At 34.8% G+C, this 72,089-nt stretch overlaps 3 protein-coding genes and 1 long non-coding RNA gene across 8 annotated transcripts; 3 read left to right on the forward strand and 1 right to left on the reverse strand.

Annotated features, from left to right (window-relative positions):
- Nucleotides 1-18,455: 18,455 nt before the first annotated feature.
- On the forward strand, nt 18,456-44,365 carry LOC144565942 (zealexin A1 synthase-like). 5 transcript variants are annotated; one of them, XR_013515076.1, is made up of 3 exons: nt 18,456-19,374; nt 19,869-20,392; nt 44,278-44,365. XR_013515076.1 is itself a non-coding variant. In XM_078315790.1 (3 exons), exons 1-3 carry the CDS (start codon nt 18,478-18,480, stop codon nt 20,853-20,855), a joined length of 1,413 nt encoding a protein of 470 aa, XP_078171916.1. In that variant the 5' UTR covers nt 18,458-18,477; the 3' UTR covers nt 20,856-21,019. The 5 variants fall into 5 exon arrangements, 2 of the variants coding, with proteins under 2 accessions (XP_078171916.1, XP_078171915.1); XR_013515074.1 differs by lacking the exon at nt 44,278-44,365 and adding an exon at nt 34,061-34,169; XR_013515075.1 differs by lacking the exon at nt 44,278-44,365 and adding an exon at nt 20,492-20,623.
- On the forward strand, nt 32,164-34,704 carry LOC144565938 (desmethyl-deoxy-podophyllotoxin synthase-like). Its single transcript, XM_078315784.1, has 3 exons — nt 32,164-33,068; nt 33,550-33,856; nt 34,106-34,704. Exons 1-3 carry the CDS (start codon nt 32,169-32,171, stop codon nt 34,423-34,425), a joined length of 1,527 nt encoding a protein of 508 aa, XP_078171910.1. The 5' UTR covers nt 32,164-32,168; the 3' UTR covers nt 34,426-34,704.
- Nucleotides 42,369-44,911, forward strand: LOC144565939 (desmethyl-deoxy-podophyllotoxin synthase-like). Its single transcript, XM_078315786.1, has 3 exons — nt 42,369-43,286; nt 43,767-44,073; nt 44,323-44,911. The coding sequence occupies exons 1-3, from the start codon at nt 42,387-42,389 to the stop codon at nt 44,640-44,642; spliced, it is 1,527 nt and encodes a 508-aa protein (XP_078171912.1). The 5' UTR covers nt 42,369-42,386; the 3' UTR covers nt 44,643-44,911.
- On the reverse strand, nt 43,783-45,358 carry LOC144565945 (uncharacterized). Its single transcript, XR_013515077.1, has 3 exons — nt 45,132-45,358; nt 44,422-44,523; nt 43,783-44,034 (listed from the first exon to the last, which is right to left on the reverse strand). It is a non-coding gene; the product is annotated as an uncharacterized LOC144565945 (long non-coding RNA).
- Nucleotides 45,359-72,089: the final 26,731 nt, after the last annotated feature.

Genomic DNA, 72,089 nt, shown 5'->3' on the forward strand with positions numbered 1-72,089 from the left:
AAAAAGGAATGCATATGCTCGACAACAAATAATAAATCGAATCACAGTTTACGGAATTTCCAAGATGAATTTCAAAACCCAACATATATTTGGCTTAACTTAATTCATTAGGGCTTGTAGCAACTACAGATGTTCTTTCGAGCTGGACCGTTATCAAACCCACATCTGTAGGGTTACAGGCGCCTACAGATGGCCAACCAAGCTGGACCCTTTATCGGACACCCATCTATAGCTGTTTGTCTTAACCATTTCTTAAGGTCTGGTTACAAGTCACCTATACAGGTCAACTTGACAAAAATGCAATCACGCGGAATCAAAGTCAACCATACTGCTCAACTTTGCAATTTCATTCAAATAGAACCAAAGTCGGCTATCAGCCTTGCAAAATTCAGTAAACAAATCAACAGATAGGTCACCGTCACCTGATCCAGCCACCTAAACAGGTCGGCCTGGCAAATTCAGAAACAGATCAACGGATAGGTCACCGTCACCTGATCCAGCCACCTAAACAGGTCGGCCTGGAAAATTCAGAAACAGATCAACGGATAGGTCACCGTCACCTGATCCAGCCACCTAAACAGGTCCGCCTGGCAGATCCATTCACGTATAGAACAATTAATAGAACTAATCAAATAATAACCATACCAACATGCCAATTTACCTTAACCGAACAATTCAATCATTCTCATTTATGCGAGAATCAATATGCAGCATGAATTTCAAAGTATGCAACAATTAAGCATTCAACATGACTAATGAATAAACCGTTTAATTCCTGAAAATAAAGTATCAAACAAGTCCAAGAATCCCGCACCTGATTACGACGAGCGTACCGCTTAGTTATGGATCAGACGTCTCGAAATGTCCCGCAAAGTCTTGCTCGACCGAGCCTACACCTATATTACATGTACCCTTGGTTTAACCTTTGTTCGAATGATTGCTTGAGTTGTATTAATCTCTTTATACTTTCCTTAACGAAATTCATATATTTTGGTGTCAACCCTTTCTTCATTGGTCTTAATTACTTAACTTCTCTTATCAATTCTCATATTCCCGTTTGGGTCCTCTAGACCATACACAATTCCAATTTGTTAACAATTCCTTTACCGTCTCACTATTTTGGTTCTCGTAACAATTCAATGTGCCGATTAATTAAACCTTAATTTGGTCGAAAATTGAATTAATCGCTCTATGTCAAGGTTGAGAAGGAGGTTTACCGATTACAAGTATATTTGGTTGGATTAGCCTAAGCGATCAACAACATTTCCCAATTTCGGATTTGGTACCAAAAACCCTAGAAATGGAAATCCAAAATCGAAATGAAATCGGGAAAAGAATCGACACATAAACAACCAAGGAGGCTCAAGGAGCCAGTCTACAAGCAATTCAAACACAAATCTCAGATTTACAACGAAAAACCCTAACAATGGTGAAATTCAGATTTTGAGGGAGAAGAGGAGAGAAGGGAATACCAAATGGGAGAGCTAGATGAGATCCACGTCCAATTTCTCGTTCCTACCTTCGATTTCCCGAACTTTCGTGAAATAATGGAGCTCTCTCTCTCTCTTTTCTCTTTGGGGCGGAACACACACCAGGCAGGGAGAAGGGACGGAGTGAGAGAGAAAGAGACACATAATTTTGCTAAATAGACCCTCACATTGTCGCATAAAATGTTATAACGTTTTGGTAAATCGTTATAACGATTCAGTCGGTGAAAAACGTAGGAAATAGTGTATAAAACGCATAATTTAGTGTATAAAACATGATAACGTTTTCTGAAAACGTTATGACGTTTTAATTGAATCCAGCCTTCATAAAATTATCATTTTTATCAAGTTTTTACAGTGAAAAACGTTACATAACGTTTTAAAAACGTTATAACGTTTTACGAAATTATTTTTATTTTTTATTTTTTTGATGTAACAAGAGGAAATGGGGGCGGGGGTAGGCGGGCTCGTCGCTGCCGTGGCAGTAGGGAAGAGAGGGGGCGGAGCCCTTGGTTGGCGCGATATGCCATGTCCTCATCGCGAATCGGTGGAAGAAACATTTGAAGCGATAATGTCAGCTTCTATTTTTGGCCCCGATATGCCACCACCTAATTATCCACATAATTATCTTTATAGTTCCTCCCAAATGGCACCACCTAATTATCCACCTAACTATCCACACAATTATCAAAGAAGAGACCAAATCCTAGATTTAAATTATCAACAACCCCCCAAATGCATGAACCGTATTATACTTCAAACGATCCAAATGCCTACATTCCACAAGAAACATTTCAACCGACACCACCGTACACATATGGGGGCACTTCTTCTGTAGCATCGAGTCAATTTACTCCCTCTATAGAAGGTACTCCTTCGAGAAGTTCCCCTGAAATTCAAGAAGAAGCTGTCCCTCCTTTGACAAGTGTCCCCCACAACAACTAGCGGGAAAGAAGTTTTTTTTAATTTCTGTTTTTATTTCTATTTTTTTAATTTATGTTTTTTAATTTATGTTTTAATTTGTGTTTTTTAATTTTTGTTTTAATTTTTGTTTTTTTAATTTCTGTTATTTAATTTCTGTTTTTTAATTTCTGTTTTTTAAATTCTGTTTTTTAATTTCTGTTTTAAAATTCTGTTTTTGTTTTTGTTTTTTAATTTTTGTTTTTTAATTTCTATTTTTTAATTTCTGTTTTTTAGATTTTATTTTTCAAATTCAGGTTTATTTTTAATAGGTTAAAAAAAGATGTTAGATTTATTTTTTTTGAATATGTGAAGTTATTAGATTTGTTTTGAATAGGTTAGATTTTATTTTTTAAGTTCGGATTTATTTTTAACAGGTTAAAAAAAGATGTTAGATTTATTTTTTTGAATATGTGAAGTAATTAGATTTATTTTTTGGAATAGGTTTAAAAAATGACATGTCCTCATCGCGAATCGGTGGAACAACCATTTGAAGCGATAATGTCGGCTTCTATTTTTGGCCCCGATATTCCACCACCTAATTATCCACATAATTATCTTGATAGTTCCTCCCAAATGGCACCACCTAATTATCCACCTAACTATCCACACAATTATCAAAGAAGAGACCAAATCCTTGATTTAAATTATCAACAACCCCCAAATGCATGCACCGTATTATACTTCAAACGATCCAAATGCCTACATTCCACAAGAAACATTTCAACCGACACCACCGTATACATATGGGGGCACTTCTTCTGTAGCATCGAGTCAATTTACTCCCTCTATAGAAGGTACTCCTTCGAGAAGTGCCCCTGAAATTCAAGAAGAAACTGTCCCTCCTTTGACAAGTGTCCCCCCACAACAACTAGCGGGAAATAAGTTTTTTTAATTTCTGTTTTTATTTCTATTTTTTTTAATTTCTATTTTTTAATTTCTGTTTTAATTTTTGTTTTTTAATTTTTGTTTTAATTTTTGTTTTAATTTTTGTTTTTTAATTTTTGTTTTTTAATTTTTGTTTTTTAATTTTTGTTTTTTAAATTATGTTTTTTAATTTCTGTTTTAAAATTCTGTTTTTGTTTCTGTTTTTTAAATTCTCTTTTTTAATTTCTATTTTTTAATTTCTATTTTTTAAATTCTGTTTTTTAGATTTTATTTTTCAAATTCGGATTTTTTTTAATAGGTTAAAAAAAGATGTTAGATTTATTTTTTTGAATATGTGAAGTTATTAGATTTGTTTTGAATATGTTAGATTTTATTTTTCAAATTCAGATTTATTTTTAATAGGTTCAAAAAAGATGTTAGATTTATTTTTTTGAATATGTGAAGTAATTAGATTTATTTTTTGGAATAGGTTTAAAAAATGACATCTCCTCATCGCGAATCGGTGGAAGAAACATTTGAAGCGATAATGTCGGCTTCTATTTTTGGCCCCGATATGCCACCACCTAATTATCTACATAATTATCTTGATAGTTCCTCCCAAATGGCACCACCTAACTATCCACACAATTATCAAAGATGGGACCAAATCCTAGATTTAAATTATCGGAAGCGTCTAATTGTCCACAGCCTTTTGTCCTCAATTTGTCCACAGCTTTGACTTGCGTGAATACTGTAAAATTACTTCTACATGTTGTATGATTACACAATATATCGCATAAAATATATCAGTTAATTACAAAACATCCAGCAACTATTTGAAGTGGTCTCATGATAGTTAGAAAAAGATTGCAACGAGAAAAGAAATGTACTTTCAAACTGTACTTTCGGAAATTGCAGTTATAGGAAGTTATTGGCAGTTAGAGTTAGTTATTAGCGATTATTGACAGTTAGAGTTAGTTATTAGCGTCTGCACTGGGTTGAATCTTGTATACTGTAAAATTGAATCTTGTATACAGTAAAATTTTCGATTGAATCTTATATACTGTAAAATTGAATCTTGTATACTGTAAAATTGAATCTTTTATACAGTAAAATTTTCAATTGAATCTTGTATACTGTAAAATTTTTAAATAATACTGTAAATTTTCAATTGAATCTTGTATTCTGTAAAATTTCTAAATCTAAACCATAAAATAATACCATGTATATTGTAAGATAAAATGTAAAAAATGCTACATTTTAGCTTAAACTACAACCTGCAAAGAATCATGTATACTGTAAAATTTCAAAATATAAACCATAAAATAATACCATGTATACTGTAAAATTTCTAAATCTGTACATACATCTATTATCTGTTCAACAAAAATCTGTTCACCACAAACAAAATCCGTTCACTGGGTTGAATCTTGTATACAGTAAAATTGAATCTTGTATACTATAAAACTACAAAGTGAATACTGTAAAATAACCTAATTATGCTCCAGACCGTTCTTCTCTGAGCAAGTTAATGTCATTGTCAAGGGCCCCTTCGTCCCTCTCTTCCTCTTGCTCCATTGTCGACCGAGTTAGCATCGATTCTTCATTGATTCTTCAGATTCGATCTTGCAATGGTGTTTTAGAGGCAGAAGTAAAGGTCGATGTGATGATTTGATGATCGGAAGAGAGATTTCAAAAAGAGCAGAAAGTATGTTTCTGTCGAGATCAGATCTGGATACAAAAGAAATGGGGCAAAAGCTAGTGTGTAAATGGGGCGAGATCAGATCTGAATCCATAAGAATGGTGAGAGAAGAGAACGGGGAGAGAGATTAGAAGAGAAAAGAGTCAGCAGAGAGATCGAAAATTTGTAAAAAGGAATTGCTGGTGAAGAAGGAAGGTTTGTTTAAGGAAATCGTTAGAAGAAGGTGGGGACTGACAGTTAGAACGGGAGTTAGATAAGATTGTGGACAGATGGTGGACAAAACCCAGTGGACAGAAACCTTTTCTCTAAATTATCAACAACCCCCCCAAATGTATGCACTGTATTATACTTCAAACGATCCAAATGCCTACATTCCACAAGAAACATTTCAACCGACACTACCGTATGCATTGAGAAGTATTTATTATTGATATTTTGCTGAAAGTTGCAATTATGTTTGAGAAATACATATCCATTTAACATAAAATATTTATCCATGTAGCATAATGCTATAGTATTTATTCATGTAATATAAAATATTTATCATTATGTCTGAGAAGTATTTATCATTGGGTGAGGGGATTGTTTATTTAATAGTCTTCAGTTGTGCGGGGACAATAAAAAAAAGAGAAAAATTTATGCGTGGATAACTGACAAGTATTTATGAGGGGATTGTTTATTTAATGGTCCCCAATTGTGCGGGGACGATTAAAAAAGAAGAAATTTTGTGCGGGGACAATTGATGGATTGATTTATTATTTCATAAATAGAGATCATTGCATATGGATTAATACTTTGCAAGTTCAAGATAAATATTTTGATGCTTTAAGTTAAATACTAATAGTTTATGAAACACTTATTAATGACTGAGCGGTCCCCCCATGATATTTTGACAGTTTGTGCGGGTTTTTTTTTGCAGAGATAGACCTGAGGGGATTGTTATCATGATCCTATATATATATATATATATATATATATATATATATGTATATATATATATATAGAGTACGGCTAACGCGCTTCCTCTAGCATATGGACCGAAATGCTTCCGGTGGAAATTTGAAATTTCAAAATCCAAAAAGTCGATCTGAACCGTTCATCTCCTTCTCCATATTAATATTTACTTGGAGACCAAATTTTACATTTTTCTGAAATTTTTTACTATTTATTAAGCCACTTTGAAAATGGCTGATCCAACGGTGGCTTACCAAACAGTAAAAATCAGAAGCTACCGTTGGATCAGCGATTTTCAAAATGGCTTAATAAATAGTAAAAAATTTCAGAAAAATGTAAAATTTGGTCTCCAAGCAGATATTAATATGGAGAAGAAGATGAACGGTTCAGATCGACTTTTTGGATTTTGAAATTTCAAATTTTCACCGGAAGCATTTCGGCCCATATGCTAGAGGAAGCGCGTTAGCCATACTCATATATATATATATATATATATATATATAGAGTTAGGCTACTCTACTTTGCAAAGCAAACAACCATCCGTGCTTTGCATTATGGTCCATTGGATCCCCTTCAAAATTCGTGCAAATCCATCTGATCTGATCTGTGAAATTTCGCTGCAAAAATTAAATGGACCCCTCCATTTGTAATTTGAATCCTTTTTTCTTCCTCTCCCGACTCCTCCCTCCTTGTCTTTCTCTCTTGCGCGATTCAATCCCAGGGCGATAAAACTCAACCCAGCAGCGCCACCTCTCATGCACGATTCACTCCCAGCGGCGATTCTCTCTTGCGCGATTCACTCCCAGCGGCGACCTAGGGTTTCGGCGGCGACTAGGGTTTCGGCGGTGTCTCACGGCGACGACTAGGGTTTCTGGTACTGGTACGAAATTGTATGAACTATCCAGCATGTATTTTTATTGGTTTGACCCCTTTTTGGCAATTTTCAGGTCCCTTTCATTTAGCTAAACAGGTGACAGGATCTGGAATCAGTGCCAAAAATGCTTCTCCCATTCTGAAATTTTAGGTCAAAGTGAAATCATTGCAAATTTTATTAGAACTGATTGGGTATATATAATTAGAACAGATTAAATTGTGCTTGGAGACCTGAGTATATGCCAAATCAAATTTATTAGAACTGATTGGGTATATGCCAAATCAGTTCTATAAATTGTGATTGGGTATATGCCAAATTTGACCTGTTAAGTGTTAAATTGTGTTTGGGTATATGCCATGGTAGTGTTAAATTGTGATTGAGTATATGCCAAATCACAAATTAAATTGTGATTGGGTATATGCCATGGTAGTGGTAGTGTTAGTGTTAGTGTTGAGTATACTAAATTGAACTGATTGGGTATATGCCAAAGCATGATTAGGTCAGTACACTGGGTAAAATTAAATTGAGTGAAATGCTTTCCTTTTGATTTTTCTCCAAAGCATGACTTCTTTTAATTTTTTTTTGTGTAGGCAAAATGACTAGCCAAAATAGTCATTCTTCATCAAACCCTTCTTGCAAGAGATACCATAAGCCTACGGTAGTGAAGTGTTCATGGACCGCGAAGAACTACGGAAGACAATTTTATAGTTGTCCAAATTGCAATATGTGGAATGATTGGTGCGATATCACTACTAATTTCAATTACAAATCTCAGATGAAAGTTTAAAAAAATGTTCAAGACACATATTTGAAGCGGAAATCATTTCGATACTCAAGAAATTACTAGCCGTATTAATTATACTTTGTGTATTGATGTGCCGTATTAATTATACTTTGTGTATTGATGTATGTATTTTGTGTGTTAATTATAGTTGTTAATTAATGTATGTTGCATGAATTGTAGTTGTTAATTAATGTACTTTGTGTGTTAATTGTGGATTAATTATACTCTGTGTAAGAACCTAATGCTTATCTTATTTACATGAATTATGTGTGTTGCCTGATAATTTCTTTGTATGCTTGAATTGTTTGCGCATTGGATGTTCATTGCTATGTATCTGTTGATTTTATGAATCCTTTTTCTTGAAGCTCAGTGTGTTTATCATAACTTGGCAGCATAGTGGGCTATCATTTTCGAATGAGAAAATGGACTCAAAAGATGAGTCAAGGAAATTATCAGGACTTGAACAAATCTGCATAGGTTTATGATCATGTTCACCAACAGACAACGAGTAGCTAAGGTTGTAATCCTTTCCAAATATCTTGGGTAGTGATTGTATATGATCAGGAGGGTCACATCTCATAGAAAAAAGGCTTCTATTCATTAAGTCATACATCCCAATCATACATCACACAGAAAAAAGGCTAACTGAGATCTTAAGTTATTGTTATTTCTAAACTATAGAGAAGATACGGATACAGACATACTATTCTTCCAACCTCTTATATAATTTTCCATGGATTGAATTTGAACTTGACTTGGATATTGAAAGATAAGCAGTTAGGCCCTTACAATTATGAAAAACACACCAAGAAGGTAGTTTAGTTTCTACAATACATGCATCTGTTTAACAACTTTGAATAAATTCTCATAAATGCAAGTCATATATAGTGGAAAAGGCCCCTGATTTCATTTCAGAAGGGAAATAAGTAAGTCAGTTTAAATGCAGTATGTAAATTTCCGAATATTTTGCCACCCTACCCTCAAAAAAAATTTCCGAATATTTCATCAAGGTAGAATAACTTGTAGACAAATCCGTATCCTCTGAAATAACAGAATATTAGAGTTCAGAGAGAATAAAACATAGTCTAAATATAGTCTAGAGAGAATAAAATTACAACATAGTCTAAATAAAATTAGTCTAGAGAGAAAAAGATAATCTAAATAAAACAGTTTATAAATCGTCTTCATCAGATTCTTGAGTTACTCAACTGCAATCTAGGGTTGGCTGTCGCACATAGTTGTCAATTTATTGCAAGCTGCCGAGGAAGGAGGGGGCAGCCGCTGGGTCGGGTGAGAGAGGGTGGAACTCTTCCGTGGTCGGGTGAGAGAAGGCAGAGATAGGCGTGGCCGGGTGAAATCGCCTCCCTGGCGCCTTCTATCGCCACTGGGAGTGAAGTTGCGCTGGCCCTGGGAGTGAAAGTTGTGCAAGAGAGAAAGACAGGAAGGGAGGAGTCGGGAGAGGAAGAAAAAGGAGTTCAAATTGCAAATGGAGGGGTCCATTTAATTTTTTCAGCGACACAACCAAATCAGATCAGATGAATTTGCACGAATTTTGAAGGGGATCCAAGGGACCATAATGCAAAGCACGGATGGCTGTTTGCTTTGCAAAGTAGAGTAGCCTAACTCTATATATATATATATATATATATATATATATAGAGTACGGCTAACGCGCTTCCTCTAGCATATGGGCCGAAATGCTTCCGGTGAAAATTTGAAATTTCAAAATCCAAAAAGTCGATCTGAACCGTTCAACTTCTTCTCCATATTAATATCTGCTTGGAGACCAAATTTTACATTTTTCTGAAATTTTTTACTATTTATTAAGCCACTTTGAAAATTGCTGATCCAACGGTGGCTTACCAAACAGTAAAAATCAGAAGCTACCGTTGGATCAGCGATTTTCAAAATGGCTTAATAAATAGTAAAAAATTTCAGAAAAATGTAAAATTTGGTCTCCAAGCAGATATTAATATGGAGAAGAAGATGAACGGTTCAGATCGACTTTTTGGATTTTGAAATTTCAACTTTCCACCGGAAGCATTTCGGCCCATATGCTAGAGGAAGCGCGTTAGCCGTACTCTCTCTCTCTATATATATATATATATATATATAGAGTAAAGCTAGCGTGTGACATGCTCACCAAGAAAGTTTGGTGAGCATAACTCCAAAAGTATATCGGATCGACGTCAAATGTCAAATCCAAACCGTTGAAATCCATGTACTTCATGAGTGATGAATATACATGCAAAATTTTGAAAGTTTCGAATTTATTTGCTACACGGTCAAGTGGTCAAAGAAATAATAAAAATTGAATATATAAAATAACTTATAATAAAATGTTCATTTCTTTGACCACTTGACCGTGTAGCAAATAAACTCGAAACTTTCAAAATTTTGCATGTATATGCATCACTCATGAAGTACATGGATTTCAATGGTTTGGATTTGGCATTTGACGTTGATCCGATATACTTTTGAAGTTATACTCACCAAACTTTCTTGGTGAGCATGTCACACGCTAGCTTTACTCATATATATATATAGATAACGTGACAAACAAGTTTAATATTAATAACACTAGATATTGAAGGAAGTTTTAAAGTTCCAGTCTTCCGGACATAGAATGAATCAATTAATACCAAAAGAATGAACACAAATAAAAAATATTTTGTTACAGTATATTATGAACACAAATAAATATATTTTTTTAAATATAAAAAATATATACAATGATAATTGTGCAGTATTTAATAAAAAGAAAAAAAAAAGACAAAAAAAGTATTAATATTATACTTTAAACATATTAAACACATATATTTTGAATGAGAAAAGGAAAATATGATATAAGAGTTATCCGATAAAAAATACGTCAAAAATGATCTAGATTGATGTATATGCTAAATATATATATGCTTTAACGTCATAATTATGCTTTTTTCAAATGATCTAGATTGATGAAGACAGTTCTAATAAAAAAATAGTAAAAATGATGATGATAGTTATAATAAAACAAAAGAAGTATGAACATTTTTCTTTGATAAAATAATGACGAAACAGACAGAAAACGAAAACAATAAATGTTGGCATGTTTCTGAGCAGTTACAAAACAGTAAGGATCAATCACGAGAGTGTATTTCGGACGGACCAAAAAGATGCACCAAATTTCTAAGAAACGTTGCCTCAACGGAACTAACGTTTTTTTTTTGAAAACTTGGTAGCGGCTACAAAGATAACAGAATGAAACTAATGTTATGGGTCTATATATAAATGATAATATGTGGATTGGAGCGGAAATATTACTCTAGTGGTTCACATAAATGGAACAATTGTTTCTTGATAAGTTAGCAAGAGAACTTCCTCATATTAATAGAGCATCAGCTCAAGAACAGTCAACAGGCGATCAACAGCTCAATTCAGTCAAGGACAGTTAGGGCTGTTAGGATTGTTAGTTAGAACTGTGGTTAGACAGTTAAACCATAGTTAATGTAATGAAGAGAGTAGCCATTCTCTATAAAAGGGCAAACTGTATTATGTACTATGTACAAACTGATCAAGAAATAAAGAATTTCATTTCCATTTCTCTCTCTCTTTATGGTATCAGAGCACCATGGAAACCGATCCATTGATGAACTCCGTTCCCACCAGTAATTCTTCCACCATTTCCGCCCCTATCCATAGCACACCAGATCATCAACTGGTGATGCTCACTCTCCCTATTTCTACAAAGCTTGATCGTGATAATTACCTGTCTTGGCAATCGCAGATTGTTCCTCTCCTTCACGCCTATGGATTGTACAAGTTTCTTGAGTCACCAGCTCCATCCTTGACGATTCTTTCTGATACTGGTGTCACCCAAACCAATCCAGCGTTCTTACCTTGGTATAAGCAGGATCAGATGCTATTAGGTTGGCTCCGGTCATCTCTCACCCGTGAGATTCTTGCTCAGGTGGTTTCTGTTGGGTTTCGCGGGGTGCTGTAACCAAAACCCGTTTAGGCTTAAGTTGCGGAATGACAGTAGAACAAAAATTTCTACGGCCAACTTAAGCTCAGGATTAAACGGGGTATGTCAGGAAACTTTCCAAGGCGGTCCACCTTCAGTATTCCTTTGGCATCAAAACCCAATTTAATCCTTTTACAGATCTACTCCATGATTGATTTCTAAAACTTTAATCTACTTACCAATTAAATATATTAATATAGCATATTTATACCTTGTTTCCAAATCACAGTTGGAATGCAGACCGAGCGAGTAGAGCCTCACCAGGGAAGGAATCGACTCGGAGTATCACACGTGTGATACCTCTATCGGTTATCCACCAGGACTAACCGGAGAGCGATTTATTTCTTCTACCAGAAATACCGTAAACCGCGAAATTCTGCAAAAACACTATTCACGGGGAAAAAGACGAAAACCCGTAAACACGAATTTTTGGTTGCTCAGTTTCATCAATATGAAAAACTGACATACCGCAAAATTCGATAAAACACTATTCATCAATCCCGTAAATATACCTCACAACAACTCGCAAGATTATACGTCAACTACGTATAACTTTCTTTTCTCAACCGAAACACTATTTGGGAGAGAAACCGAGAAAGAGAGAAAATACCGATCCGTTTCGACACGAAACGGTATGAGTGAATTAGCAAATTTCTCTCTACCCCTCCACCCCTATTTATAGGGTTTAGGGTCGGTTGCCAAACGACCAAAATGCCCTCCAAGTTCGGCCTATTTACAAGATATGCCATTGAATGGATAAGGATGACATGTCATGTGGATAAGATCGATAACGTGTCATCTGGATAGGATCGATGACATGTCATGCCGATAAGCACGAATCTGAAAAGACCCGAATGCCCTCGGCCCGAATACAAATAATATTCGTATAATTATTCTGAACAATTATATATATTTTTCTGCGGTTGTTTGTTTCGGTATCGACGACGTGTCATCTGGATAGGATTGATGACATGTCATGCGGATAAGGACGAATCTGAAAAGACCCGAATGCCCTCGGTCTGAATACAAATAATATTCGTATAATTATTCTGAACAATTATATATATTTTTCTTGCGGTTGTTGTTTCGGTAATTTATACAATGTGTCCTGCACATTTATAAATTAACCGGTTAACTTTTATACAACGTGTCACACACGTTTATAAATTAACCAATGTTTTTGCTTGTTATTTTTACATAACATTTATAATTTAATTATAACACGTATAATTAATTATAACCATCTTACTATTGATCATAACCAATTTATAATCAATCACAATAAGATTCTCCGATTAACTCCTATATGGTGTGACCCAATAGGATCTGTGTTATGTTGGTAAACAGAGTTAAAACTGTTTTAACTTCTATAATCATGAGCGGCATCTGGCAACACATCATGACCATCAAATTACACAGATGATGCTGTACAGTACAATATCACGATCCAGTAAACAATTTACTTGTGTCTGTTCTTCTGTCTCATAGCTATCAGATTAGTTTCAAGGTAGATGTGTGTCATCCTTGCTAACTGAATTTTTTCTTGATCTTGAGCAGATTATCAAATATAATTACTCTTGTAATTATACCGCTAGCAGATAATCTTACTCTATCAAGGGACCTAGTGATGCTATAGCTCGTATAGAGATACGAGGGACAAATAGTATTCTTGGTAAACCATCACTACCTCAGCTAAGCCATGTATACCGAAGAGCTACCGTTATAACTGCATTTTACCGACAGCGTTTGATAACAATCACACGTATACATTTCTTAGTAGGAAAGATGAATACCTCATACTTTAGAACTTAACACTGAATGAAAACATTAATGACACGAACACAATTCTATTTAATGTTTCATTCGGGGTCTGTCAAATACCATGTTCCTAGAACATGTATCTATGTGATTAAAATGACATCTCGTGTCAGGTGGTTTGTAAAACTTAACCATCTTTTAATCCACATACTAACCTTATCGCGGTAATTAGTGTTCCTGCTAATTACCTTGGTCAGTGACTTTTTAAGAGTATATATTATCTATATTATGGAGTTTCACAATTTCAGTCATGAACTCGAAATGATCCATAAATTCAATAATACTCAAGGCAACAAAATGATATTAATCATCCAATTCATGAACAAATCTTTATGATAAATTATCGTATTATTGACTTCTAGATTATTACAAACTAACAATCTCCGCCAAGACATTGGCGGATCTATGGCAGATTCTCCTCTGTTCGTTTTCTGGCACATCTAGGGCACGCCTTTCTGAGCTCCGCCGGCGACTTCAGACTACCTCAAAGGGAGGTGATTCTTGTCTCCAGTTTATTCAGAAAATTCAAGCGGTGGCCGACGAACTTGCTTTCATAGGCAAGCCTGTTTCTGACGACGATCTTCAGATGTATATCTTACAGTGTCTCGGATCCGACTTCGATTCCCTAGTTACCGCCGTTCAAACCGCGCTGCTGCGTTCTGTTGCTGATCTCACCGCTCTTCTCTACAGCCATGAGGCTCGTCTATCTCTCTCTCAGTCGGGTGCGCTCTCCGCTTCTTCAAATCCGATGGCTCTCTACAACAACAAATCGGGTCCGAAGTCCAACAATTACAGATCCAATAAGGGTGGCTATCGCTTCAGTGGAGGTTCTACTCAGCCTCAGCAGATCCAGCGTTATCCATCCTCTATTCCCAGGCCCAATGGCCCAAGAAGTGATCTTTCTCATCAAAGGCCTGCTAGGTCGAATCCTGACAAGAATGTTATTTGCCAGATCTGTGACAAAAAAGGCCATTAAGCCCGAAATTGCTGGTATAGGTCTGATTTAGCCAAATACCCCGAGTAGCCCTATTTTCAAGCTAATCTGGTCCAGCCTGCCCCGTTTCAAGCCAACAGTGCACAAACCCCTTTCTCATCGGGTCCCGAGTGGGTTCTCGATTCCGGTGTGACTCACCACGTGACAAGTGACTTGAACAACCTTGTATCCTACATGCCATATGAAGGAGCCGACATGCTTCACATGGGTAATGGTGCAGGTATGACTATAAGTCACATTGGTACCTCTATCTTTCATTTTTCAAATTACACGATCTCTTTACATGATGTTTTAGTTGTGCCTTCTTTTGCCAAAAATCTAGTGAGCTTGTCTAAACTTTTAAGGGATAACTCCATTCTAATTGAGTTTTTCTCTAATTGTTGTGTGATATAGGATCGTCACAATTTGGAGACTCTTCTTCGAGTCAAGGTTGAACATGGTCTCTACACCTTTCCCCTCCTCATGAAGCCTCAAGCATTGTTTGGTGAAAAAGTGTCTATCAACACTTGGCATGCTCGCCTTAGACACCCATCTTCTATCACTACTCACAAGATTTTAAATTGTAGTGGTTTATCTTGTAATAGAAATAAAATGGACATTTGTCATGATTGCCTTGTAGCTAAATCTCATCGTTTACCCTTTATGCCTACCATCTCTTGCTCTTCTTCCCCTTTAGAGATCATGTATTCGGACTTGTGGGGTCCTGCACCATTACTTTCAAATAACGGTTTTTGTTACTATATTGTGTTTGTTGATGATTTTTCACGCTTTTCTTGGATCTATTTTTTGCGTTCTAAGGATGAGGTGTTGCGGGTCTTTTCTGCATTTAAATGTCAAGTCGAGAATTTGTTTCAACACACCATTAAAATTCTAAGAACGGATGGTGGTACCAAATACAAGCTCATCTCACGTTCTTTCCCATCGATTGTCCATCAAATGACTTGCCCATATACCCCTCAACAAAACGGGGTATCGGAACGCAAGTATCGCCACATTGTGGAACTCGCTCTTGCTAATATGGCCCATGCATCCATTCCCGAACGGTTTTGGGACGACATCTTTTCGAGTGTGGTATACTTGATCAACCGCATGCCTTCAGCTAATTCTTCTTCTTCTCCCTACTCTAAACTCTTTCATAAAAATCCCGATTACAAATTTTTACGAATTTTGGGTTGCCTATGTTTTCCTTACATGAGGCCGTATAACAAACATAAGTTGCAACCTCGCTCTAAACCTTGCATTTTTATTGGCTATCATATTTCTCAAAAAAGATATAAATGCTTGGATCTTGCAACTAACAAAATTTTCATATCTCGGCATGTTGTGTTTGATGAGTTCTCTTTTCCATTTTTAAGCAACAGCTCTCTGGGTCAAATTCAAACACTGCTACTCCTCTGGATTGGGCTACTTGGCTGCCTGTTCTAACATCTCACCCTCCTACTGCTTCCTGCGCATCATAACATGCTAGCTGCCTAGCTTTGGCCACAGTAGATCCGGTGCTTCCTTCTCATATCACTCTCCCTCAATCTAGACCCATCATCTCAAATCCCACTTCATTCAGCGCCTCTCTCAAAAGTTCGGGTGCTTTCCACCTTTGTAGCAGATCCGCCTCATCCTACATCCCAGCCGCTTCTGCTTACATCTGATTCGGGTACAACCTGTGTTGGATCGGATCCAGCCCTCTCTCATACTCCAGAGGTTGTCATTGGCTCCATTCATTGTTCGGATCCAACCCCTACTGCACCGGATCCCAAGTCGCTACGCACTTACTCCAGGCACCATCATTCCTTTGTTGCACCGAATCCGACCACCATTCAAACACAGTCTCTGCGCGCCAAAGCCTCTGTTTCTTCCAGAGAGCCTTCCTTTCTGCCTACAACCCTTGGTTTTGACCACATTACCTCTTCTCACCCTGTTTCATCTCAATCTAAACACCCTATGATTACAAGAAGTCGTAAACCGACTCTCTCCTTTACTCCAAATGCTTTATTGAGTGAATCATTTCTTGATGTTGAGCCGAAAACATACAACCAAGCTAAATCTCATTCTCATTGGATCGAGGCAATGTCTAAAGAACACAAGGCACTTCTTGACAATAAAACCTGGGATCTCGTTCCTCCCTCTCTCACTCAAAACATCGTTGGGTGTAAGTGGGTTTACAAAATCAAGCAGCACGCGGATGGCTCGCTCGAACGGTACAAAGCCCGCCTCGTTGCCAAAGGGTATAATCAAGAGGAAGGAATTGATTATTTCGAGACTTATAGCCCGGTGGTACGACCCACTACAATTCGCCTTGTCATCACCATTGCTCTCTCTCAGGGTTGGTCCCTTCATCAATTAGACGTTCAAAACGCTTTTCTTCATGGCGAACTCCAAGAGACGGTCTATATGGCTCAACCTCCGGGATTTCTTGATCCACTTCAGCCCAACCATGTGTGTCGGCTCAACAAGGCTATCTATGGCCTCAAACAGAGTCCACGAGTTTGGTTTCACATGTTAAGCAAAGCGCTTCTTAATCAAGGGTTTCAGGCATCTCGCTACGACCCTTTGCTTTTTTTATCTTTTCCTCCAAAGGGATCTTGCTCATTGTTCTCGTATACGTGGATGACATCATTGTGACGGGTTCTAGTGCCGATGTGATTCGTTCCTTTATTCACTCCCTTCAAAAGCGCTTTCCTGTGAAGGATCTTGGTCAACTCTACTATTTTCTTGGTATTGAAGTCAACTCGACTTCCAACGGGCTTCATCTCTCACAATCCAAGTACATCAAGGAGGTCTTGACCCGTGCAAACATGCTTGCCTCCAACCCCCTTCCCTCTCCCATGTGTCCCAAAACTACTCTCTCCAAATTTGATGGTGACCATTTCAATGATCTACATCTTTATCGCTCCATTGTTGGCGCTCTCCAGTACGCCACTCTGACCCGCCCAGACATCGCCTTCTCGGTCAACAAGGTGGCCCAGTTCATGCAAGCACCTTCCACAACTCATTGGGTAACAGTCAAGCGTATTTTGCGCTACCTCAAGGGAACCATTTGCCATGGCATTACCCTCTAACCAAGTTCTTCTCTTTCTCTACACACTTTCTCCGATGCCGATTGGGCCGGCTCAACGGACGATCACAAATCCACCACTGGTTTTTGTGTCTTTCTTGGCACGAATATCATTTCTTGGGGGTCCAAAAAGCAGCCTACAGTTGCCCGTTCCAGCACCGAGGCTGAATACAAGTCACTCGTTATCACTAGTTTCGAGCTAGTTTGGCTTCAGTACTTGTTAGCTGAGCTTCATGTCACTCTTCCCTCTCCGCCTATTCTCTGGTGCGACAACATTGGCGCTACCTTCCTGGCGTCTAATCCGATGATTAACTCTCGCACGAAACATGTGGAGATTGATTACCACTTTGTGTGTGAGCGAGTTGCCAACAATTCCCTTCATATTCGCTTTCTTTCTTCCAAGGATCAGCTTGCTGACATCTTCACGAAACCATTGGCTGCACCTCGGTTTGGTCTTCTTTCTACCAAGATGACCCTTTGTCCCTCCAGCTCAGCTTGCGGGGGGAGTAATAGAGCATCAGCTCAAGAACAGTCAACAGACGGTCAATAGCTCAATTCAGTCAAGGACAGTTAGGGCTGTTAGGATTATTAGTTAGAACTGTGGTTACACAGTTAAACCATAGTTAATGTAATGAAGAGAGTAGCCATTCTCTATAAAAACCATAGTTAATGTAATGAAGAGAGTAGCTATTCTCTATAAAAGGGCAAACTGTATTCTGTACAAACTGATCAAGAAATAAAGAATTTCATTTCCATTTCTATCTCTCTCTTCTCTATCTCTCTTTACATATCCATTTCACTGTATATGGTGTTAATAGAGATCAGGTAAAACACTCCACTGACAGTCTGACACCCCTAACAATTAATGCACTCAACTACGTAGTATCTCCAAATATATTTCTATATATACTAAATGGGTCCTTAAACGGCCAAACCATATATATCCACCGATACTGAGCTGATCTCTTACCACTCTTAAAATATGGATTATTATCCTTCGTTTCCTCTTCTGCTATTCTCTCTTTTTCTCTGTGTCCTCATTCTTCTCCTTTTCAAGTTCAAAACAAACCACTCAAAACCTAGTCTAAGGTTCCCTCCAGGTCCATGGCCTCTACCTATTATTGGGAACATCCACAATATTATCGGGTCACTCCCGCATCGTGCGATGCGAGACTTATCAAGGCAGTTCGGACAACTTATGCTACTTCACCTCGGGGAGACCCTGACCATTGTAGTCTCTTCACGAGATGCCGCCAGAGAAATCATGAAAACCCATGACATCAATTTTGCGTCACGTGCTATCACCCCTACCATGGATATCCTAACTTTTGGTGGGAAGGGTGTTGTTTTTCCTCCCTATGGGGAATACTGGCGGCAGGTGCGCAAAATATGTATTCTGGAGTTACTAAGCACAAGACGGGTCCAGTCATACAAGTCAATACGGGAGGAAGAAGTTTGCAATCTGATAAAATATATCTTTTCATGTTCATCTCATTGCGAACCTGTCAACCTTTGCAAGAGACTAGCATCACTGTTAAATGATATTATTACAAGGGCCATTATTGGAAGCAAGTGCAAGAATCAAGATGTGTTTTTGCAGGAGCTTGACAAAGTAGTGAAGCTTGTCGCAGGCTTCAATTTAAATGATTTGTTTCCATCATCTCTGCTAGCAAGATTGGTAAGCACAGCAGCGAAAAAGGCAGAGAGGTCCCAACAGACAAGAAGTCGCTTCTTAGATGAGATAATTGAGCAGCGCAGAGAGAGAAAGACTGCCAGAGAGGGAGAGGTGGAGGATTTGCTAGATATTTTGCTGAGGCTGCATGATGAGGATACGCCTACTAATTCTCTTGACATGGAAACTGTCAAAGCTGTGATCCTGGTGAGAGCTATATATTACTCGTCTAAAATTAAGCATGCATACAGGATATATATAATAAACCTGATTTAAATTAATTCAATACCAACATTTATTTGCATATATACAAACTTTTACTCAAATAATATTTTCATATGTAAACTGGAGTTGGCTATTTTCAAATTTGGTACTTTTACAATACTTTGTGCAAAACGCATAATGAAATAAAATTGATTTTTCAATACTAAAACTTTGGGTAAATTAGGCAACAATATTTAATTTAGGAATCACTTGATCAAGAAGTTTATTTTAGTATATCACAAATACTATGGTAAACATGATCCAAGTCCTGAAATTTCTGCGATAGTTCAGAGTGGTAGTATTCAAAATTTTAGCTGACATAACTGAAATTGACCGAAATTGTATATATGCATGGTGAACTTTGCAGGTACATGTACAAAATCACCAGTAGGTCATCCTATCCATCACATTTGTTAATATTTTTCTTCAATTTTCAGGATCTTTTTGGAGCAGGTACTGAGACTTCGTCAACAACAATACAATGGGCAATGTCAGAGCTCCTTAGGAATCCGACAACTATGAAAAAGGCACAGTCGGAAGTACGCGAACTTCTCAAGGGAAGCACACAAGTTTCTGAGGCAGATCTAGACAACCTAAATTACTTGCATTTAGTCATCAAAGAAACACTGAGGCTGCACCCACCTGTTCCTCTTCTTCTCCCAAGACAGTGCCGAGAGGCATGTCGCATCTTTAATTATGATATAGCCGAGGGAATGACTGTGTTAATAAATGTTTGGGCAATAGGTATGTTTGTTTTTCGTTTAAAGGAATGGCCAAAAGTACTGTGCAACCAATACTTTTTTCAAAAAGGCCTAACCAGACCATAGGTTTCCTAGTAATTATTTAGCTGATACGGTAGGGACCCTCATGATGTCATACTTAATTGTTTACTTGTGATGCCTCAATTTAGAGATGGTAAACCATTTCCAAAAGTAATTTAAACAAATTGGAAAGTATTAAAGTTATCTATAGCTTAGACTCTGTGATGTAATTTACCACTTTCAATATATGAAACAGGCATCTAGTCTTTTTTTTAAAAAAAAAAAAAAAAGTATTAAAGGTATGTAATCAAAATCTTATAGTCTATTTATACACTTCTTACAGGCCGAGATCCAAAATACTGGAAAGATCCCGAGGAATTTAAACCAGAAAGATTTATGAACAGTGGCACCGATTTTAAAGGAAATGATTTTGAGTTTTTACCTTTCGGATCAGGACGAAGGATGTGTGCCGGTGTATCCTTAGGCCTTGTCAATACAGCATTGCCTCTTGCTAGCCTCCTTTATCATTTTGATTGGAAACTTCCTGATGGATTGAAACCAGATGAAATCGACATGTCAGAGTCATTTGGTATCACCGCTAGAAGGAAAACGCCACTTCTGTTGTATGCAGTGCCGCACAAAACAAATATTAGGGAGACGTGAGTTAGCATTGGCTCATTAGATAGAACGAGAGCTCTTTTCTTTTGGTTGTTTCACGATGTGTTTTAAGCGGCGCATACAATGTGTTTGATGAAATGTTTGAACGATATTTTTATTTTCTAAAGTTAACTTAAATTCCTAAAAAAAAAGCTGGAGTGATATTTGTTGATGATTTTCCTAGGAGTGCCTGTACAAAAGTATACTTATCATTGCCCAGTACAAAAAATTTGCTACCCATGACATTTGGTGTATATGATTTTCATAGCTTGAAAGTTTGATTCCGCTCCTTTTTACACTGAGACAATTTGGAAATAACTCATTCTTTATAATGTGTAAATACTTAATATGTCAAAATTTTGATATATGTTTTCATAAATAAGTAAAGATTGTGTATATTAATTTTCATCAACAATACAGATATTTTTTGAGCTAGTGTGCTGTATTGGACTTAAAGTAGATCAACTAATTAATTAATTATTAAAATCAGATGAAACCGCACAACGTAGCTAGCTAGTTCGTCATTTGCAATTGCAGTTGTGCTTGGAGTCATGATCTGTCCTTCCATACAGCGCATGCATTTTTGTATGCACTCCTTTCATATCTACTTATCCACAGCAATTGTATTTACCTGCCTAACAAGTTGCAATGTGTTACGTAACTTGCGTTAGTAAGGATAGCAACCTTTTGGAAGCACTGACAACACATAACCAGTGTAAATGTCGCCGGCTCATGAGTCCACGAGTGCATATCCTCTGAGATATCTCAACTTTTGCGTGACCGACGTATCCGGTGCCTATTCGGGGGTGATGTAGGGATCAGTATTATGTGTGCTTTGAGATCCATGCAAAACGTATTTAAACGGTTGGGATTTTCAATAAAGTCACGCAAAGTTTGAGATATCTCAGAGGATCCGAATTCTGATGAATCCACAGCATGTTTGTTTGTGTATAATTAATTTGTGTTGATTTACTCACGACAGTAACAGCAAGAAGGGTAGATGTTGTAGATAGGAGGGGTCAGCATCGGATCCAGAATTTTCTTCAGAAGGGAAAGGGAGGCCAAAAAAAAATAGTAGTTTAAATAACTAATCGGATTTAAGCCTATTAACTAATTATTAGATATTCGATAAAAAAATAATATTTTAACTTATATTTTATAATACCCTGACTTGTAATTTATAATTCTCTAATCAATAATACTAATTATCAATCATAATTGAAGAAATTTATTTTAATTTTAACCCTAATTTTAACCCAAATTACAAATCAAATATCAAGAGTGAGGCAAAAAAAAAAAAAAAAATCAGAAGAAGGGCAAAGTTGATCAAAATGTTCCGATCTTTGCTAAAACTCAAAATCTAAGAAGAGAGCAGTTGCCCCCTTGGGACCATGTGGATCCGTCCATGACAGCGGGGAGAATGAATTAAATATGATCTTTTAAATGTATTTATCAAATTTACGTTTTTTTAGCTTTTCTTATTATTTTTTAAATAGATAGAAACTTATTATTTTTCAGTGTTCTAAATAGCACGTTATAATATTTTCTGACCTTAAACACTAAGCTATAGAATAAAAATATGCTATTTTAGTTATGACCACTATAGAGCGTAGCGTGTAGCGCAAATAGTACACGCTATGCTAAATAGATTTTTATTTCAAGACCCAAATTGAAAATTTCCTTTAAGGACCAATTTTTTTTAAGGCCCATATTGTTTTTGCTTCCAAATAGTTAAATATATATAGTTTTTGATATAATTCTTATGTTATTTTAAATAGAAAAAATAATTAGTTTATGTCATGATGTTTAGTTATTTTGAATAAAAAAGATAAATAGTTTATGATATTACTAGGGATATTTTGAATAGCATTTGAATTTTGCACTGGTTCAATATAAATGTTATAATTTCTTAATCAAATTGGTATTACTTATTGCTCTATGATACTTTAGATAATATTAATAATTAGTGAAATTATATAATATAATTTTTGGAAAAAAAAAATCCGTTATGTAGGATAGCTTTCGTTATAGCTATGCTATTCACGATAGCTTTTTTTTAACCTTGGCCACGATAGCGCGACGATCACTATTTAGAACCTTGCTATTTTCTAATGGTCCAAAAATTTTAGATCAAGTGATTTCCACTTATCTAAAAAGAAAACGTAATTTAGAAATAAATATATGAATTTCCAATATATTTTCATATAAAAATAATATTTAACATTTTGAATTGAATATTTAAACTTTAAAAATATAAATATAAATTCAAAGCGATAAGTAATATACATATTAACACGGAGTCTCCCTCACTTTTTATTATTCATATGATAATATATAACCTGTATGCAAACACTTTGATTGATGTCCCTTTCGAAGATTGAATTTCTCTCAAGTACATCCAAATAAGAATTTTATCCAAGTCAAAAATGTCGGCAACCACACTACATATAATAAGGATAACCGTACGTACGTGTCATGATTTCATTTTAACTTTCTTCTTGTTTTTTATTAAAGCTTTGCAGTGGCTGCCAAGTTTTATTTGAATTTTCTTTAATAGACCCTAATAGATCAATTCAAGCAAGATTGATCTTTATCCAATTTTTAGTTAAATAAATAAAAAAATATTTTTGTTACAGTATATTCTGAACACAAATAAGTAGTATTTTTAAATATAAAAATATATATATAATGATAAATGCACAGTATTTAACAAAAAGAAAAAGAAAAAGACAAAAAAGTATTTAAGAGTTATATTATACTTTAAACATATTAAACACAGATATTTTGAATGAGAAAAGGAAAATATGATATAAGAGTTATCCTATAAAAAATAAATCAACAAAAATTAAGTCGAAAGATAAAAATACAAGTAACGTCATAATTATGAAGTTTGAAGAAAGTTTTCAACTTCGACATATAGAGATTAATTGTGTCTGATAGTCACTATCAGAGTTCCAAAAAATAAAATAAAATATATATATATAGGCTGTGGCTAAATTGCTGCTGGCAGCAGTTCTGCCCAGGTGCTGCCGGGGCTATTTTTAGCTGTGTGATGTCCAAACAACAAATCCAAACCGTTAGATGTTTAATCTATATTATAATCTACTTGGAGACCAAATTTTACATTTTTTGGAATTTTTTTACTATTTATTAAGCTGGTTTGAAAACCGCTGATTTCAATGCTGCAGAAAATTACTGAAATCAGCGGTTTTCAAACCAGCTTAATAAATAGTAAAAAAATTCCAAAAAATATAAAATTTGGTCTCCAAGTAGATTATAATATAGATTAAACATCTAACGGTTTGGATTTGTTGTTTGGACATCACACAGCTAAAAATAGCCCCGGCAGCACCTGGGCAGAACTGCTGCCAGCAGCAATTTAGACAGACCCTATATATATATATATAGAGTTAGGCTGGGTGCTATGGATAGCATAGTGGCCTCTATGCTACGGCTCAATATTTGAGTTTTCAAAATCCAAACGGTCGATCCGAACCGTTCATCTTATTCTCCATATTAATATCTGCTTGGAGACCAAATTTTACATTTTTCTGAATTTTTTTACTATTTATTAAGTATTTTACAAAATTGTTGATCCAACGGTGGCTGCACAAAACAGTAAAACCGTTGGATTAGCAATTTTCAAAGTGGCTTAATAAATAGTAAAAAAATTCAGAAAAATGTAAAATTTGGTCTCCAAGTAGATATTAATATGGAGAATAAGATGAACAGTTCAGATCGACCGTTTGGATTTTGAAAACTCGAATATTGAGCCGTAGCATAGAGGCCACTATGCTATCCATAGCACCCCAGCCTAACTCTCTCTCTCTCTATATATATATATAGATTATGATTAACAAAATTACGTCAAAGAGTTAATATATATATAGATTATAACGTGACATACAAGTTTAATATTAATAACACTGGATATTGAAGGAAGTTTTAAGTTTGTCTTCCGGACATAGATATATAGGGCGATGAAAGAGATCAAACTATTCCGCTATTCCTATGAAATGTTGGATTAGCAGCTATTTCGAACTCAGAAATAACTACTATTCCGAACTATTCCTTGATTCATCCAAACACCCCAATGTCCCAAAAGATATAAATTCTCTCGAGGACATCCAAATAAAAATTTCATCCGAGTAAAAAATGTCGGCATCTACACTACATACAATCTACACTACATACAAGGATAAGTGGATAACTGTGTCGTCATTTCATTTGAATCTCCGTCACTCAAATCTCGAATGGAAATCCTTGGGAAAGCGAGCGCCACTTTTGACGGAAGCAATTGACAGCATTCTGTTTGTCCTGCGCAACAATTTCTATATGGATAACCACAGAATTCAGATCCAGTGCAATACCTGACTGAGCTGAATGAGATATGAATCGTCATTTAGTCTGTATAATTTTAGAATTTTATAGGATTTTTGCTTTTGACAATTTCACACATTAAGATCATTATTAACGACCTTTATAACAATAATAAAATATAAAATCCGTGATGCTAGAAATAAAATTGTGTACATATATCATACCTAAAAATGACGATCATTTTCAAATCAATTGATTTTTTACCTATATAAAAATAGAAGGGTTCAAATGTACCATAGCTTTGTGCTTCAATTATGCTCCACATTTTTATTTCCGTTTCAAAAATATGAACAGTCAATTCGAACTGCTCAACATGATATTCATAATAAAATATGTGGGAACCAAATTTTACATTTTTTGAAATATTTATCATGTAGTCTAACTAAATTTTTTTTTATTCCTACGATAATATTTAACCTGTACGCAATCATTTCTCTTTCGAGCAAAGCTAGGGTGTGATGTGCTCACTAAGAGGGTTTGGTGAGCACAACTCCAAAAATATATCGAATAGGTTTCAAACGATGAATCCAAACTGTTGAAATCAAAGTACTTCATGAGTGATGCATGTACATGCAAAATTTTGAAAGTTTCGAATTTATTTGTTACAAGGTCAAGCGGTCAAAGAAATGATGAAAAATGAATATATAAAACAACTTATAAAAGATTCATTTCTTTGACCGCGTGATTTTGTAACAAATGAATTCGAAACTTTCAAAATTTTATATGTATATGCATCACTCATGAAGTACATGAATTTCAATGGTTTGAATTTATCATTTGAAACTGATCTGATATAATTTTGAAGTTGTGCTCACCAAATTTACTCGGTAAGCATTATCACACCCTAGCTTTGCTCCTTCATTGATGTCTCTTTCAAAGGTAGAATTTCTCGAAGTACATATCCAAATAAGATTTTTATCCAAGTCAAGAAGTTCGGCAACTACACTACATAAAGAATAGCCGTGTCATCATTTCATTTAAATCTCTTACTGGACCCTATTAGATCAGTCCAAGCAAGATCACTCTCTAGTCAATCTTTAGTCAAATATTTTTTTTGTTTTAGTATATTTTGAACAGAAATAAATATCTTTTCGAACTATAAAAATATGTATAATGATAACTACGATTGCAGTAAGTGAAAAAATATCTTTTAGTATGTTTTGCATGATCCACGCTATAGATTTGTTTTAGTATATTTTCTTGTGTGGTTCATCATGACTTTCTAATTTGAAGGTTAGCTTGACATTTCAAGTATGGGTGATGATATTAACAACACTAATTCTTTTATTAACACAACACATTCAAATATTTTAATTATTTAGACAAATTTGCCCTTTCCTATTTATTTCCTTTTCAAAATAAATCTTTTATACATATCAATGCTACCTATATTTCCTTTTCTGTTTATTTTTCTTTTGTTAACATCAAAATAGTAAGTATATTAATTACCATATATATGGTAGAATTTTATAGCAAAAATAATTTAAACAATTAAACAATAAATTCATCAAACAAAGTTTCATGCCTCGTATATATATGTGATCCTTGAGCGTCTAATTTTTTCTCCACAAAAGTAAATGTCATGAATCATGATTCTTTAATCATCACCATGATTAAATTACCGAAAGCATATTGTTAGACATGTTAGACATTTAAATTATGAAAGTCAAAAGTAAATGAGAGTCGATCATATAAAATTTTCATACTATAAATGAAGGTTAATTTTATAGTATTCATAACATTTTACTTGAATTATATAAAAACTATTTTATAAACATAAAAAAAAAATTAAATGGAGATCAACTTTTTTTTTCTTAAAAGACCAAAACCTGTTTCATTAATATAAATCTTGGTAACTTACATATAAATGTTAGTGTTGGTGTCCTAGACCCAGATCATATCTATGATATGTTTAGTTTATTAGTGAATGATTTAATCATTTTGTACCTTGAGTATTCATATTAGTGGATCATTTGAGTTGATGACTTAAATTGTAGAACTTCACAATGAATAAATTTGTTTACTCTTAAATGTTCCTTATCTTGGCAATCAACAAGGTACACTGGTTGACCATATAAGATAAGTGTGGTGATTAGATGATGACCATGTTCTATAGGTTATACGATAAGGAGTTATCGATCTAATCACACATGTGCATACATGGAGATGTATGGCACTGGACAGACCCAAGAATGAAATATCATATGGATTGTGTTTTGTGTCATTGATATTTCATTGTGTCTAGAATTCTTTGGTTGAGATATTTATTTTTCTTACATAAGAGATGTGTATTGTTGGTACTGTCCAACGCTCTCTCTAACCAGGAGTTATAAAGGCAGTTACTGCAGTGCATATAACTTATGCGGAAGAACGATACGTATCAAGAAACCATTGTCCCTTATATGTTAATATAAGTGATGATATCTCTGGGCCCCTTGATAAAGTTTATATTATGTGCATGCAATATGATTATATGATAATCATATCATAATTAAACTTCAGGAAATCAAGAAAGAATAATTGGTAAGGATGATACATTCCTACCTTACGATTATTTGGATATCATGTGGCAAGGAATTGACACAACAACATTTTTAATGTTACAGGGATCGTGATTTTGCATTGTGCTTTTTCATCCACGTCATTTGGGTAATCAATATACCATGGCTAGTTGTATCATTGATTTATGGAATTAAAATGTTTAATTCTATTGCCATAATGATGAGATCTCATAGGGTCACACCATATGAAAGATTAAAAGAAAATATATTAATAAAGCATATGTGATATGTATATAATATGTGCTATATTAATTATAAGAAGTTATAATTAATTTGTACAAATTATATGTTATTAATATATGAACAATTTTATGACATGGAGATGTTATAAAATAATCCTAGTAATATTTAAAGTATGTGTGACATATTTTAAATAGCTTTTGACACATGAGAGATGCATATAAATTAACATGAAATATTAATTTATATGTTGGCCTCTTTTAATGTATGAGATTGTGGACTTAATTAAATATTAATATGATTAATATGTTTAAGCCCAAAGCCCAAATTTATGCTGGGGAGAATTGATTAGTAATGGCATGATTTAAGAAATATTTAAATATATCATTAAATCTAATCAATCTCATTAAAGAGGAAAGAAATTTCTGGACAGATTTTTTTTTAGGTAACTTTGAACTGGAATTTGAAAGGGCAAATACTAATCATTCTGGACGTATAGCCTATGTAATCTGTAGCCCTTGGAGTCTAGAATCCAATGGTGAAGATTTCAAGTCGTTTGGAGTTACCTAGAAAAAGATATAAGGATTTTAGTACCGAAAGGTCAGAAATTCTGTGAAAGATATCTTGACCGAAATTTGCTCTTTTCTCTTCTCTTCCAATTTTTCTCATGTGTTGAGATCTAGAAATCCTCTAATAAGTTTTCAGAAATTAAGAAGAGGATAAAACTAGGATTAAGGTTCTACTTGTTAATCTCTTACTAGCCTTAGAGATACAAGTATTTCTTTAATCTCTCGGTGGATACCTAAGGAGGCTCGTCATTTGAGGGGCTAAAGCACAACCACCATTGAAGGAGGAAGGGAATAAGAAGTTGCTAAGCAAGACAACTCTTCTTGATTTGATTTGGAGATCAAATCCAAGGTATTATGTTATTCCATTCTTGATTAGGCTAATTAAGATTGTTTCTTGCACTTACAATAACTAGATCGTTTGTTTTGAGTCGAATAAATTTTTGTTTTATTCCTTGCTATCTAAGCATCAAAACTTTCAATAAATCCTACATGATTTGATAGCAGTATGTTTTTTCACTGCTTACTAAGCAGTCGCAAATAAAATTTTCAACAGTTAAAACCTGCATGACTTAGATCAAATACTCTAAAGACAAAACAATACTCATATAAGAACAACAATACATATAGGCACCATAACATCTCCTAGGAGTTTGACAATCTCCACAAAAAACATTAATCACTAAAAATAAGCGACTCATATGTGCTAAGGAAGATAAATTGGGTCAATTAAATCTGCCCCTACCGCTGCTTCATCTGTTTGATTTAAAAAATGACAAAACAAAATTATAATTTGTTTCTTTCAATTTTATTTAGATACAGATATAGATAAATATATATATATATATATATATATATATATATATATATATATATATATATATATATAGAGTTAGGCTGGGGTGCTATGGATAGCATAGTGGCCTCCCGTGCTACGGCTCAATATTCAAGTTTTCAAAATCCAAACGGTCGATCCGAACCGTTCATCTTATTCTCCATATTAATATCTGCTTGGAGACCAAATTTTATAATTTTCTGAATTTTTTTACTATTTATTAAGCCACTTTGAAAATCGCTAATCCAACGGTTTTACTGTTTTGTGCAGCCACCGTTGGATCAACAATTTTGTAAAATACTTAATAAATAGTAAATAAATTCAGAAAAATGTAAAATTTGGTCTCCAAGCAGATATTAATATGGAGAATAAGATGAACGGTTCGGATCGACCGTTTGGATTTTGAAAATTCGAATATTGAGCCGTAGCATAGAGGCCTCTATGCTATCCATAGCACCCCAGCCTAACTCTATATATATATATATATATATATATATATATATATATAGATAGATGGGCTATGGTGCATTGCAATGCATGGAGGAGTTTGTGCATTGGACCATAAATCTAAAATTCAAAATTCAAATGGCCGATCCAAACCGTTCATCTTGTTCTCCATATTAAAATGTGCCTGGAGACCAAATTTTACATTTTTATGAATTTTTTTACTATTTATTAAGTATTTTACAAAATTGTTGATCCAACGGTGGCTGCTGGTTTTACTGTTTTGTTAAGCCACCGTTGGATCAACAATTTTGTAAAATACTTAATAAATAGTAAAAAAATTCAGAAAAATGTAAAATTTGGTGTCCAAGCACATATTGATATGGAGAACAAGATGAATGGTTTGGATCGGCCATTTGGATTTTGAATTTTAGATTTATGGTCCAATACACAAACCCCTCCATGCATTGCAATGCACCATAGCCCATCTCTCTCTCTCTCTCTCTATATATATATATACACACACACACACACACACACACATATATAGAGAGAGAGAGATGGGCTACGTGGTGAGTTGCGAAGTAAAGCGACTATTTTACTTCACACTCATATTTTGCGATTTGAAAATCCAAACGACCGATTCGAACCGCTCAACATGATCTCCATATTGAAATGTGCTTAGAGACCAAATTTTACATTTTTTTAGAATTTTTTTACTATTTATTAAGCAATTTTGAAAATCGCTGATCCGATGGTCCAGAAAATTTTACTGTTTTTTTACTGTTCACAACAAAACAACAGTTTTCAAAATTACTTAATAAATAGTAAAAAATTCCAAAAAATATAAAATTTGGTCTCCAACCACATTTCAATATGGAGATCACATTTAATGGTTCGGATCGGTCGTTTGGACTTTCAAAATGAAAATACGGCATGAAGTAAAAACACGTTTTACTTCACAACTCATCGTAGCTCATCTCTCTATATATAACTAGAAGAATAACTAAAAAAACCTCAAGCAATAAATGTGTTGTTCTGGATAAATAAACATACATATACCAAATTATTTATTGAATTTATCGGAAAGAATAATGAGAAAGATAATAAACTGGTTCATTCTCATGTCACTCAATTGTTGAAATTTTAGAATTTTTTTTTTTAAAAAGTTTACAAAATAAGAAGAGAAGATCGAATAGTAATAGAAACCAATTAATAATAAATGATCATAACATATAATTACATAAAGGAAAGATACCAGCTATAATTGATATTAATGAGGGGACAAAATTGTCCATTCCACTCAATTATTTAAACATGTTGTGTTAATATAATAAATAGTGGTGTTAATATCACTGCCCTTCAAGTAAGTGCACAATTAATGAATAGTTCTCAAATTAGAAAGATTTGTATAATATCAACTACATAAATACAAACAAATCTATAGCGTGGATCATGCATCGTAAGAAGAAAAAAAAAATGCACGATGGTAACGTAATTAATATGTACTTAGTCAAATTGATAAAGTCAGATATATATATATCTATGTTAACATAAAGTTAAAATAAAAAATATCATTAATTAATTACTATTAAAACTTTTGATCAAGTAAAATTGTGTATGATTAACAATACAAAACGTTATTATATACTAATAAAAAAAATTCAATTACTCTAGTGGTTAGCATAAATGAAACAACTCTTTTTCTTCATAAGTTAGCAAGATAACTTCCTCATATCCATGTTATTGTATATGCAGCAGCGAATCTATGTATAACTTAATTAGGAGTGCTTAGCCATCCTTATAATCTAAAAATATTTAATAATGTATATTAAAATTTAATTGTATTTTTATTTTTCTTAAATTTTTATATATAATTCAGTCTTTCTCATAAATTATCACATATGTGCTTATAGTCTAGTAGTTAGAATTTCAATTGGTAATCATAGAGATTTAGATTCAAGTTTCGGCCATGTATTATGCATTTTAAATTTTAACTTTCCAATCTAAATTTTCTAGTTCGTTGTACATGGCATTAACAGAGATCAGGTAAAAACATTCCACTGACACCCAACTTAATGAACTTAACCACAAATTCGTACCCCCTCAAGTTTCCTGACTAAGTAGAATTGAATCGGACGGTATGAAAAAGGAATTTTTAAATTGGCACGCATCTCAAAGCACAAATAATACTATCCCCTACGGCCCTACTGCCATCCCGATCACGCACCGCTGAAATTAAATCTGGGCCGGTTATTTCAATTGTGTTGAGTCGGGTACCTGGGAGGACACGGATCCCTTAACTACTATATATATCCACCGATACTGAGCTGGTTCTTACAACTCTTCACATATGGATTATTATCCTTCGTTCCCTCTTCTGCTATTCTCTCTTTTTCTCTGTGTCCTCATTTTTCTCCTTATCAAATTCAAAACAAACCACTCAAAGCCTAGTCTAAGGTTCCCTCCAGGGCCATGGCCTCTCCCTATTATTGGGAACATCCACAATATTATTGGGTCACTCCCGCATCATGCGATGCGGGACTTATCAAGGCAGTTCGGACAACTTATGCTACTTCACCTCGGGGAGACCCTGACCATTGTAGTCTCTTCACGAGATGCCGCCAGAGAAATCATGAAAACCCATGACATCAATTTCGCTTCACGTGCTATCACCCCTACCATGGATATCCTAACTTTTGGTGGGAAGGGTATTGGTATTCCTCCCTACGGGGAATACTGGCGACAGATACGCAAAATATGTGTTCTGGAGTTACTAAGCACAAGACGGGTCCAGTCATACAAGTCAATACGGAAGGAAGAAGTTTGCAATCTGATAAAAGATATCTTTACATGTTCATCTCATTGTGAACCTGTCAACCTTAACAAGAGGCTAGCATCACTGGTAAATGATATTATTACAAGGGCCATTATCGGAAGCAAGTGCAAGAATCAAGATGTATTTTTGCGAGAGCTTGACAACGTAGTGAACCTTGCCTCAGGCTTCAATTTAAATGATTTGTTTCCATCATCATTGCTAGTAAGATTGGTAAGCACAGCAGCGAAAAAGGCAGAGAGGTGCACTCAGGCAAGAAGTGGCTTCTTAGACGAGGTAATTGAGCAGCACAGAGAGAAAAAGTTTGCCATGGGAGAGGGTGAGGTGGAGGATTTGCTAGGTGTTTTGCTGAGGTTACACGACGACGACACGCCTACAAATCCTCTTGACATGGAAACTGTCAAAGCTGTGATCCTGGTGAGCACTATATATTGCTCGTCTAAAAGCATGCATACAGAATACATATAACAAACCTGATTTAAATTAATTCAATACTAACATTTATTTGCCTATATACCAACTTTTACTCAAATAAAATTTTCATATGCAAACTGGAGTTGGCTATTTTCAAATTTGGTACTTTTACAATACTTTCTGAAAACCGCATAATGAAATAAAATTGATTTTTTAATACTAAAACTTTGGGTAAATTAGGCAACAATATTTAATTTAGGAATCACTTGATGAAGAAGTTTATTTTAGTATATCACAAATACTATTGTAAACAAGATCCAAGTCCTGAAATTTCTGCAATGATTCAGAGTGGTAGTATCGAAAATTTCAGCTGACATAACTTAAATTGGCCCAAAATTGTATCCATGGTAATTAAACTTTGCTGGTACATGTACAAAATCACCAGTAGGTCATCCTATCTATCACATTTTTCTTCAATTTTCAGGATCTTTTTGGAGCAGGTACAGAGACTTCATCAACAACAATAGAATGGGCAATGTCAGAGCTCCTTAGGAATCCCACAACTATGAAAAAGGCACAGTCAGAAGTACGCGAACTTCTCAAGGGAAGCACACAAGTATCTGAGGCAGATCTAGACAACCTAAATTACTTGCATTTAGTCATCAAAGAAACACTGAGGCTGCACCCACCTGTTCCTCTTCTTCTCCCAAGACAGTGCCGAGAGGCATGTCGCATCTTTGATTATGATATAGCCGAGGGAATGACTGTGTTAATAAATGTTTGGGCAATAGGTATGTTTGTTTTTGTTTTAAAGGAATTCCCAAAAGTACTGTTCAACGAATTCTTTTTTCAAAAAGGCCTTTTTCCTTGTAATTATTTAGCTGATATAGTAGGGACCCTCATGATGTCATACTTAATTCTTTACTTTTGATGCCTCAATTTAGAGATTGTAAACAATTTCCAAAATACTTTAAACAAATTGGAAAGTATTAAAGGTAATGTAATCAAAATCTTATATTATATTTATACACTTCTTACAGGCCGAGATCCAAAATACTGGGAAGATCCCGAGGAATTTAAGCCTGAAAGATTTATGAACAGTGGGACCGATTTTAAAGGAAATGATTTTGAGTTTTTACCTTTCGGATCAGGCCGAAGGATGTGTGCCGGTGTGTCCTTAGGCCTTGTCAATACAGCATTGCCTCTTGCTAGCCTCCTTTATCATTTTGATTGGAAACTTCCTAATGGATTGAAACCAGATGAATTCGACATGTCAGAGTCATTTGGTATGACCACTAGAAGGAAAACGCCACTTCTATTGTATGCAGTGCCGGACAAAACAAATATTGGGGATACATGAGTTAGCGTTGGCGTATTAGATGGAACCAGAGATCTTTTCGTTTGGTTGTTTCTCGATGTGTTTTAAGTGGCACACACAACGTGTTTGATGAAATGTTTGAACGATATTGTTGTTTTCTAAAGTTAACTTAAATTCCTAAAAAGAAAAAAAAAGTAGGGGTGATATTTGTTGATGATTTTCCTAGGAGTGCTTGTACAAAAGTATAATTACCATTGCCTAGTACAAATATTTGCTACCAGACGCCATGACATTTGGTTTATTATGAAATAAGAGTTCTCATAAGGAAATCGTCGAACAGCTGCTGAGCAAAAGCAAATTATGACAGTGAATTCACTCATAAGTCATAACATGACTTTAAGCCACTCACCCGGTGCCAACTAAAATAACCAATGAAAGAGAGATGAAATCAATATAGCATATACAGAAAATGAGAAAAACATGGTACTTTCAAGAGTTTTCCAGGGTTTGAGTTGCATTCCCGTACCTTGAGATGAAGCAAAATACCTGGCTATCTCTCTCGTTTCTCTCTTCACAGCGATGCACTATCTCTCTCGCTCTCTTCCTTTTTCTCCGACACCATAGTAGATCTCTTCTCTTTTTCTCTGATCAAGCTTCCGTGCCACTTGCCCTCAATCTCTCTTCACAGCGACGGCACAATGGATTTTTTTTATACTTTCTTAAGGGGTTTCGTTAAAATTGGGAAATTTGAGCAGTGAACTCAAAAGAAAACCAGACCCAAAATCGGATTCTTATTAGGGGTGAAAACGGAGCGGATACGGAGCAGATAATGCTGATACCATATCCGCATCCGTCGGATAATGAGCGGATACGAATACGGATACGGATAGTAAACGGATATCAAAATTCAAAACCAAATCCGCCTTAAACGGATACGGATACGGAACGGATAGTCCACGGATACGGTTTCGAATACGGATGCAAAACGAATAGTTGTCAGATAATCGAGTCATATAAACTTTAAAATACAAATACCAATTGACAAATTTAATTTTATGAAGAAAATCATATCAGAAAATGAAAAATATGAAAAAAAATGGAGGTGTTCTAGAATATAGAAATGGAGAAGAATTTTATATAATGGGAACAAACTTCAAAGCATGTGGGGCTTTTGATATTAATAAAAGATGTAAATATTACATGGGCCTGCGGCTGGCCCAAAAAACAGTACAAAGGAAGCTGGAAAGCTGCTGTAGCGACGTCCGGATTTGTGCATAATTATTAATCCCACAATAGTAGAAGAGCAAGGGACGGAACACTATATAAGGACAGTCTGTTTGAAGCGCTTCAACCAGCAGATTTGAGGTGGTAAGGGATACCGCTGTATAACTGGATCAGTGAAATTTGTAACCGGATATATACGGATATCCGCTCCGTTTAGGATCTGTGAAAGATATCCGAATCCGGACGTTTTCTACTCAATGTGAATATATCCGTATCCAAAACCGAATAGTATCCGCTCCGTTTAAATCCGGATTCGGATTATATCCATATAATCCGGATACGGAGCGGATATCCGCCGGATAATCCGGCTCCGTTTTCACCCCTAATTCTTATTCATAGTTTTATTATCTAATAAGCTATTTTTTTTCTTATTCGTACCAAAAATTGATATATTCTCATCTTACTACAATACAATATAAATTAGATAAGTAAAAAAAAAACAAATATTTTTCATCAACAAAAGATGTTAAATACGTATTTCGGAGTAGACAGGTTATAATTACTTGGGAGATCTAGTGACACCAAGGGATGGGCCACAAATATATGCATGAATTTTTTTATGAGTGAGGCTATGTTAATATTCATATCACGGATCCATCTGTACTATAAATTTTTATTTTTATTTTAAAATTTAAGTAGTCTTTTTATTTTTATTTTAAAATTTAAGTAGTCTTTTTATTTTTATTTTAAAATTTAAGTAGTCAATTAAAACCAGTGTTCTAAATAGCGTGCTATAGCGTGTTTGGACCCTAAACGCTAAGTTATTGCACAATAACGCACTATTTGAGCTACGGACGCTATAGCGCATAGCGTGTAGCGCAAATAGCACCCGCTATGCAACATTTGTTTTTTTTTTTTCAATTTATATGAGCTTTAAATAAAAGCTCAGATTAGATTTTAACCGTAATTTTTTTTTTGTAATTGACGTACTAAGCTTTATATTAAACTATTAAATATTTAATGAGAGATCCATCAAACGAAATCAAAATAAGGAAGCTACAACGCGCTATGCAACATGAGCTGTTTTTTTTTTTCAATTTATAAGAGTTTTAAATAAAGGCTTATATTGAATATATTAAGATATTTCTTGAAGTAACAAAATGATACTTACTATACAGTAGTTTGAATACTTTGAATATATTAAGATAGTTAATTCTGTCATGATGTCTAGGTTATTTTAAAATTTAAATAGAAAAAAGATAGATTATGTCATGATGCTGAATATATTTTGAATAGAAAAAGATTGATAGTTTATGATATTAGTATTACTATGGATATTTTGAGTTGCAATTTGGACTTTGTATTGGTTCAATATGAATATTATAATTTTTTAATCAATTTGATATTATTTATTATTCTATGAGACTTAGATAATGTTGATATTTAGTACAAATATATGATATAATTTTTTACAAAAATAAGAAAATACTATGTAGCATAGCTTTCGCTATAGCGACGCTATTCGCTATAACTTTTTTTGTAGGCTTCCTGCTATGACGCGATAAACGCTATTTAGACCTTAATTAAAACTGTTTCATATGAAAATGTACCTATCAAATTTTACATTCTTTTTTAGATATTCTGACTATTTGTTAGATAAGTAGAAAATTATTATTTTCAAATAATCCAAAAATATTTAGATCAAGTAATTTTCTATTTATTTAAAAATAATAGTAAACAGAAAATTTACGAATATAAAATTTGACCTCCAAATATATTTTTTTATATAAAAGTAATATTTAATAGTTCAGATTGAAGATTTAAATTTTAAAATAAAAATATAAATTCATGATGATACGTACGTAATATACATACTTATAATGATGTGTAAATTCACAATGGAATGATCCGATATTCATTAGACTCAAATTTATATTTAATGAGTAGTGCTTGTGTTCATTCCGCTTTAAAATATGTGTTCGTTTGATCCGTACCAATATTAAAACAATGTACACACATTTTAAAACCCGAAATTTTTATTAATAAGAAAATAATTAAATAATATCGACAACGGAGAAGAAAATTGCATTTTTTTTGACATATAAGAAGAACGTGATTGTTTAGACGTTATAAACTATCACGGCCTACTTAGCGAAATCTAATTACAAACTAACTAAACCGCGAAAAAAATAATCCTGGTCTTCATAGACTATCACGGCCAGAGGACTTCATAGTCCATCACGGCCAAAAGGCATAAAACCGAATTGCTCTCTGGCCTTAATAAACTATGAAGTCCTCTGGTTGTGATGGACTATGAAGTCCAGAGGGTTTTTTTTTCGCGGTTTAGTTAAACTAGCCGTGATAAATGTCGAAAAAAATACCATTTTCTTTTCTGTTATCGATATTTATTTAATTATTTTTCTATTAATAAAAATTTCGGTTTTAAAACGGATAAGACATAAGTACTATCCATTAAATTCAAGTTAAGTCCGATAAACATTGAACCTACTCTAATCTCGAGAATATATAATTAACCTAAACGCAAACACTTCATTAAATGTCCCGAAAGATATAAATTCTCTCGAGTACATCCAAATAAAAATTTCATCCAAGTAAAAAATGTGGGCAACTACACTACATACAAGGATAAGTGGATAACTGTGTCGTCATTTCATTTGAATCTCGGTCACTCAAATCTCGTATGAAAATCCTTGAGAAAGCGAGCTCCACTTTTGACGGAAGCAATTGACAGCATTCTGTTTAGGGGTGTCAATGGTATCTTTTTAGCCGTTTACCCGACCCGTATCGTATTCGATAAAGCGGGTATGGGTAAGATTTTTTTTTCGTTAGTTTATTGGGCATGGATATGGGTAAGAAATTTTTTTTCGTTAAATAAATGGGTAAGGATATGGGTAATGACTATTTCGTACCCGTTACCCTATAGGGTAATTATAAAATTCAAATATATATTCAATTCAATTTCCAACCCACTTAAATGTATATTCAATTCAATTTTCAACTCACTTAAATGTATATTCGTGTTTTTGAAATTTTATTCTTTATAAAAAATAATTTAGTTGGATTGCACATTTATTTTATTTTTTTATTAGAAATGCAATTATATATGTGTTAAAATGAATGAGTTTTTGATGTTTAATTTGTAAAATACAATAAAATTAATTATTATATTAGTATTATCACTTATTTACCCGCTATCGTTTCATTATCCGATAATATAAACAGGTAGGGGTAGGGTAAGATAATATCAATTTTTAATGGGTATGAGTAGGGTATGAGTAAGATTAATTTTAATGGGTATGGATATGAAAATGTCCACCCAATCCTTACCTGTTTATATTATCCGTACCATACCCATTGACACCCTATTTCTGTTTGTCCTGCGCAACAATTTCTATATGGATAACCCCAGAATTCAGATCCAGTGCAATACCTGACTGAGCTGAATGAGATATGAATCGTCATTTAGTCTGTATAATTTTAGAATTTTATAGGATTTTTGCTTTTGACAATTTCACACATTAAGGCCATTTTTAACGATCTTTATAACAATAATAAAATATAAAATCCGTGATGTTAGAAATAAAATTTTGTACATATATCATACCTAAAAATGACGATCATTTTCAAATCAATTGATTTTTTTACCTATATAAAAATAGAAGGGTTCAAATGTACCATAGCTTTGTGCTTTAATTATGCTACACATTTTTATTTCCGTTTCAAAAATATGAACAGTCAATTCGAACTGCTCAACATGATCTTCATAATAAAATATGTGGGGACCAAAATTTATATTTTTTGGAATTTTTTTTTATTTTTTAGATAGGTACAAAATCACTGTTTTTAAGAGATTCGGGACTATCCAAAGAAGTTATATTGTACCTATCTAAAAAAAATATAAAATTTGATCTCCAAAAATATTTTATTATAAAGATCATGTTGAGCGGTTTGAATCAACTTTTCGGACTTTGAAAAAAAAAAAGATAAGAATGTGGAACATAATTGAAGCACAAAATCATGAATTTATTAATGATGTATTTGAACACTCCTAAGTATTTTTATATGAAAATAATATTTAACAATTCTGATCAGATATTTAAATTTTAAAACTAAAATTAGAAATTTATAGCACGAATTGATACCTAATATTTATCATGTAGTCTAACTAACTTTTTTTTTATTCCTACGATAATATTTAACCTGTACGCAAACATTTCTCTTTCGAGCAAAGCTAGGGTGTGATGTGCTTACCAAGAGGGTTTGGTGAGCACAACTCCAAAAGTATATCGAATAGGTTTCAAACGACGAATCCAAACTGTTGAAATTCAAGTACTTCATGAGTGATAGATGTACATGCAAAATTTTGAAAGTTTCGAATTTATTTGATACAAGGTCAAGCGGTCAAAGAAATGGTGAAAAATGAATATATAAAACAACTTATCAAATAACTTATAAAATATTCATTTCTTTGACCGCTTGACCTTGTAGCAAATAAATTCGAAACTTTCAAAATTTTACATGTACATGCATCACTCATGAAATACATGAATTTCAACGGTTTAAATTTATTATTTAAAGCCGATCCGATATAATTTTGGAGTTATGCTCACCAAACCTACTCGGTGAGCACATCACACCCTATATAGCTTTGATCTTTCATTGATGTCCCTTTCAAAGGTAGAATTTCTCGAAGTACATATCCAAATAAGATTTTTATCCAAGTCAAGAAGTTCAGCAACTACACTACATAAAGAATAGCCGTGTCATCATTTCATTTTAATCTCTTACTGGACCCTATTAGATCAGTCCAAGCAAGATCGCTCTCTAGTCAATCTTTAGTCAAATATTTTTTTGTTTTAGTATATTTTGAACAGAAATAAATATCTTTTCGAACTATAAAAAATATGTATAATGATAACTACGATTGCAGTAAGTGAAAAAAATATCTTTTTAGTATGTTTTGCATGATCCACATTATAGATTTGTTTTAGTATATTTTCTTGTGTGGTTCATCATGATCGACTTTCTAATTTGAAGGTTAGCTTTACATTTCAAGTATCAAGTGCACAATGAATAGTTCTCAAATTAGAAAGATTTGTATAAAAAATATCATTAATTAATTACTATTAAAACTTTTGATCAAGTAAAATTGTGTATGATTAACAATAAAAAAAGTTATTATATAATAATAAAAAAATTCAGTTATTCTAGTGGTTAGCATAAATTAATGGAACAACTCTTTTTCTTCATAAGTTAGCAAGATAACTTCCTCATATCCATGTTATTGTATATGCAGCAGCGAATCTATGTATAGCTAAATTAGGGGTGCTTAGCCATCCTAGAGTATTAATTATACCCTGAACGGGTATACCCTACCCTACCCGCCCGTGCCCGAGCCCGGGTATGGGTCGGGTACTCGGGTACGCGGGTACGGGCAAAAAACGGACCGGACCGGTTTTTTTTGGACAAATACCCGACCATACCCGTACCCGACTTTACCCTACCCAGGTACTCGGGTACCCGTCTACCCTTACCCGTACCCGTACCCTTATACCCGACCCAATAATTCAAACCCCAAATTCAAATTCCCCCCCCCCCCCCCCCCCCCCCCCCCCCCCCCCCCGCCCCCCCCAAATTCAATTTAATTTATGTTTTTGAAATTCTGTTTTTATTTCTGTTTTTTAATTTCTGTTTTTTAATTTCTGTTTTTAAAATTCTGTTTTTATTTCTGTTTTTTAATTTCTGTGTTTTAATTTCTGTTTTTTAATTTCTGTTTTTAAAATTCTGTTTTAATTTCTGCTTTTAAAATTTTGTTTTTAATTTCTGTTTTTAAAATTCTGTTTTAATTTCTGTTTTTTTATTTATATTTATATTTATATTTTATTGTTTTAAAGTAAAAAAAAAACATAACAAAAACAGAAAAAAAATAAAAGGAAAAAAAAACGGAAAAAAAAAATGAAAACAAAAAAAACAGCAAAAAAAAAAAAAAATACCCGTACCCGCCCTACCCGTACCCGGACCGCCCTACCCGTCAAGGGTACACGGGTACGGGTATAGGACGGGTAGGGTATGAATTTTGAATAAAATACCCGACATACCCGTACCCGTATACCCTAGTACCCGTCATATCCGTACCCGAGACGTACCCGTACACGTGCCCGGATATAGTACCCGTACCCGCCCGACCATTAATACACTAAGCCATCCTTATAATCTAAATTTTTTTAATAATGTATATTAAAATTTAATTGTATTTTCATTTTTCTTAAAGTTTTTATATATAATTCAGTCTTTCTCATAAATTATTACATGTGTGCTTGTAGCCTAGTAGTTAGAATTTCAATAATTAGTTATCATGGAGATTTAGATTCAAGTTTCGGCCGTATATTATGCATTTTAAATTTTAACTTTCCAATCTAAATTTTCTAGTTCGTTGTACATGGCATTAACAGAGATCAGGTAAAAACATTCCACTGACACCCAACTTAATGAACTTAACCACGAATTCGTATCCCCTCAAGTTACCTGACTAAGTAGAATTGAATCGGACGGTGTGAAACGAATTTTTAACTTGGCACGCATCTCAAAGCACAAATAATTCTGTCCCCTACTGCCATCCCGATCACGCACCGGCTAAAATTAAATCTGGGCCGTCCATTTCAATTGTGTTGAGTCGGATACCAGCTAGGAGGACACGGATCCCTTAACCACTATATATATCCACCGATACTGAGCTGGTCTCTTACCACTCTTCACATATGGATTATTATCCTTCGTTCCCTCTTCTGCTATTCTCTCTTTTTCTCTATGTCCTCATTCTTCTCCTTTTCAAGTTCAAAACAAACCACTCAAAACCTAGTCTAAGGTTCCCTCCAGGGCCATGGCCTCTCCCCATTATTGGGAACATTCACAATATTATCGGGTCACTCCCGCATCATGCGATGCGAGACTTATCAAGGCAGTTCGGACAACTTATGCTACTTCACCTCGGGGAGACCCTGACCATTGTAGTCTCTTCACGAGATGCCGCCAGAGAAATCATGAAAAACCATGACATCAATTTCGCGTCACGTCCTATCACCCCTACCATGGATATCCTAACTTTTGGTGGGAAGGGTATTAGTTTTCCTCCCTACGGGGAATACTGGCGACAAGTGCGCAAAATATGTGTTTTGGAGTTACTAAGCACAAGACGGGTCCAGTCATACAAGTCAATACGGGAGGAAGAAGTTTGCAATCTGATAAAATCTCTCTCTTCAAGCTCATCTCATTGTCAACCAGTCAACCTTAGCAAGAGGCTGGCTTCACTTATAAATGATATTGTTGCAAGGGCCATTTTTGGAAGCAAGTGCAAGAATCAAGATGTATTTTTGCGAGAGCTTGACAACGTAGTGAAGCTTGCCTCAGGCTTCAATTTAAATGATTTGTTTCCATCATCATTTCTAGTAAGATTGGTAAGCACAGCAGCAAATAAGGCAGAGAGGTGCACTCAGGCAAGAAGTGTCTTCTTAGACGAGGTAATTGAGCAGCACAGAGAGAAAACGTTTGCCATGGGAGAGGGTGAGGTGGAGGATTTGCTAGGTGTTTTGCTGAGGTTACACGACGACGACACGCCTACGAATCCTCTTGACATGGAAACTGTCAAAGCTGTGATCCTGGTGAGCACTATATATTGCTCGTCTAAAAGCATGCATACAGCACACATATAACAAACCTGATTTAAATTAATTCAATGCTAACATTTATTTGCCTATATACTAACTTTTACTCAAATAAAATTTTCATATGCAAACTGGAGTTGGCTATTTTCAAATTTGGTACTTTTACAATACTTTCTGAAAACCGCATAATGAAATAAAATTGATTTTTTAATACTAAATCTTTGGGTAAATTAGGCAACAATATTTAATTTAGGAATCACTTGATGAAGAAGTTTATTTTAGTATATCACAAATACTATGGTAAACAAGATCCAAGTCCTGAAATTTCTGCAATGGTTCAGAGTGGTAGTATTGAAAATTTCAGCTGACATAACTGAAATTGGCCGAAATTGTATCCATGGTAATTAAACTTTGCTGGTACATGTACAAAATCACCAGTAGGTCATCCTATCTATCACATTTTTCTTCAATTTTCAGGATCTTTTTGAAGCAGGTACTGAGACTTCATCAACAACAATAGAATGGGCAATGTCAGAGCTCCTTAGGAATCCCACAACTATGAAAAAGGCACAGTCGGAAGTACGCGAACTTCTCAAGGGAAGCACACAAGTATCTGAGGCAGATCTAGACAACCTAAATTACTTGCATTTAGTCATCAAAGAAACACTGAGGCTGCACCCATCTGTTCCTCTTCTTCTCCCAAGACAGTGCCGAGAGGCATGTCGCATCTTTGATTATGATATAGCTGAGGGAATGACTGTGTTAATAAATGTTTGGGCAATAGGTATGTTTGTTTTTCTTTTAAAGGAATTCCCAAAACTACTGTGCACCGAATTCTTTTTTCAAAAAGGTCTTTTTCCTTGTAATTATTTAGCTGATACAGTAGGGATCCTCATGATGTCATAGTTAATTCTTTACTTTTGATGCCTCAATTTAAAGATTGTAAACAATTTCCAAAGTACTTTAAACAAATTGGAAAGTATTAAAGGTAATGTAATCAAAATCTTATATTATATTTATACACTTCTTACAGGCCGAGATCCAAAATACTGGGAAGATCCCGAGGAATTTAAGCCAGAAAGATTTATGAACAGTGGGACCGATTTTAAAGGAAATGATTTTGAGTTTTTACCTTTCGGATCAGGCCGAAGGATGTGTGCCGGTGTGTCCTTAGGCCTTGTCAATACAGCATTGCCTCTTGCTAGCCTCCTTTATCATTTTGATTGGAAACTTCCTAATGGATTGAGACCAGATGAATTCGACATGTCAGAGTCATTTGGTATGACCACTAGAAGGAAAACGCCACTTCTATTGTATGCAGTGCCGGACAAAACAAATATTGGGGATACATGAGTTAGCGTTGGCGTATTAGATAGAACCAGAGATCTTTTCGTTTGGTTGTTTCTCGATGTGTTTTAAGTGGCACACGCAACGTGTTTGATGAAATGTTTGAACGATATTGTTGTTTTCTAAAGTTAACTTAAATTCCTAAAAAGAAAAAAAAGTAGGGGTGATATTTGTTGATGATTTTCCTAGGAGTGCTTGTACAAAAGTATAATTACCATTGCCTAGTACAAATATTTGCTACCAGACGCCATGACATTTGGTTTATTATGAAATAAGAGTTCTCATGAGGAAATCGTTGAAGAGCTGCTGAGCAAAAGCAAAAGCAAATTATGACGATGAATTCACTCATAAGTCATAACATGACTTTAAGCCACTCACCCGGTGCCAACTAAAATAACCAATGAAAGAGAGATGTAATAAATATAGCATATACAGAAAATGAGAAAAACATGGTACTTTCAAGAGTTTTCCAGGATTTGAGTTGCATTCCCGTACCTTTATATGATGCAAAATAACTGGCTATCTCTCTCGTTTCACAGCGATACCTCTCTCATTTCTCTCCTCACAGCGATGCACTATCTCTCTCTCTCTCTTCTTTTTCTCCGACACCATAGTAGATCCTCTTCTCTTTTTCTCTGATCAAGCTTCCGTGCCACTTGCCCTCAATCTCTCTTCACAGCGACGGCACAATGGATTTTTTTTATACTTTCTCAAGGGGTTTCGTTAAAATTGGGAAATTAGGAGCAGTGAATTCAAAAGAAAACCAGACCCAAAATCGGATTCAGGAATTTCAGTACGATCTCCACATTAGTCCCTCTGACAAGGACAATTTGCCAATTCCTCAAAATCAAAATGCACCGTTACCAATATCAGAATCAGTATACAACTCTAAGGTCCAGTAAAAGAAAATAAAAAATTATTTAAACTGAATTTTTTTTTCCTACATAAGCAGTAACTTTCTGTTCAAAACTTTTAATTCCTATTCTTATACCTATTTCTTGTTGAGATGCCGAACAGGGCCTAATAGGGAAATAAATCTGCTGTGATCTATAGGAATTGCAGGGACCTGCTATTTCAAATCTAACATTTCATTTTTGGAACACACAAATCTAATAAAAATTGTTTATATGCACAAATCTCAAAACAAATGAAAGATTAGATTTAAAATAGCAGAGTCCCTGCAATTCCTACGGATCACAGCAGATTTATTTCCCTCTAACAGAGGTAACATAACACCGGTACAAAGCTTTGTAAATTGGTATTTTAAACCTGAGAAGGAAAAATTGGGATTAAAAAAAAAATCAAGGATTTTCTAATACAGATACCATTCATTATCAAATAACTTTTTCAATTCAGTTCCATGAAATAAGGTTACAATTAATAGAGCCACAGTATAATGTCAGAAAAGAGACATGACTCTAATTTAATTGAAAGAAAGAATAAGGTAGTATATAAGTATAAAATACAGATGAGTAGAATTAGGGTGTTCTTAAGTTCATCAAGTTCTTTTGTGAACTCAACTCTAAATCTATTAGATTGGCTTCAAATTAACGACAAATTTGAACCGTCGAAATCCATCTACCTTACAAATAATGCGTCTATATGTGAAAATTTAAAAGTTTGAAATTAATTTTGTATATAGTCAAGTAGTAAAAAAATATTAAAAATTTAATGCATTAAAATTAATTTTATAAACCTTCTAATTTTGACTATTTAATTCTATACAAAATTAATTTGAAATTTAAAACATCACTCATAAAGTAGATGGGTTTAACGGTTCAAATTCGTTGTTTAAAGTCAATTTGATAAGTTTTAAAGTTGAGTTCACAAAGAGGCTTAATGAACTTAAAAACAACCTAGTTCTACTACGGCCATTTTTATTAATAACCCAAAATAAAAAGTTAATTTTAAAGATAACCCCGCATCCTATTTTTTTTCAAAAATAACCTAACCGCCCGGCCCACGGGCGGTCTCCTAGGGACCAACCCCCCCCCCCCCCCCCCCCCCCCCTCTCCACGGGCGGTCTCCTTTTTTTTTTTTTTTTTTTTAGAGATCTTAGTATTTTGTGAAGAAAAAGTTTTCTTGTTTAGAGTGTATATGCCAAAAAAAATTGTATATATGTATATGTGTATATGTGTATGTGTGTATGTGTATATGTGTATATGTATATGTGTATCTGACGACCATTTTTATTAATACCCCAAAATAAAAAGTTAATTTTAAAAATAATGTGGATACATTTTAATATATGACGACATTTCAATGTTGTTTTGGTTGTCATCAAGAGCTTATAAAAAATGTACTAATGTGGATAGTTCCGATTTTTTTATTTATATCCAAAAAATATATATAAATTTAAAAAACTAACCAAGCCTCTTGATTATTTCCAAAACTACCCAAACTGGAAAAAAATTTTCCGGTTTCAATACCAATTTTCGGAAAAATTTTTTTCCGGAAATTGGTTCCTAAATCTGGAATAAATAAAAAAATCGGTGGATAGTTTCTAGACGTTGATTTTTTAACTTATTGATTCACATAAAAACAAAATTAAAATGTATATCAATATTTTAGAAAAAAAAATATGCATACTTTTTTTTGCAAGTAAATTCTATTGGAAGCAACGGCGGTCCCCTTGGTGTTGGCGCGGTGTATAGCACGCGCGGAAATGGCACAGCACTGTAGCGGCTCACGAACTCAGAAGAAACCTCATTGCAGCAAAGAGAGAACCCATTGCTCTGATACCAGTTGTAGAGAAAACAAAGGTTTCTAAAATAGCGAAAATCAAAGAGAAGAGAAAACAAAGGTTCCTAAAGCTAAGGAGGCCTAAATTGGTTATTCCAACTTAGGCCAGTTGAAATTATTCATGTTTGGTTGAGGCCTAAAGTTAAATCATAACTTAAACTATTTCTTGTTTGGTTAGAGTTGGTGGGGGACTAAAGTTTTAAAAGTCTAAATTGGTTAATTATTTATAATAAGATATTAATTATATAATATTAATATATAATATAATATATTATATGTTATTATAAAATTTATTTAATATATTAACAATATAAATACTAATTATATATTAATAATAATTATTAATAATAAAATATTAATTATATAATATTAATATATTAATAATAACTATAAAATATTATAATATTATTATAATAATTATTTAATATATTAATAATAGAACATATTAATTATATAGTTATATATCGTTAATAAGATACTAATTACATAATATTAATATATTAACAACATAATATAATAATATAATAATTATTTATTAATAATAATTATTAATAAAAGGATATTAATTATATAATATTATTATAATTATTATTTAATATATTAATAATATAAGATATTAATTATATAATTATATAATTATATACTAATAATAATTATTAACAATAATATACTTATTATATACAAATAAAATATTATTATAATAATTCAAGTTAGGCCACGAGGTGGAATAAAAGTTAAACCACCATGTGAGGTGGCTTAATTTATGTGAATCAATAAGCTAAAAAATCAATGTCTAGAAATTATCCACATTAGTACATTTTTTATAAGCTCTTGATGACAACCAAAACAACATTGAAATGCCGTCATATATTAAAATGTATCCACATTATTTTTAAAATTAACTTTTTATTTTTGGGTATTAATAATATTAATAAAAATGGTCGTCATATACATATATACATATACACATACACATATACACATATACACATATACATATACATATACACATATACACATACACTTTTTAGAAATATATTTATCTAATTTATTTTGTATTTAGTAAGATGAGAATATAATAAATTTTTGGTTCGTATAAGAAGATTTTTATTTTTTTCTACATTATTAGATAAGAATATATAAATGGTAGAACCGGCCATTTTTCTTAATAACTCAAAATAAAAAGTTAATTTTAAAGATAACCCCGCATCCTATTTTTTTTCAAAAATAACCTAACCGCCCGGCCCACGGGCGGTCTCCTCGGAGAATCAAACCGCCCCCCTCACAGGCAGAGGTTAATTATTTTTTGGGAGATCTAGCAGCAGCAAGGGATGGGCCACAAGTATATGCAGGTAAACTTTTTATGAGTGAAACTATGGTAATATGCATATTATATATATATGGATTGATTCATGTCATGAGTTTATATCTTTATTTTTAATGTTTAAATATATAGTAGATCAGAATATTAAACATGATCTTAAAATATATTTATCAAATTTTATGTTTTTATAACTTTTCTTATTGTTTTTTAAATAAATAAAAAATTACTATTTTTCAGTGTTCTAAATAACGCGCTTTAATATTTTCGGACCTTAAACACTAAGCTATGGAATAAAAATGCGCTCTTTTAGCCACAACTGCTATAGCAATATAGCAATAATAACGGTCCCTGTATCGTTGCAACGGTCAAGGCCACTTAATCCGTTTTTATCAGCTCTCTATAAATAGAAGCGGTACCAATTCAAATAACTCTAGCTGCCTCCAACTTCAATATTTCAAATATCCAGATCTAGAAAAAGCTATTGTTACTTGTGCACTCAAACTTCAATACTCACATTCAATAAATACAACAACTTTGAGCCTTGAGTGATAATGCGAGATCAAATCACTTATACCTTGAGCCTTTCTTGCTCACCTTGTTATCCTTGAGCCTTTGTTGCTCGGATTGTTTTCTTTGAGCCTTTAGTGCTTGTGAGCCGATTTCGTGCATGCTCGGGCCGTGCGACTTTCCAAAAGATTGTAAGGTCTCACCGGTTCCACCCTGTATTTCTTTTTCATTGGGTATTATAAGAAAGGCATGCCATCTCGAAGATCATGGGTCCCGAAGATGTAGGCGTTAGTGCCAAACTCCGTAAACAACTCTCGTGTCAAGTGTCTCTAAACTCTACTCTTATTTATTGCTTATTAATTTAGTTTAGAACCAAGTTATTCTAGTTTCTGTCAAGAATAGTATTAAGACACACTACAGACTTATAACTTAGATGAAAATTTTAAAAATGCTCTATTCACCTCTCTCTAAGTGTCTTTGGGACCAACAATATATTTTGTAATGATCAATTATCTTGTGTGATAATAAGTATAAAATAGCTCTTATTCATATTTTTATTATCTAATAAGCTATTTTTTTTTCTTATTCGTACCAAAAATTTATATATTCTCATCTTACTATAATACAATATAAATTAGATAAGTAAAAAAAAACAAATATTTTTCATCAACAAAAGATGCTAAATACGTATTTCGGACTAGACAGGTTATAATTTTTATTTTTTTGAGATAGGTTATAATTACTTGGGAGATCTAGCGACACCAAGGGATGGGCCACAGATATATGCATGAATTTTTTTTTATGAGTGAGGCTATGTTTATATTCATAATATGGATCCGTACTATAAATTTTTTATTTTTTTTAAATTTAAGCAGTCGATTAAAACTGTTAAATATAATATTCATATGAAAATGTACCGATCAAATTTTACATTTTTTTTAGATATTCTGACTATTTGTAAGATAAGTAGAAAAATATTATTTTCAAATAATTCAAAAATATTTAGATCTAGTAATTTTATACTTATTTAAAAATAATAGTAAACAGAAAATTTACGAATATAATATTTGATCTCCAAATATATTTTTTTTATATAAAATTAATTTTTAGTAGTTCCGATTGAAGATTTAAATTTCAAAATAAAATATAAATTCATTATGATACGTACATAATATCCATATTTATAATGATGTGTAAATTCACAATGGAATGATCCGATATTTATTAGACTCACATTTATATTTAATGAGTAGTGCTTATGTTCGATCCACTTTCACTACTAGAATTCTCTTTTGTATCAAGGGTCTGAAAATGGCTTGTTACATGCGCACGCTCATGTTATAAGCCCCAAAAACATGATTAACATGTGCCCCCATGTTACAAGTACCTATGTCTATACCCCCCCTTGTAATTGCTCAGCAAATGCAAGGACACCCATGTTATTACTATGGAATGGCTTTTAACATGCGATTGCCCTTGCAATAAGTACACATGAAACAAACTTTTAGCTTTGGAACCTAGTTGGAGTATTTGCAAGGATAGAAGCGTGGGACCCCGCCAATGTAATATCATGTAATTTTAGGTACGTACGATCTAATTGAAAATCTCATTAAAAAAATGATATATAAATTATGTAACGCTAGTTAATTGAAAATACTAAGTGAAGATACGACGCTAGCAATTGATATATATATTTATTCTTCCATTTTTATTTTATTTCTCTACTGTACGCATTTAAATAGATCAATTTGAACAAATTAAGACCTAAGGTGTTTAGGAGAGGGGTCGATTGAGCGATTGAGAGGCGATTCAAAACGCGAAAAAACAAAAATACAAAATCCAAAACAAAACAGAATAGAAAATCAAAAAAAAAAAAAGAAGAAAAGAAAATCCAAAAAGATTTCTAGTGATTGCGTGCCAATGTTGATCCATCAAATTCAGCTGGACCACCTGTCCAAAAAATTCGCTTCTCTCGCAGCTAATCAAGGCCCAGAGCTGCCAAAAAAGCCATTAATGGCGATCCAAAGCCCAAAACTGTTTTATGAAATAGTCAGACAGCGATCAGATCGCGTGTGACGTGCTAAATCTCAACAATACCCGATCGAGTCGCGGAGAAGACTCATACAACGCAAGTTAGACGCAATTCGTAGCAAATCGACCACAACACATCCGATTTGTATCTGATGTGGCAGTGTAGGCCACCTTGCAGTGAATTGCTGCAATGCACAGCTTTGCTTTGTGTGCAACAAATTTGGCCACAAATATCTGATTTGCAAAAAATCCACATATATCTATCTGTTTACCCCTCTAAAGGCTAAAGAACGTGACCCCTCTCTTCTTCCAGAGTCTTCTTTTGTTCCCCCTATTCCACTACCCGATTAGCCTCTTCCTCACCAGTCGCCAGCCATGGTTGCTACCTGTCGAGGAGGCAGAGGCGGAGCCCCTCCGGCGATCCGTCGACCAGCTCCTCCACTAGATCGGGTCCCGCCTGATCGGGTGAATGCACCTCCGACGATCCGGCACCCAGTCATCCCAATGTAGGATCGGGTCTAGCCTGATCGGATGAATGCCCCGCCTCAGCTGAGACAGCTGCTCCGAGCTCCGATTCACATCTTCACTCCCTCTGCCGCGTCAGAGGCTCACGAAAGAGAGTTCTAGTAGAGCTTCATATTGGATGATGTAGCCGGGTGGGGACCGGAGAGGGTGGAAGATGCACTATTTGGCCTCTTTGGGGATCATTTCCTCTGGTGAGTGGCGGTTTTCGATGAATTCCGATATATCATCAAAGCTCCGTCGATGCAATGGAAAAACTCAGTTACTCGTAGCGGCCATCTGCTGATGGAAGGCATTCAGTTCCCCGTCATTTCGTGGGATCCGAGTTTCAACTCAGGTAAGCGTCTTGTTTCAATGTGGCTTCGCATCTGGGGTTTCAATCAGAATTTATGGGAGTTTGTCGAATTTGATCGACTGCTCAATCCTTTTGGGGCAGTTGTTCTTGAACTGGATCAAGCCACAAGAAACAAATATGATTGGCGTTTCGCTCGGGTTAGGGTGGGAGCTTGTGACCCCACGATGTTTACTGAACAGCACTGGCAGCTATATCGGGATGCTACATGTTATGTCTCCAGCTTTGATCTCTGGATTGAGGTCGAAACGGAAGAGACAGAAGATGTGAATGCATGGCGTGCTAGAGGGCCTAGCAGACCGCAACCTCGCCGTGATCCAGACAATAAGGGCAACCCTAATCCCCTTCGCCCTCCTCCCCTTCCCCCCATGGGCCCAGTTCAGGAGATGGATGGAGATCTGCTAGACGATCAGACAAACAACAAAGAAGTCGGGGAGGCTAGTGCTACTGGATGTCATGAGAACGACAAATCTGATGGTCACTTCACTGATGATTCCGATGAAGATCACCATCAGTTCCTTCACAAAATGCAATCCATGATGACTTCAGGCTATAGAGGAGACTGCTCTCAAACTATCACCAAAAAAGCTAGAACTCAGACCCCTAATTCCGGTGGCCGTCAGACTCCATCCTCTCACCGTCCCACTGCTGATTCTGACAACCTAACTGCTGCCAAAGGCGACCTAGCAACTCACCCTCAACAACCCATGGCAGATATGGGAAGCCAAAGGCTCACTCCTATTCTGGATCACGGAAAACGACCACTCACAACATCTCCTCCACAGAAAACTCCCACACATGTGCCTCCTCCTCAGCCTATACCTACCTCTCATTCCCAGAAAGATCAAGGAGGAGCTACCTTTACTATCCCTCAGCCTTACACCCCTACCTCTGAATATGAAATTTGCCACCCCAGACCAGGTCCTACCACTGTTACCACACCTCATAAAGCACCCTTAGGCTGCAAGCTCAAACCTGACCCTTTGGGAGTGAAGCACAACAACAAGTGGAAGAAAACAATCACAAAACGTGCCTCTGCTCCTCCACCTCTAGAAGCCGCAATTGAAGTGTCAGACACATCTTTTGCAGCCCCGAACAAACCTCCCTTCCCTTCATCTAAAGGTGTCTCAATGAGGAAGAGCTTGAGACTCCAAGCAATGGGGGACCTGTCTTCTACATTGACTAAAACCAAGAAGAGAGCCATGGCTAGAGAGGCGGGGTCTAGTAGCTCATCAGGTATCCCACTACTAAACAATTTTCCATATCGTAGACTATCTTTAGATCAAGTTAAAAATCTGTTTAGTGTATATCAGATCAAACTAGGTCAGAATGCTGATGAGGCTGCACATATTATTCAAAAAATTCAAAACCAAGATAGATCCTCTTTTGAAGAAGTCATTCTTTCTTTACTCGATCAAACTAAGTCTTTAGATCCTTCTCAACATATTGTTTTAGATACTAATTCTCTTAGTAGTAATAATCATGAGACGAATGTTATTGATAATGTAGAAAATTTTCATGATTCATACTCCCTTCTAGTTAATAAAGATGATACGGAAGTTTCTTCCGATGTCCACCATGGGGGCCTTATAGTTACCTCATGAATTTTTTGAACTGGAATGCTAGAGGTCTGAATTCTTATAGGAAAAGACAGATTTTACATGATATTTTAGTAGAGCATCATATCGATATTCTTGCTATACAGGAAACGAAAAAGGAACAGTTTACTAATAGAATTTTAAGGACTATATCTACTAGATTTGATGTTTGGTATTGGGTTCCGTCAGTCGGCAGAGCTGGGGGGATATTGTTTGGGTGTGATAGCTCCCTTATTAACTGTCTTAGTCATTCCTTACATAAGTATGCTCTCAATGTATTTGTAGAAAATAAACTAGACGGTCAGAAATGGCAAATAACTATAGTATATGGCCCCTGTTATACACACACATAAAAAAGAATTATGGATAGAGTTGAATCACATACGGGGCGCCAACACAGAACCATGGATTCTGTGTGGGATTTTAATGCAATTCGACATAGAGATGAAAAATCTGGTAACTTGTTTGATATCACTACTAGTGCTAAGTTTAACCGGTTCGTAAACGATCACCACTTGATAGAACAGAAATTGAATGGTAGAAAATATACTTGGAATAATGGGAATAGATTCGCTTTATTAGATCGTTTTTTTACTAGTTTATCTTGGGAAAATATCTACCCCGCTAGCTCTATCCTTGATTTAGGAAAATATGGTTCAGACCATTGTCCGCTTATTCTTCAGATTTCTTCAAAATTTGACCCTCCCTCCAAATTATTTCGTTTTGATCCCATTTGGCTGGACCATCCAGATTTTATCCGTTTAATCAATAAATGGTGGCAAGAATTTCCTTTAGACAATACTGATATAGCCAAAAGCTGGAATGCCAAATTGAAATTCCTTAGACATAAAATTCGGGGTTGGACTATAAATTTCTATAGTAAGAAAAAACGTGATAAATGTGCTCTGTTAGCAAAGTTAAAGGATCTAGAAAAGATATTAGAACACAGAGATTTTACAGAAGTAGAAAATGACGAGTGGATTTTTACCAAATGTTCCTTAGACAATATATATTTAGAAGAAGAAAAACATTGGCACGATAGAGCTAAACAGAAATGGCTCGAGGAAAGGGACAATAATACTAAGTTTTTCCACACAATTGCTACGCATCGATCTAAGAAAAATAAGATTCTAGCTTTAGACATAGATGGCACTACCACTACTACCAAAACTGACATTTCTCAACATATCCAAAAATTCTATAAAGAATTGCTAGGTCAACCAGGTCATATTTGTGCGTCCTTAGAACCAGATTTTTGGGATCCAAATGACAAGATTACTGATTCTGATCAACATACGTTAGAATTGCCTTTTACTGTTGAAGAAATTAGACATGTTGTTTTTTCTTGTGAACCGAATGGCGCTTCGGGCCCCGATGGTTTCTCTTTTAAGTTTTATCAATTTTTTTGGGACCTGATAAGTAGCGATTTTTGTCTATTAGTTTCACATTTTTATAATCATACTACCAAGCTCAATAGTCTGAATAGATCAATCATTTGCCTTATCCCCAAAGAGAAAGATACCAAATTAATAACCAAATTCAAACCGATTAGCCTGGTAAACTGTAGTTTCAAAATTATCTCTAAGATATTAACCTTTCGTTTAGAATCAATCATGAATAGGATCATTGATAGTAGTCAAACCGCTTTTATAAAAGGGCGATATATTATAGATAATGTCGTACTTAGTCAAGAAATCATACATTCTTGCCAAGTTAGTAAGGAACCAGGAGTGATTGTTAAAGTGGACTTTGAGAAAGCGTACGACAAAATTAATTGGTCTTATCTTTTGGATATTTTACATAGTAGAGGTTTTGGGAAAAAATGGATACAATGGATTCACGAATGGCTAACTAGTTCCCAATTGTGTATAAATATAAATGGCGACCTTACTAATTATTTCTTTTGCAAGCGGGGGGTTCGACAGGGTGATCCCCTGTCTCCCTACCTTTACATCCTTGCAGCTGATACTTTAAGTAAAATTTTCATGAAAGGGCGCAATGCCAATACTATTCTAGGATTAGGTCCTCCAGTTCTAGATAATCATACACATACCAATTGTCATTATGCGGACGATACTATCATTTTCTTAAAACTGATAAAGCTAACATAGAGAATGCTTGGTGAGCTCTCATAGCCTTTGAAGCAATTTTAGGCATCAAAGTCAATTATTCCAAGACTTTTATGTTTCCTATCAATATACCTGATGTCTTTACATATGCCTCCTATTTTAGATGTACACCTGCATCTTTTCCAATGCAGTAGTTAGGATTACCGTTACATACTCACAAATTGTCCTTGATGGAATGGACTTTTCTTATTGATAAAATAGAAAAGAAATTACAGAATTGGAAGGGTAACTTATTATCAATAGGAGGACGTTTAACTCTACTTAATTCCGTACTATCTTCCGTTCCACTTTATTTCTTATCTGTCTATAAAATTCCTGATGGTGTGATAAACAAAATTGATCAAATTCGTCGTAGATTCTTATGGCAAGGAAGTAGTACCAGGAAAAAGAAATATGCACTAGTCAATGGCAAAGAGCATGTATTGCCAAAGAGTTTGGGGGATTCGGGATTTTAGATCTTAAACAAATGAATATCGCGCTTCTCTTGAAATGGTGGTGGAAAACTAGAGATCCTTCCTATGTTAGCCCTTGGAAGGATCTGATACGGTTCAAATATACAACACCTTCTACACCTAAATCTGAATTTTGGAACAATATATTAAAGTTACAAGCTTTAGGAAGCATTAGTGTTTCATATGAACCGGGTCTCAACTCCAATGTCTTGTTTTGGATTGATATCTGGTACCAAAATTGCCCTCTGGCTTCTAGGTTCTCTTTTATATTTAATATATGCTCTAACCCAACCATCTCCTTGCAATCTGTCATTAATTCTCAAGGAGAGGCCCTTCAATTTCGTAGATCTTTCGATGAGGTCCAATATACAGAATGGTTGAACATGCTAGATATTATTAGTCATTTTTCTTATACTCATTTACATGATAAGCTCAGCTGGAGATGGGAGACCAATGGACAATTTTCTGTTCGATCCCTTTTATAAGATTCTCAATTTTAGAGGAGTAATCCCCAAAAATGCCATGTTATGGTGGCACATCCCAATTCCACTTAAGATTAAGATCTTCATGTGGCTTACCCACAAAAACAAAATTTTGACAACAGAAAACCTCAAAAAGAAAGGATGGGTAGGAACTGATAGATGTCAGTTTTGCCAACAACCAGAATCTGTTGACCACTTATTTGTGTCATGTACATTTACCAAACAAATATGGTTCTACTTAGGGTCCTGCCAAAATATTAGTATTGTTTGGCATAGATTTTCAGATGTCATTAAATATGCTAATCAACTCCCTAAAAAACACAAAATAGCTTTTTTACTAGTTATAAGTGCATTTTGTTGGACTATGTGGAAATATCGAAATGATCTTTGTTTTGCTCAAGGGCATAAAAAAACAGTTCGACAAGTAATTTTACTTATTATCTCTCTTGTCCATTATTGGTCAGGTAAGGTGAAACCCCACATTGCTGTAGCAACTGCACTGTGGCTTCCAGAGGATTTGAATGTGCTACCCCTTGCGGTTTGGAGTCCCGATGATGAAGCAGCTGCGACTCAAGGAGCTGATGGAGGAGGGCTACAAATGGTGATTTATGAAGAATGAAGCAAGCAGCAGGTCCTGGGCTTTTCAGCCATCTTTTGTGTTTACTTTTGATTCACTCAGCCCCATTGTGAGGTTTAGTTATACTCTTGGTTGGTTTTGTGTTCTGTTTCTATGGTTGTTTTATGTGACTATCGTTTGGATTTTATTTTTTGTGGTATGCATCTTTATGGGAGTTTTCAGCTTGCACACTGAATTTTTGGTTTACAGTATCTGTCTCATGGGCTTTTCGGTTTTAGATGGGTTATCTTTGCAAAAGGTGATATATACTACTGACAGTTTTGGTGTAAGTTAACATTTTTCTTTTCTTCAATGAAGATGGGTCTTTTTGACCTTTTTAATCAAAAAAATTTGAACAAATTAACCAAACTAAAATATTATGAATAGAAAACTCATATGCTTCGATTTATGTTATGAAATTATTAGTCCGTATAATGGACCATAGAAATTTTAAACAAAAGAAGTCCAATATATATATAACCACCTGATTCAACAACTACGAGTAAAATAGTAATTATTCTAAATTAAATTCCGCGTCCCTCTGTTTTAAATCATGTTCCTTCATTTTTGAAAAATTGAATCGCTTCATATACGCGCCCCTTGATAACCCCCCGGCCCTTATAAATCAAAACCCCTCAATGTTTGTATCTTATAACCATACCCTATATATTTAAGTTTAATTAAATCCAATCTCTAATTGGATATCCCCTCTCTCTCTCCGTTTCCTTCATAGAAGATTAAAAACAAAGGTCAAATCTCTACATTTTTATTTATCTTTCCTTCGTAATTTTCATAGGAAATCTAAATTAAGAAAATAAGGTATTCTAATCTTACATTCAATTAAGGTTTAGTAAGTAGATTAAATAATCTCTTATATTTACCTATTTGATAAGATTTTGGATATTTATTATTTTATATAATATCTAGGTTATATTAATTTATTTGATAAAGATTCCCTAAAGTTTATAATTTCTGAAAATTATTTATTTATTAAGATTCCTTCTATATATTTATTTTATAAAATCTCTAGATCATATAAACAGTGAATTTAAAAAAATAGTTTCAATTGTTAGAAACTTATGGAATTTCATATTTTATATGTTCGTATTTTGTCTTTGTATTTTATTTGTCTCGGAATCAGCAAGAGAAAGAATATCATTTAAATATGTTTCAATTGTTCTTTGTTATCATGTAACATATGTTATTTTTAGATATTGAGTCACCGTAATTAGTTTCTTTCAAATGCAAAGTTGGACAATATAAGTTTTTAATCGATTAATGCTTGATACTATTAAGTAACTTCAATTAGATTGATTTTTCACCAAAGTCCGAGAATTATATAAATATAACTTTCTTTTTGCAATTAGTTTGAGTAACTTTGATTATTTTAGTAGATGGTAACTTTACATTTCCTTGATTCGGTCTAAACAAACTTTACTATAGGTATGATTTTATGGTAACATAATACTTTATTTATATCTGGTTCTACACGCCGACTATACTTATTCAATAAATATATACTGATAGACAAATGAAAAGTGTATAAATATTAATTCGAAAACCGTGTTATATGGTCTAGGTCTGAGTTTTAAGTAGAAAGTGACGTAGAAGCGGGAGTGAACTATACCACGATAGCAGGTACGGATTTCCTGGACATTGTCAAATTGTTACTTACCATTTTGTTTGCATTTATTTATTCATGAATTATACATGTTGAATCGAACGATCCCTTTGGCTTTATTTAGAGAATATTAGGATAGGATTATTCGTTTGATCAACGGATTCATAGGATGTGTTGTGTTGAGTATGACTTATGTGCGATGAATGGGACAAATATGGAATGTAATGGATAAGTTAAAGGAAAGGGGCCAATATGCGTTGAATGCGTGTTGGAATGTATACATTGGGTCTAGTGTCCGACTAGACCCCTCGTTAACGTGGCGTTGGTTGGACTTCCCGTCACGGGTCAATATCTTGCGGTGGTTCGAGTCCCCGTTGAGTGAGACAGTTGATCTAGTGGTGGTTCGAGTGACCCTAGTGAGACGCCAATAGCTGGGGTGGTTCGAATCCCCCTAGTGAGGCAAAGAAGATCTAGCGGTGGTTCGAGTCCCCGTCTAGTGGCACGGCCAATATCTAGTGGGGTTTGAGTCCCCCTGGTGAGGTAGTTAAAAACTTGAAAGATAACTTAAGAAGTGTGTGTGTGTGCCTGCGTGTGTGTGTTTTAAATATTCATTAGTAAGATCGCATGTAAGGATATAATTTTAATATCATGTTTGTGTTAATAAGTGAATTTGACAAATTTCGGGATTGGAACTAAATCCCATACTGAGAGACTGTTCGATCTCTCACCCGTTCCACTTTCATGTGGGTTCTAGGAAATCATGAGGCCGATATGGAGCACGAATAGGATGGATGGAGATTAGGAAGTCAATGAGCAGAGGGCTCAATTATCTTTTTATTTTCTTATTAATTAAACTTTAATTCTCTCTTTAAAAGTGGATACAGTGACTGACATGGCAATTATCGGTTTATTTGCCATATTTGTCTTGATCTCATGTTGAATGTGTGTTATGTACTCAAATTAATTGTGGTGTTGGAAGACTTATTTGACTTTTAAATGTTGCATGAGTATTTATTATTGATAATGTATGTGATGTGCATACGCCTTATGGGTTCCATCTATGTATTTGCAAGGCTAGCCTTTGAGTATTTACAAGGATAGAAGTATGGATCCCTCCTTGGTATTTACAAGGCTAGCTAGTAAGTATTTGCAAGGATAGAAGTGTGAGCCCCACGTGAGTATTTACAAGGCTAGTTATGTGGGTCCCACCTGATTATTTGCATGGCTATTTGTAATATTTCGTCACGTCAATTATTTTTACTATTTTATCAATATAATTCTAGGAACAAAATAATATTCATACTTTACATAAGTATATATGATCAAGCATATATAAGAGACAAATGCTATGGAACGAAATAAATAACTATTTAGAAATTACTAACATAGAGATCAACAAATTTTATGTCATATGATTTTACAAAATTCTAATACATTATATTCAAAATTAATATTGTATCTACGTAAAATTATTATGTGCTAAAATATTTTGAAAAATAATAACGGATGACTGGGAGTATTTTTCTCGTAACTTTCTAATAATAACTAAATATATATATAGAAAGCAATTAAGAGACCTATGATTCTTTATATTTTGAGCTTTTCCATATATTAGACGTCAATTCATAGATATGTGTATAATAGACACGCCATTAATTCTCTGCTCCCAATTGCATATACAGTGATATATTCAAACTTGCTATCTTCGTTTCAATTTTTCTTTCTATATTCTTCTTTCCATAAAATTTGATACGTTCTTTCCTGTTTTACGTGACCTTGCCCCCTTTCCTTCGTCAGCTAGCGCCAGACCCTTCCTATGAAAAACCCCTTCCATCCTGGTCTTGCATATTTGTATGTTATAATCGTAGCAGCCCTCAACCATCCTTTCTCTCTTCCTCTAGAACCGTGGCCACCCGAGGCACACAAGGAGCCGCTGCCGCTACATGCCATGCGCTGCACTCCCTTCCCTTGCTTTACACCACCAGCCACTGCCAGACATCCACCCAGCAGCCACTGCGGCCTATGAACCATGCAAATGCAGTGTTGTATTAGGGTTGTAAATACCCGATTATCTTGTCATATAGGAACTAGAGTGCTCCAAACACCATTAATTTGATTGTTATATTTGGGTTCTAAATACCATATTATCTTGCGAAATAGAGACACTACTAAAGTGTAAATAGGAACAAGACTTCAATTTGACTGTTGTACTAGGGTTGTAAATGCCCAATTATCTAGCCATATAGATACACTACTAGCGTTCTCCAAATACTTTCAATTGGAGTGTCGTATTTGGATGTAAATGCCCTATTATCTAGCCATTTAGGGACACTACTAGAGTGCTCCAAACACCTTCAATTGGAGTGTTGCATTAGGGTTGTAAATGCCCTATTATCTTGCCATCTGGAGACATTACTAGAGTGCCCCAAGTACCTTCAATTGGAGCGTTGTAATAGGGTTGTAAATGCCTTATAATCATGCCATATAGAGACACTACTAGAGTGTTCCAAACACCATGAATTGGAGTATTGTATTAGGGTTGTAAAAACTCAATAATTTTGCCATATAGGGACACTACTATAGTGCTCCGAACACTATCAGTTGGAATTTTTTTTAGGGTTGTAAATGCCGTATTATCTTGCCATATAGAGATACTACTAGAGTGATCCAAACATCATCTATTGGAGTGTTGTATTAGGGTTGTAAATGTCTTATTATCTTACCATCGGGAGAAACTACTAGATCGCTCCACAAGCCTTCAATTTGAGTGTGGTATTTGGGATGTAAATGTCCAATTATCTTGCCATACATGGACACTGCTAGAGTGCTCGAAACACATCAATTGGAATGTTGTGTTAGGGTTGCAAATGCCCAATTATCATGCCATATTGAGACACTACTAGAGTGCTCCAAACACTATCAATTGGAGTGTTGTATTAGGGTTGTAAATGCCCTATTATCTTGCCAAATAGAGACACTACTAGAGTGCTCCAAACACCATACATTGGAGTATTGTATTTGGGTTGTAAATGCCCAATTATCATGCAATATAGAGGGACTACTAGAGTCCAAACACCATCAATTGGAGTGTTGTATTAGGGATGTAAATACCCTATTATCTTGCCATATAAAGACACTACTAGAGTGATCCAAACACCATCAATTGGAGTATTGTATTAGGGCTGTAAATAGCCAATTATCTTGCAATATAGAGACAATACTAGAGTGCTCCAAACACCATCAATTAGAGTGTTGTGTTAGAGTTGTACATGACATATTATTTTGCCATATAGGGACAATACTAGAGTGCTCCAAATGCCTTCAATTGGATTGTTGTATTTGGTTTGTAAATGCCCTATTATCTTGCCATATCGAGACACAACTAGAGTGCTCTAAACACCATCAATTGGAATGTTCTATTAGGGTCGTAAATGCCCTATTATCTTGCCTTCTGGAGACACAAGTAGAGCGCCCAAACACCTTCAGTTGGAGTGTTGTACTAGGGTTGAAAATACCCTATTATCTTGCCATCTAGAAAAACAACTAGAGCGCTCCAAGTACCTTCAATTGGAGCGTTGTAATAGGGTTGTAAATGCCCTATTATCTTGTCATAATGAGACACTACTGGAGTGCTCCAAACACCATCAATTGGAGTGTTGTATTAGGGCTTATAATGTCCTATTATCTTACTATATGGAGAAACTTCCAGAGCGCTCCACAAGCCCAATTGGAGTGTTGTATTTGTGTTTTAAATGCGATATTATCTTGCCATACAAGGACACTACTAGAGTGCTCCAATCACTATCAATGGGAGTGTTGTATTAGTGTTGTAAATGCCTCATTATGATGCCATATAGAGACACTACTAGAGTGTTACAAATACCATCAATTTGAGTGTTGTATTAGGGTTGTAAATGCCCTATTATTTAGCCATATAGAGACACTGTAGAGTGCTCCAAATACCATCAATTGGAGTGTTGTATTAAGGATGTAAATACCCTATTATCTTGCCATATAAAGACACTACTATAGTGCTCGAAACACCATCAATTGGAGTATTGTATTAGGGCTGTAAATAGCCAATTATCTTAAAATATAGTGACAATACTAGAGTGCTCCAAACACCGTCAATTAGAGTGTTGTGTTAGTATTGTAAATGACCTATTATTTTCCCATGTAGGGATACTACTAGAGTGCTCCAAACACCTTCAATTGGATGGTTGTATTTGGCTTGTAAATGCCCTATTATCTTCTTGCCTTCTGGAGACATAAGTGGAGCGCTCCAAACACCTTCAGTTGGAGTGTTGTACTAGGGTTGAAAATGCCCTATTATCTTGCCATCTAGAGAAACAACTAGAGTGCTCCAAGTACATTCAATTGGAGCATTCTAATAGGGTTGTAAATGCCCTATTATCTTGCCATAATGAGACACTACTGGAGTGCTCCAAACACCATCAATTGGAGTGTTGTATTAGGGTTTATAATGTCATATTATCTTACTATATGGAGAAACTACCAGAGCGCTCCACAAGCCCAATTAGAGTGTTGTATTTGTGTTGTAAATGCCCAATTATCTTACCATCTCGAGACACTACTAGGGCGCTCCTCGAGCCTTCAATTGGAGTGTTGTATTAGAGTTGTAAATGCCTAATTATCTTGCCATATAGAGACACTACTAGATTGCTCCAATCACCATCAATTGGAGTGTTGTATTAGGGTTGTAAATGCCTCATGATCATGCCATATAGAGACACTACTAGAGTGCTCCGAACACCATCAATTTGAGTGTTGTATTAGGGTTGTAAATGCCCTAGTATCTTGCCATATAGAGATACTGTAGAGTGCTCGAAACACTATCAATTGGAGTGTTGTATTAGGGTTGTAAATGCCCTATCTTTCTATCTAGAGACACTAGTAGAGCGCTCGAAACACCTTCAATTGGAGTGTTATATTAGGGCTGAAAATGCCTTATTATCTTGTAATATGGAGACACTACTATAGTGTTCCAAACACTTTCAACTGGAGTGTCGTATTAGGGTTGTAAATGCCTTATTATCTTGCCATATAGGGACAATACTAGAGTGCTCCAAACACCTTCAATTGGAGTGTTGTATTAGGGTTGTAAATGCCCTATTATCTTGCCATCTGGAGACACTACTAGAGTGCCCCAACTATATTCAATTGGAGCGTTGTAATAGAGTTGTAAATGCCCTATTATCATGCCATATAGAGACATTACTAGAGTGCTCAAAATACCATGAATTGGAGTTTTGTAAATGCCCAATAATCTTGCATATAAGGACACTACTAGAGTGCTCCGAACACTATCAGTTGGAATATTTTTTTAGGGTTGTAATTGCCGTATTATCTTGCCATATAGAGACACTACTAGAGTGCTCCAAACATCATCAGTTGGAGTGTTGTATTAGGGTTGTAAATGTCCTATTATCTTACCATCTGGAGAAACTACTAGGGTGCTCCACAAGCCTTCAATTCGAGTGTTGTATTTGGGTTGTAAATATCCTATTATCTTACTATATAGGAACACTACTAGAGTGCTCGTGCTCCAAACACCTTCAATTTGAATGCTATATTAGAGTTGTAAATGCACTATTTTCTTGCCATAAAGACATACTACTAGAGTGCTCTAAACACCATGAATTTGATTATTGTATTAGGGTTGTAAATACCCTATTATCTTGCCATGTAGAGACACTACTAGAGTGTTCCAACACCATCAATTTGAGTATTGTATTTGGGTTGTAGATGTCCTATTATCTTGCCATATAGAGACACTACTAAAGTGCTCCATAGACCTTCAATTTGAGTGTTGTATTAGGGCTAAATGCCCTATTATTTTGCCATCTTGAGACACTACTAGAGTGCTCAAAACACCTTTAATTGGAGTGTTGTATTTTGGTTGTTAATACCCTATTATCTTGCCATATAGAGACATTACTAGAGTGCTTCAATTGGAGTGTTATATTAGGGTTGTAGAAATTGATGATACAAGTAGCTCTTTGGATAATGATCAAACACATAGGAATGAAATTAAATTGAGGTTTTTTCTTGATAAATCATATAAGATCTTACTTAGGAAAGAAAAAATTATACAAAATTTGAGGTCTAAGATTGTTGATATGGAATATAAGGTAAACAAATTTGAGTTAATGACCCTTGAATCATACAATTGTAGATTACACTTAGACGAATTAGAATCGGTGAGAATAGTAAACCAATTACAAGATGAGAATATAATCTTAAAAGCAACAAATGTTATAAATAAAATGTTAGAAAGTAAGCATAAAAGTTGTGAATCTAAAATTGAAGAATTGGAAATGACTAGTAAAAGTAACAATTGTCAATCACCATGGAGTGAAATAGAGATTTTAAAAGTTAGAATACAAACCTTAGAAACTGAAAATAAGACTTTAAGATCATATAACGAGTGAAAATTTAATTAACCTTGAGCAAGATAAGATAGGTTGATTATGAATTGCAAAAAATACCAAGAGCACAAAGGAATGAGAGAAACATACACTAAACTTAAAGGTTAATAATAATCAAAAGTCACATAACTATACATTTTAGTATAGATATAATAATAAAAGTTATAAGGATAATAGGATAGATACACAACAATTCACAAGGATCAAACAAAGATTATTCAAAATGATCAAATCAATGGTTTTATAATTTAAAAGATAAAAGTATCTCGCAAAATCAAGTTCAAACTAAAAATTCAACTAAAAATATTTTCCAACATCATAATAAATTTAAATCCTACCAAAATAAAAAAATGTTTCACCTAAAATAGTAAATTGGAGTCAAAATGAACCTTGGAAACAAACTCAAGAGTTAAAATGTCACTTTCAAAAACACTTCAAGCAAGGTTCAGCCTTGAACTTATCTCACCTCTCAACATCTCTCAAATCATCTCTTACATTTTGCAATTATTGTTGTAAGATTGGATATACTTCATTAAAGTGTAGGTTTAGGAAGAAGAACAATATGTCGAATGTTGTTTGGATGCCTAAATCTAGAAAAGAATAATTATATGGTCAAATTGTCTCCCCAATAAATTCTAATTTTAAAATTATTGAGGGGAAGATAAATTCAAGGTATGTGCTAGTAACCTGACTAGTATAAATCTAAATACATATGATTTATTAAGTACATTCAAGAAAATATTTGAACCATTAAAATGATGCATTTGCTATAATTTCAATTACATATATTATGATAATGTTAGACATATAGATATAATATTATTGAATTAAAATTATTGGAGCGCTCTTAATTGTAGTATTGTATTAGGGTTGTAAATGCCCAATTATCTTGCAATATAGAGACACCACTAGAGTGCTCCAAATACCATCCATTGGAGTGTTTGTAAATGCCATATTATCCTACCATCTGGAGAAACTACCAGAGCGCTCCACGTGCCTTCAATTGGAGTGTTGTATTGGGGTGCTTAAAAAGCCTTCAATTAGAGTGTTGTGTTCGGGTAGTAAATGCCCAATTATCTTACTATATGTAGACACTACTAGAGCGCTCCCCGAGCCTTCCATTGGAATGTTGTATTAGGGTTGTAAATGCCAACTTATGTTGCCATATAAAGACACTACTAGAGTACGCTCCAAACTCCATCAATTGGACTATTGTATTATGGTTGTAAATGCCCAATTATATTGCAATATAGAGACACTACTAGAGTGCTCGAAATACCATGAATTTGAGTGTTGTATTATGGTTGTAAATGCCGAATTATATTGCAATATAGAGACACTACTAGAGTGCTCCAAACATCATCAATTTGAGTGTTGTATTATGGTTGTAAATGCCAATTATATTGCAATATACATACACTACTAGAGTGCTCCAAACACCATCAATTGGAATGTTGTATTTGGGTTGTGAATGACCTATTGTCATGCCATCTAGAGAAAACAACTAGAGCACTGCAAACATCTTTAATTGTAGTGTTATATTAGGGTTGTAAATGCCCAATTATCTTGCAATATAGAGACACTACTAGAGTGCTCCAAATACCATCCATTGGAGTGTTTCTAAATGCCTTATTATCTTACCATCTGGAGAAACTACAAGAGCGCTCCACGTGCCTTCAATTGGAGTGTTGTATTGGGGTTGTAAATGCACTATTATCTTGCCATACAAGGACACCACTAGAGCGCTTAAAAAGCCTTCAAATAGAGTGTTGTGTTCGAGTTGTAAATGCCCAATTATCTTACCATATGGAGACACTACTAGAGCGCTCCCCGAGCCTTCCATTGGAGTGTTGTATTAGGGTTGTAAATGCCCACTTATGTTGCCATATAAAGACACAACTAGAGTATGCCCCAAACACCATCAATTGGAATGTTGTATTTGGGTTATAAATGTCCCATTATCATGCTATATAGAGACACTACTAGAGTGCTCCAAACACTATCAATTTGAGTGTTATATTAGGGTTGTAAATGCCCAATTATATTGCAATCTAGAGACACTACTAAAGTGCTCCAAAAACCATCAATTGGATCATTGTATTAGGGTTGTAGTTACCCAATTATCTTGCAATATAGAGACACTACAAGAGTGCTCCAAACACTATCAATTAGAGTGTTTTATTAGGGTTGTAAATGCCCAATTATCTTGCAATATAGAGACACTACTAGAGTGCTCCAAACACGATTAAATTGGAGTGTTGTATTAGGGTTGTAAATGCCCAATTATCATGCCATATAGAGACACTACTAGAGTGCTCCAAACACCATAAATTGGAGTATTGTATTAGGGTTGTAAAAACCCAATTATCCTGCAATATAGACACACTACTAGACGGCTCCAATCACATTCAATTGGAGGGTCGTATTAAGGATTAAAATGCCCTATTATCTAGCCATATAGAGAAACAACTAGAGCGCTCTTAATTGTAGTGTTGTATTAGGGTTGTAAATGCCCAATTACCTTGCAATATAGAGACACTACTAGAGTGCTCCAAATACCATCCATTGGAGTGTTTCTAAATGCCTTATTATCTTACCATCTGGAGAAACTACAAGAGCGCTCCACGTGCCTTTAATTGGAGTGTTGTATTGGGGTTGTAAATGCACTATTATCTTGCCATACAAGGACACCACTAGAGCGCTTAAAAATCCTTCAAATAGAGTGTTGTGTTCGGGTTGTAAATGCCCAATTATCTTACCATATGGGGACACTACAAGAGCGCTCCTCGAGCCTTCCATTGGAGTGTTGTATTAGGGTTGTGAATGCCCACTTATGTTACCATATAAAGACACAACTAGAGTATGCCCCAAACACCATCAATTGGAATGTTGTATTTGGGTTGTAAATGTCTCATTATCATGCTATATAGAACACTACTAGAGTGCTCCAAACACTATCAATTTGAGTGTTATATTAGGGTTGTAAATGCCCAATTATATTGCAATCTAGAGACACTATTAGAGTGCTCCAAACACCATCAATTGGATCATTGTATTAGGGTTGTAGTTACCCAATTATCTTGCAATATAGAGACACTACTAGAGTGCTCCAAACACTATCAATTAGAGTGTTTTATTAGGGTTGTAAATGCCCAATTATCTTGCAATATAGAGAAACTACTAGAGTGCTCCAAACACGATCAATTGGAGTGTTGTATTAGGGTTGTAAATGTCATATTATCATGCCATATAGAGACACTACTAGAGTCCTCCAAACACCATAAATTGGAGTATTGTATTAGTGTTGTAAAAACCCAATTATCCTGCAATATAGAGACACTACTAGACGGCTCCAATCACCTTCAATTGGAGTGTCGTATTAAGGTTTAAATGCCCCATTATCTAGCCATCTAGGGAAAACAACTAGAGCGCTGCAAACATCTTTAATTGTACTGTTATATTAGGGTTGTAAATGCCCAATTATCTTGCAATATAGAGACATTACTAGAGTGCTCCAAATACCATCCATTGGAGTGTTTATAAATGCCCTATTATATTACCATCTGGAGAAACTACAAGAGCGCTCCACGTGCCTTCAATTGGAGTGTTGTATTCGGGTTGTAAATGCACTATTATCTTGCCATACAAGGACACCACTAGAGCGCTTACAAAGCCTTCAAATAGAGTGATGTGTTCGAGTTGTAAATGCCCAACTATCTTACCATATGGAGACACTACTAGAGCGCTCCCCAAGCCTTCCATTGGAGTGTTGTATTAGTGTTGTAAATGCCCACTTATGTTACCATATAAAGACACAACTAGAGTATGCCCCAAACACCATCAATTGGAATGTTGTATTTGGGTTGTAAATGTCCCATTATCATGCTATATAGAGACACTACTAGAGTGCTCCAAACACTATCAATTTGAGTGTTATATTAGGGTTGTAAATGCCCAATTATATTGCAATCTAGAGACACTACTAGAGTGCTCCAAAAACCATCAATTGGATCATTGTATTAGGGTTGTAGTTACCCAATTATCTTGCAATATAGAGACACTACTAGAGTGCTCCAAACACGATTAAATTGGAGTGTTGTATTAGGGTTGTAAATGCCCAATTATCATGCCATATAGAGACACTACTAGAGTGCTCCAAACACCATAAATTGGAGTATTGTATTAGGGTTGTAAAAACCCAATTATCCTGCAATATAGACACACTACTAGACGGCTCCAATCACATTCAATTGGAGGGTCGTATTAAGGATTAAAATGCCCTATTATCTAGCCATATAGAGAAACAACTAGAGCGCTCTTAATTGTAGTGTTGTATTAGGGTTGTAAATGCCCAATTACCTTGCAATATAGAGACACTACTAGAGTGCTCCAAATACCATCCATTGGAGTGTTTCTAAATGCCTTATTATCTTACCATCTGGAGAAACTACAAGAGCGCTCCACGTGCCTTTAATTGGAGTGTTGTATTGGGGTTGTAAATGCACTATTATCTTGCCATACAAGGACACCACTAGAGCGCTTAAAAATCCTTCAAATAGAGTGTTGTGTTCGGGTTGTAAATGCCCAATTATCTTACCATATGGGGACACTACAAGAGCGCTCCTCGAGCCTTCCATTGGAGTGTTGTATTAGGGTTGTAAATGTCCACTTATGTTGCCATATAAAGACACTACTAGAGTATGCCCCAAACACCATAATTGGAATGTTGTATTTGGGTTGTAAATGTCTCATTATCATGCTATATACACTACTAGAGTGCCCCAAAGACTATCAATTTGAGTGTTATATTAGGGTTGTAAATGCCCAATTATATTGCAATCTAGGAACACTACTAGAGTGCTCCAAACACCATCAATTTGAGTGTTGTATTTGGGTTGTGAATGCCCTATTGTCATGCCATATAGTGACACAACTAGAGTGCTCGAAACACCATCAATTGGATCATTGTATTAGCGTTGTAATTATCCAATTATCTTGCAATATTGAGTCACTACTAGAGTGCTCCAAACACTATCAATTAGAGTGTTTTATTAGGGTTATAATGCCCAATTAACTTGCAATATAGAGACACCACTGGTGTGCTCAAAACACGATCAATTGGAGTGTTGGATTAGGGTTGTAAATGGCCTATTATCATGCCATATAGAGACACTACTAGAGTACTCCAAACTCCATAAATTGGAGTATTGTATTGGTGTTGTCAAAACCCAATTATCCTGCAATATAGAGACACTACTAGACGGCTCCAATCACCTAAGATTGGAGTGTCGTATTAAGGTTTAAATGCCCCATTATCTAGCCATCTAGAGAAAACAACTAGAGCGCTGCAAACATCTTTAATTGTACTGTTGTATTAGGGTTGTAATTGCCAAATTATCTTGCAATATAGAGACACTACTAGAGTGCTCCAAATACCATCTATTGGAGTGTTTATAAATGCCTTATTATCTTACCATCTGGAGAAACTACAAGAGCGCTCCACGTGCCTTCAATTGGAGTGTTGTATTGGGGTTGTAAATGCACTATTATCTTGCCATACAAGAACACCACTAGAGCGCTTAAAAAGCCTTCAAATAGAGTGTTGTGTTCGGGTTGTAAATGCCCACTTATGTTGCCATATAAAGACACAACTAGAGTATGCCCCAAACACCATCAATTGGAATGTTGTATTTGGGTTGTAAATGTCCCATTATCATGCTATATAGAGACGCTACTAGAGTGCTCCAAACCCTATCAATTTGAGTGTTATATTAGAGTTGTAAATGCCCAATTATATTGCAATCTAGAGACACTTCTATAGTGCTCGAAACACCATCAATTGGATCATTGTATTAGGGTTGTAGTTACCCAATTATCTTGCAATATAGAGACACTACTATAGTGCTCCAAACACTATCAATTAGAGTGTTTTATTAGGGTTGTAAATGCCCAATTATCTTGCAATATAGAGACACTACTAGAGTGCTCCAAACACGATCAAATTGGAGTGTTGTATTAGGGTTGTAAATGCCCAATTATCATGCCATATAGAGACACTACTAGAGTGCTCCAAACACCATAAATTGGAGTATTGTATTAGGGTTGTAAAAACCCAATTATCGTGCAATATAGACACAGTACTAGACGGCTCCAATCACCTTCAATTGGAGTGTCGTATTAAAGTTTAAAATGCCCTATTATCTAGCCCTCTAAGGAAACAACTAGAGCGCTCCAAACACGTTTAATTGTAGTGTTGTATTAGGGTTGTAAATGCCTAATTATCTTGCAATGTAGAGACACCACTAGAGTGCTCCAAATACCGTCCATTGGAGTGTTTGTAAACGCCCTATTATCTTACCATCTGGAGAAACTACCAGAGCGCTCCACGTGCCTTCAATTGGAGTGTTGTATTGGGGTTGTAAATACACTATTATCTTGCCATACAAGGACACCACTAGAGCGCTTAAAAAGCCTTCAATTAGAGTGTTGTGTTCGGGTTATAAATGCCCAATTATCTTACCATCTGGAGACACAAGTAGAGCGCTCGAAACACCTTCAATTGGAGTGTTATATTAAGGTTTAATATGCCCTATTATCTAGCCATCTAGATGAACAACTAGAGCGCTCC

The sequence above is a fragment of the Carex rostrata genome, chromosome 15, assembly GCF_964058835.1.
Source record: "Carex rostrata chromosome 15, lpCarRost1.2, whole genome shotgun sequence".
Lineage (NCBI taxonomy): Eukaryota > Viridiplantae > Streptophyta > Magnoliopsida > Poales > Cyperaceae > Carex > Carex rostrata.

Coding starts and splice junctions, on each gene's coding strand:
- LOC144565942 (XM_078315789.1), top strand. CDS start 18,478: ATGGATTATTATCCTTCGTTTCCTCTTCTGCTATTCTCTCTTTTTCTC. Junction 19,375..19,868: donor CTGTCAAAGCTGTGATCCTG/GTGAGAGCTATA, acceptor TTCAATTTTCAG/GATCTTTTTGGAGCAGGTAC. Junction 20,176..20,535: donor AATAAATGTTTGGGCAATAG/GTATGTTTGTTT, acceptor CACTTCTTACAG/GCCGAGATCCAAAATACTGG.
- LOC144565938 (XM_078315784.1), top strand. CDS start 32,169: ATGGATTATTATCCTTCGTTCCCTCTTCTGCTATTCTCTCTTTTTCTC. Junction 33,069..33,549: donor CTGTCAAAGCTGTGATCCTG/GTGAGCACTATA, acceptor TTCAATTTTCAG/GATCTTTTTGGAGCAGGTAC. Junction 33,857..34,105: donor AATAAATGTTTGGGCAATAG/GTATGTTTGTTT, acceptor CACTTCTTACAG/GCCGAGATCCAAAATACTGG.
- LOC144565939 (XM_078315786.1), top strand. CDS start 42,387: ATGGATTATTATCCTTCGTTCCCTCTTCTGCTATTCTCTCTTTTTCTC. Junction 43,287..43,766: donor CTGTCAAAGCTGTGATCCTG/GTGAGCACTATA, acceptor TTCAATTTTCAG/GATCTTTTTGAAGCAGGTAC. Junction 44,074..44,322: donor AATAAATGTTTGGGCAATAG/GTATGTTTGTTT, acceptor CACTTCTTACAG/GCCGAGATCCAAAATACTGG.